Source organism: Adiantum capillus-veneris, chromosome 22, assembly GCF_014529385.1.
Source record: "Adiantum capillus-veneris isolate H3 chromosome 22, ASM1452938v2, whole genome shotgun sequence".
Taxonomy (NCBI): Eukaryota; Viridiplantae; Streptophyta; class Polypodiopsida; order Polypodiales; family Pteridaceae; genus Adiantum; species Adiantum capillus-veneris.
The window spans coordinates 129,372,040-129,444,128 of record NC_140952.1 but is presented as its reverse complement, the minus strand read 5'-3'; the positions used below and the strand labels follow the sequence as shown (position 1 = coordinate 129,444,128).

The 72,089-nt window shown below is 41.1% G+C and overlaps 1 protein-coding gene across 1 annotated transcript; it reads right to left on the bottom strand.

Annotated features, from left to right (window-relative positions):
- Positions 1-52,115: 52,115 nt before the first annotated feature.
- Positions 52,116-55,017, bottom strand: LOC147430214 (putative glycerol-3-phosphate transporter 1). The gene is made up of 2 exons (XM_086494707.1): positions 53,644-55,017; positions 52,116-53,331 (listed from the first exon to the last, which is right to left on the bottom strand). Exons 1-2 carry the CDS (start codon positions 54,860-54,862, stop codon positions 52,757-52,759), a joined length of 1,794 nt encoding a protein of 597 aa, XP_086350833.1. The 5' UTR covers positions 54,863-55,017; the 3' UTR covers positions 52,116-52,756.
- Positions 55,018-72,089: the final 17,072 nt, after the last annotated feature.

The following is a 72,089-nucleotide window of genomic DNA, read 5'->3' as shown; positions in this document are numbered from 1 at the left end:
AAAAGTTGGATTTTGGAGAGCAAAAGCAACAATTTTGTGCGGGCTTAACCGAAGAAATGGCGGAGTATGTCAACTCCCAAAGGCCACGTACCATATCGGCGGTAATACACCATACTATGGTGGCCTCGCGAATCAATTTCCAAACGGGGGGTAAAAGAAATAATAAGCCCCCGGAAAACAAGGGTTCCAATGAGCCTAAGGGGAAGGACAATGTCCAAAAGTCTCCTAAGGGCAATTCCAACAAAGCTAAAGAGAAGGGAGTTTACAAAGGAAAGAATAAACTCTCTCCTGAAGAGCTTGAGCGTTATCGTAAAGATAACCGGTGTTTCAAGTGCGGCGAACAAGGGCATGCGTACCGCGCTTGTCCCCAAAAGAACAACCGCCAAGATCCTCCTAGAGCTTCTTTGGTTGAAATCCAAGAGGAGGAGATTCACCAAACTCACCACAAAGGATCTCCTCTATGCCATGCTTGGGGAAAGGTAAGAGAACATGATGCTTTTATTCTCTTTGACCCTGGTTCTACTCACAATTTTATATCTATGGAGTTAGCCACCAAGCTAGGCATACAATCCTACGAGATGGGAGATATCCTACCTGCAGACAGTGCCTTCAAGGGGCAAGAAGCTTCAGTCACTCCCTTAATCGGGAAATTGAGGCTTCATGTCCAAGGCTATGTGGACAAAGAGGACTTCTTTATCTCTCCTCTCAAGCATGAGGATGTAATCCTAGGGGCACCATGGTTTGACCGTCTGGCTGCCCATGTTAAATTTCCTGAAAGGAGAATCTCCTTTAAGTTCAGGGAAAAGGACATGTATATAGATGCTAGGGAGATGGGTAACACCATCCCCATTGTACATACACCAGCTTTCAACAAGTCAATAAAGAGCTCTATTTCCGTGTACATGATTTTTGTTAAAGATTCTCAAAATGAACCTAATGCTTTAGCAAACGAAAATAAAAGCAACCAAAAGGAATTAGAGTTATCCAATTTTCTCAAGGGGTTTCAAGATGTCTTTATTGACGACATCCCTTGTGAACTACCTCCTAAACGAGGTAATGACGACCATGCAATTGAACTTCTTCCAGGAAGTTCACCGCCTAACAAACCTCCTTATAGAGTTTCTCAAGCTCAACAAGAGGAGATTATGCGGCAAGTGCATGAGTTAATTGAGAAGGGCATGGTTAGGCCTAGCTCATCTCCATTTTGCTCACCTGTGCTATTAGTGCAAAAGAAAGACGGCACATATCGTATGTGTGTCGACTATAGAGCACTAAATAGGATCACTATCAAGAATAGGTTTCCCGTTCCACGGGTAGAAGACCTATTTGATAAGCTACAAGGATCGACCTACTTCAGTAGGATTGACCTAAAAAGTGGCTATCATCAAATAAGGATAGTTGATCAAGACATTGTAAAGACCGCATTTCGTACTACATTTGGTCTTTACGAATACATTGTCATGCCTTTTGGCTTGACTAATGCACCAGCCACATTTAACCGCTTGATGGAGAAGCTGTTCAGACCTCATCGAACCTTCACTGGAGTGTTCTTTGATGATATTATCATCTACTCTAATTCATTAGAGGAACATAAGCAACACCTCCAGGTAATATTTCAAGTTTTAAGAGAGAATAAACTTTATGTTAATCGAAAGAAAAGTGAATTTTTCTTGCAAGAGATTCAATATTTAGGTCACATTATCTCTCAAGATGGAATCCAAATGGATCCATCCAAGTTAGAGGTAATAAAAGGATGGCCTAAACCAAGGAATCTTCATGAACTAAGAAGCTTTATAGGTATGTGTGGATACTATAGACGCTTCATAGAAAAGTTCTCACAAATTGCGGGACCATTACATGACCTAACAAAGAAAAATGTTAGGTATACGTGGTCTGCTAAGGAGAACAATGCTTTCGAAAAGCTTAAAGAAAAGCTTATCTCTCAACCTGTGCTTACACTACCGGATCTCTCAAAACCATTTGAGGTCCAATGTGATGCTTGTGGTGATTGCCTTGGGGCTGTTTTGCTCCAAGAAGGGCACGCCATAGGCTATGAGAGTCGAAGGCTCGACCCTGTTGAGCAAGCTCTAGGCATATACGAAAAAGAACTCCTTGCAGTTCTACATGCCTTAGACTCATGGAAGCACTATTTATTGGGGACTCCTTTCATTCTGCGAACGGATCACCAAAGTCTTAAGTACTTCATGACACAGACCAAGCTCTCCGACAAACAAATGAGGTGGGCAAATTTCCTTTCGCAGTTTCATTTTCATATTGCTCACATTGCTGGCAAGCATAATCAAGTAGCCGATGCACTCTCAAGACGACCGAGAGTGAATGCGGTTTCCATAGCAACTCACAATGATCTATCTTTAATGATAGATGAGTATGCTATTGATCCCGATTTTAGAGATGTGATTTCAGCCCTTGCATTAGGGAAGAAAGAAGAACCATTTACTTTACAAGATGGTTATCTTCTCTATGGCAATAGACTATGCATTACTAACTCACTATGTGAGAAAGTAATGTATGAATCTCATGCTCCCCCATATGCGGGGCATAGAGGGATTCAGTCTACCCTAAAGGGAATTGAAACATATTTCTATTGGCCTACCATGAAAGTGAACATACATGAGTATGTTTCCAAATGTGTGGTATGTCAAAAGACAAAATTTGATAGAGGGAAGCAACTTGGATTGCTTCAACCCTTGCCAATCCCTAATTCACCATGGGAGAGCATATCCATGGATTTTATCTTTGGATTGCCTAAGTCTATCCATGGGAATACGGGAATATGGACGATAGTAGACAGGTTCAGTAAACAAGCTCATTTTATACCTGTCAAAAAGACTATCAAAGCCCATCAAATGGCAACCCTCTTCATTTCGCAAATTTTCAAGTACCATGGCTTGCCAATGTCCATAGTGTCGGATAGAGATCCTAGAATGACCAGTAATTTCTGGAAGGGTCTCTTTGAGAATTTAGGAACAAGGCTAAACTTCTCTTCGGCCTATCATCCACAAACTGATGGCCAAAGTGAAATAGCTAACCTAACTATTCTCGATCTACTAAAAGCCTATGTAACGGAAGTAGATCAAAGATCCCAATGGGAGAAGTACTTACCCTTAGTAGAGTATGCTTACAATAACACTGTACATACTTCTACAGGAAAAGCACCTTTCGAGGTAATTGAGGGAAGATCAAAAAGTCCCTTGCTACTTAAGGTACATGGGAAGATCTTCGCTGCAGATGAGTATAGCCGAGACCTACAAGAATCTTTCCAAAAGATTAAGGATGCTATCTCTATCTCACAGCAAAGGCAAAAAGGCTGCTGCTGACAAGCACAGAAGAGCCCAAGCCTTTAAAGAAAACGATTGGGTCTTGTTAAAGTTTCCCAAGGCTCGATTAAGGCACACGACGGGCAAGAATCCTACGGGCCACCAAAAGTACTATGCTAAACTAGCAAAAAGGTACTATGGTCCCTTCCAGATTCTTAGGCCAATCAATGAGATGGCCTATCAACTTAAGTTGCCCAATCATTGGCTCATACACAATGCTTTTCATGTGAGCCTCTTAAAGCCTTACAGAGAGCCACCTCAAGAACCAACTATATTCAAGTACCAACTATTGAAGACCCACCGGAGATCGAGGACCACGAGGAGGTGCTACAGCCCGAGTCCATTCTCCGACATGAAGACAAGGTATTAAGAGGCGGTAAGACTATCCGACGATATCTTATTAAGTTTAAGAATTATCCTTTTGAAGATGCTAGATGGATGCAAGGCATACAATTAAAGGATAACCTAAACCTTGTCAATGCTTACAATGCTTCCCAAGAGTAAGCAAATGTACAAAATGTTAAAAATGAACAAAAATTTTTGTCTTATAAGACTCTCTTTTTCTTTATTTGTGCACAAAAATGAAGTAGTATGCATGCTTAGATCAAGTTTGCGGAGACGACGTCTCCCGAACACCAAGTAGAGCTTGTCACTCTACTATGGAAGATTGATAGGACTAATGTGCAGACATGCTTGCGGCAGCCTCAGGCTCTCAAGCGCCAAATGGACTAGTCATCCATTATGGAATGATGTCGGAGGGTAACATAGGGATCCTCTACCCGCTAAGAAAATGACTCATGCATATGCTTTATCTTCTCTACACCATAGTCGAGGACGACTATGATTTCAAGAGAGAGGTAATGTCATAATAATCAATATCTAATTCTCCTAAATGATTTTCTCATATTAAACTGATCATTTAATGTGGGGAAGTGCCAAGGGAGAAAAAGCTAGAATATTGGTTAAGTTAGCAGACCGGCCACAGTAGGGATCCAAAGGAGGGAAAATAGGGATCCAAAGGGGGGGCCATCTGCAAAAGAGCCATGTGAAACAACGGGCTAAAAAGACCCTAAGGTTCAGCCCATTAAGACTTCCAAAATGCTAAGGTTCCAAAATTCAAAGGTTGTGTCCAAAGGTCAACCTTAGGGAAAATTGGATGCTTAGTGTGTGCCCAAAAAGTCTTTCTACATCCCTACATGGGAGGGGGCGAGCCCCAAAGCTAGGGGATGAGAGAGAAAGCCACACACACACACACAGGCTCCCTTTACACAAAGGGAATGAGGGACACATGTCAGGTCCCTAGGCCAGATGCCCACAAGGTATGCCCAATTCCTATTGGAAGACCCTTGAAGTGGACCAATGAGAATTAGGCTAGAGTAAATCTAGTTTAATTAATTTAAAAACATTTAATAAAAGAAACCAATAAGAATTAAGTGTCCTAGAAGACTATTGGGCAGTCTCCCAAGGGGTCCAATGAGCATTCAGGAGCCCCATGGCTTGCCTGATTCCTATTGGCCAGGAGGCAAAGGGGTCCAATGAGAGTTTAGTTTAATTATTTAATTATCTAAAGCTCTCACAAAAGGGGAAAGGGGGACACATGTCAGAAGGCTATCACTTATGCTGCTTAATCCCTATTGGCTTGACCTGGGGAGGTCCAATGAGGCAAAAGCCAGACTAACTTAGCAGCTAGGGCTCGCCCAAGAGAGAGAGGGGGCTGATTTTTGCTTGGCATGGACACACACACTCTCACACTTGACCATGTGTGAAGGGAAAATACTCTATCTCCTCCCAAGCTTTAATGGAGAGCTCATCACCTACTCCAAGCTTGTGAGATAGAAGCCTACATCAACACTCTCTTGGCATGTGGATGCAAATCCAACCAAGAGCCAAGCTTCAATGCATGCTCATCTTCTCTACCAAGCTAATTACTAAGCTAAGCTATGCTAATATGAGTGATTATGTGAGGAGATGTACTTCTTTCTCGTAAGATACTTCTTTTTCCTCTCAATCTACTCTCATACCCTGCTAGCTCTCACCATCTTCGAAGGTGTGTGAGGTCTTGGGTCTGAGAACGGGGATAATTCAAGTTGTGTTTGATTAAGTGTTTTGCTTGGTGTATGAAGCTTCCATCTTCATTGCACTAGCTCGTCTTGAAGGAACACAAAGAATTGTATTGTACAATGTCTCTCTTGATGGGAGAAACCATAATACAAAGCCTTTTGGAGGGGGGACCGGCTCCATGCAAATCCGGTCCTCAACTGTTGTCAATAGCTTAATTGCTCTCTCTTTTGAAAGTATTGTCGATGCTATCTAACTAGGTGTTATGCTTTTTGTTGCTCTCTCCACCCAAGCACTCTTGTAATTCTCATTAGGAATCAACTCTAATGAAATGCTCACTATGTTCATGCTAATTTCCGCTACACATAAGATTTTAGGCTATTAAATGTTACACTCTCTCTCTCTCTCTCTCTCTCTCTCTCTCTCTCTCTCTCTCTCTCTCTCTCTCTCTCTCTCTCTGTGTCACTTCTGACATGGTATGTGCAGTCTTGGATTGCTGACAAGGATGACTTCCTTCGGCGCCGGACTCGAGAGTATCGAGGAAGGGATGCGGCCCTAGCGCAGTACCTTTCAAAGCTTTGCGAGTCGCCGATAGTAGTTTTTCACAATTCCATGTCACAAGAGGGTTCAATAGCAACTTACACATTCAAGACACTATCACGCTTCTTGGGTGGACCGGTGCTGCCCAAAAGTGCAGATAAAGTCATTCTTGTGGACAAAGTGTTTGCTAGAGATTGTTTTGGTTACTGCCCGGGCTATACAGGTGGTCGAGCAGCGTATTACTACACCTACACAGCAATGGCACTAGCTCTTGGTAGACAAAACCCAGATGAACTTTTAGAGTATGGCAAACATCTCATGATTCGTTACAAGGGTGACGTGCCAAAAAACAAAATTGAACCTTCAAAATCTTGATACACTTCAAGTAGCAGTTGTATAAGATCATGTATTACATAAATTTTGTACAATGTCATCCACTCAGAGTATCTTTCTCCACTTGTGATTCACATACACCATTGTCTCTCTCCACCTTCGTTGACTTTCACGAGCTCCGGAGTTGTTGTATGCCATTGATCTTTTAACTTTTTGTTGTTGTAAATGTCTGATGGCTTGTGCTGTTGCTGAATTTGCCAAGACTTCTTTTGCCTGCATTCGATGAATGATTCTACGATAGAACCATTCAAATAGTTCTCTCAAACTGTTAGCCTTGATTCGAGAGCCACCATGTCGTGTGTGCCTGAAATAAGCATTTCTCGCCATGTAATGAGACTTTTCCATCCCTTGGGTATTCCATATTGCCGGGTTCCCATACTTTTGTATAAAATATGGTAAATGATTGAAGATGATGTGCTGGATATGAAAACAGATTAGTTAGAATGTTTTACAGTCACATATTTGCACATAAGAGAGAAAGAAATACATGACAATACCATGTAGTGAGTAATCTGGGTGTCTGTCCATGCTGTCTTGAATGATTTTTTCAGAAGGTTGAGATTTTCCTTGAACTTGTTCATATCACCTTGTGACCAGTCATCTTTGTCGCACATCAAAAATAGGATGTCTATTGATCGCCAAACCTCAGCCTTCGCGTTACGAGTAGTTGGTTCGTGGTCTTTGACTGCAATATGTAGCTTTTTCCAGCTCTGATACTCTACCTTGCTAACATAAGATGTGTTATATATTTTTCCATGTTTTGTTAGCTTTGGATCTCTTGTACCTTGGGGCTTAGATAAAAACCTCCATGCCTTCACCCCACTGATGGATGGTTTGCATGGGACATCCTTCTCAGCAGTTGATCTCTTTTCATCCCGTTGGATTTTCACATTGCCACCATGAAGCCCCATATCGGACAGTACCATTTCTAAGCACTGCAGGGCTACTTGTCGTTCTGCGGAGTTCTTAATCTTCCAAGCAAACCCCATGTATAAGTAGACCAATTTCTCCACAATTCTACAAAGGGCATGCATTGTACAAATGTGGACATTCACAAGTGGTATTTTCAAAACTGGTCGAAAAGCAGGATCCTCAATGTGACGTGTTGGAGCTTTCTCCACCACTTTGGGTCCATTACCTTTGCAGGCTCCATGTAGAACAAACACGGTGACTTTGCCATTGCACCCATTCCACAATTATACATGCACTTTAATGTTTTGAGGTCACCTGCAAGATGCCACTGAACTTGAAAGTCTCCCCTTCCATCTAGACGTAGTACCTCTCCCTGGTTAGTCTGTCGATCAATCACCTCCGGAATATTAGTTCGAAGGAACACCCAATATAGAATCTCATGATCTTCTTTCTTTACCTGCAACACAAAATAAATGAGACTTAAATAGATGTGAACATTTGAGCTTACCTTAGAATCTCGCTTACCTCAAACGCACCAAGCCACCATATGTTAGATTCTGATTGAACACTAAAATATAAAGGATCATCACTGGGACACTTTGAGAGGGCTCTATTCATTAAAGTAATAGTAACACGCTCTAGCTTTTTCTCTTTAACAAGCTCACACTCATCCAGTTTTAACACAAAATGTAATACCCCACGTGACTCTTCAAATGTGATGTTGTAAAACTCCACCATTCTCTTCTGTAATATCCGCAGGTCCATAAAAATATTGTTGAACTCATCATATGCCATGTTTGCTCCATGGCCACTGTAAGTTGCTTTAATATGAAAGGGCTGTCCAAGATAGTCTCCCTGTGCCTCGTTAAGCTGAAGCCTCTCTTTCCAAACACTTGAGGCTGATGGTAGAAGTTTGGATTTTATACCCTTCCTAACAAAGATGGATGAGACAGACTTTTGGATATCCGAATATCCTCTTTTGCTTACACCAAGTGAATCAAGTGTTCCTTGTATCTCTTTTGCAGGCATTGAGTTCTCTGAAATAAAGCGGTCCACTACATTTTGTTGTAGAACCTTAAACTTCTTGTCATGTACTATATCTACTGCCAGGCTTCTACTTATAAGTGGCTTCAATCTCTTTCCTATATTGGCTTTGGGGTCAATGTTTTCCTTGTCAGGATAGATTGAATCTCTACATGAAGACAATGCATAAGTAAATAATAGAAAATTTGCTTCACTAACACTATTTAGGCACATGAAAACAATGCATAACAAGAAAAAACAAAAAGATTACTTAACTAAGACAATGTAGCCAACCAAGAAGCATCACCTTAATGCTTGGATTCTTTTCTTGAGACCTCCTGATGCAACCTGCAATGTTTCAAGATTGCGCAATTTCTTCTTTCGGATACGACCACCCAAGATGGTGTCCTTCATTTGACAACTTCGCACCTTTCCTTTCAGTTCTTGTACCTCTGTTTTATGTTGAAAAATGGTAACCTGATCTGTAGAATGTAAATGTGAAAGGCGAACAATCTCACATTGTTGAGCTTGGAGAATGCTCTTGTAAGTTTCAGCTTCTCTTGTAAGAGATTTACAATAACCCAGAAGGCCCTTTTCTCCATCACCAGCAAAGGTCAATAAGCTTGTAGGATTGACAAACGGTGGAGACGCATTAGTCATTGGATTCTTAGGGTAGAGAGAGCCTCTCGTCCAGATATCTATGTGTTTAGCTCCCTGAGCTCTGAGCGTGTCTATGGAAGCGGGAGGTATATGTGTGTTTGTTTTACTGCGCTTAATCAATGGTTGGTACTCATTGTCCAAATCAATGTGAAGGTGATATTTGGCTCGTTTCTAGGTAACATTTGTGCCATTTGAGGAGTGCGCCATTAGCCAAATGTGCAGGTTTAATGGAAAGTGAATAGCGGCTGCGCCTTCGTCCCTCCATGTTAGCCTCATTCCCTCCATATTGACGAGGTTCATTCAATGCAACTGAAAAGAGGATTATCCCTCAATCACTACGAACGAATGTTCAGAAGAGTAAGGAATCTACTTAAAGTACACTTTTTGAATTTTTACTATGAAAGACCTAGCTCTTTTATTTGCCATTTTTTTCTAGAGAGAGAGTGCAAAAAATACATTTTCTTAGAAGGCCCTCCAAATGACCTCCGAAATTTCCTAATGTCTGGATAGAAAGGTTGGCTAGGGTGTTGTGGATTAGAGGGCTGCCAGGGCTTGAGAAGGAGAGTTGGACGCATGATGTGGTGGTGGCGACATCGATTGGACTGAACATATGGAATCTGGTTGTATGAAAAAAAAGGGCTAGATTTCTCGCAAGCTTCATGTCGCCACCTCAATTGCATCATCAAGAGAACTATTAGTACCTCTGTCGTAATAAGCACTGGCTTCTGCATCTTTTGGAGGGATCGCACCTTGAGAGCCTTCAAGTTTCATGTTTTGACTAGAGATATTAGTTTCTAATGGATGGCTATTGTGCCTCTTGCACACGGAAATTGGTTATTGGAGGCCCGAAATTGATGAATCTTTAGAGTTGTTTTTTGCTCTACTCAAAGCACGGGACTCACGAAAGTTCATAAGCAGACTCTCAATGCAGAAAACAAATCTATTGCTCTTGAAAGTGATATCGTTGTCAAAGGCATCAATAAATCTTTTACAGTTGTTGGTGACAAGCTTGAGTATACCGTCTCTATGGCAAGACGACATAATTGCTGATCGAAGAAGCTTACAACACACACACACACACACACACACTTTGTCACATCAGTTGACCATGATAGCATCTAAAGGGGTTCTTATTGTGATCTAAATCACTTTATCTGACTAAAAATTGTGACATCTAACTATATGCACTTAATTTAGACTTAAGCTGCTGCCATATGGAAGTTTACCATATGATGTACTATACACCTCCTGTATTGACAATCAGCCTTCTTATAGCATAATGATATCCACCTTGGGTAGGGAAACTCTGAAATGTTATTTGATTTCAGTGTTGCTGGCCTACTATGCTATCTTGATTAGCATCGTTGAATGTGTACCACTAAAAGCCTAACTCAGTGGGAGCTTTCCCTTGTGGATTCAACCCTTAGAATAAGGAATCAATGGGAACTATCCCTTGAGGTGCTAACCTTAAAAGGTAAATAGTTTTTTATAATGAAACTCCTCTTCCTGTTATGTCTCCTCCTAGCATAACACCTCCGCGAGGCTTTTCCTGTCGCCATTTTTCCCCTTTCCTCCTTTCACTCAACAGGATCCACGAGTGGTGCTTCTCTTTTTTATGATGTTGGCGGCTTGGCCAGGCTTGCAGCTCGTCTTCTTCATAATTACTCCTCATCTTTAGGGCCCGCTCACGATCTCTATGGGATTGCTCGCATAATTGTGGCGTCTGCAGCCTCTTCCACTATATAAGGTGAGGGGAACTCCCTCACTTAGACTTGGTGTAGAGGGGGTTAGGTATGTTTGATGCTTGGCTTCACAATAATTTGTTGCTATGATGATGGCTTCACTTCAAAGGTTTTACTCACCACCATTAATGTTTACTGAGCATTCTACCACACTGGCTTTTTTAGTCTTTTACTAATGTTAATAGAAGGTATACTTGATCCGATGTTGCAGAGTTTTGGAGTAAAACTCTAAATCGAACATTTCTGCTCTAAATTTTTGGTAGAACTGTACATTTAGGATTTTTTAGCTAAAGCATATGTTTGATAAACTTGGCACTGTTAATTGCACATCAATTGATGTTTTCTTTTTTCTTCCTGCCTGTTACTGTTTACATACTTACTCACTTTAGTTTTTTTTACTTAACTAAAAAGTGGCATCAATTCTATGGTTTTTGATCAGGTTGTTACCTAAATGTGTTATACTATGGCAATATGGGGAAACTGATCTAACTGATCACTGGTTGATACTCTGAAATATTATGTGATGGTTCATATTCTGGTGGGTTATGAGGAGATTCAAGGAAATTATCATGGAAACTTTTGAAAAATTTATGTTTCTTTGCATTAAAATTGATACTTATGGTGAGAATAGTGGCATTGCTAGTTATGCTGCCAAAATCTAATTTTGGAATATTGTAGTGGTTTTTCTGGATATGATACATTCAATTTGCAAAAAATCTGAAACATTGGTGCTCTGGCTATGGCTCTGGCTCTGGCCCATGCTTTGGCTCTAGCTAGCACTTCTCTGACACTTTTCTGACACTTCTCTTACTCTGGCAAATTCTTCTCTAAATTGTTGCTAGATCCTTTCACTTCTTATTGGCCTCTATGGTTTTGCAGGATTATAACAGGGTTTGGCTTTTTCCTGGTTTGGCTTCATACATAATCTGGTTTTCATAAAAAAAGCATTACTTACTTTTGATATGGCCTTGTGAAGTATTGGTCTGGTTTTTTTTGCTCTACCACCTGTGTATGGTATGGCAAGAGGCTACTTGCATTAACAAAACACTAAACATTAAGCTTGATACTTAGTCTATTAGCTAAAAACTGGTTCTTTTTTTACTACATCTGGTTGGCTTCGCTCTGGCTAATACTTCTCTGAGTTGTTCTTTTGGAAGATCCTCTCCCTTTTTTGTGCGTACCTTGCTGGACTTTATCTTGCTTTCCTTAAGATGATAAATCTAAAACATATTGCTGATTACTGGATTGATACCTTTAATCTAGTCCTGGTTTGATAAATCAGAAAATACAAAAATCTCTATACTAAGCAAGGGGTACTGGTCCTTTTATCACTACATCTGGTCTTCTAATCCTGCTCTCTACTTATGGATTAATGATCTGGTGCTTTAGATACCTTAGTTTGTTATGGTATTATGATTTGGGGGAGACTGTTTTGACTTTAAAATTTGACCTTCACCTATTGCTTAGATGTTGGGCTTAGATCTGGTTTTCTACATACAATTTTTGCTACAGCTAGTGAATACTGATCTGGTCTGGTTGGAGTATAATTGGTTGTAGCCAGAATTTATACCTTCAACTTGATACTTAGATTGTCTGCTTAATACTGGTCCTTTTTTCACAACATCTGGTTGGAATCTTTCTGGCCAACTATGGCTTAAATCTATATAAAGATACCTCGGGCCTGCTCTCTAAAGCTTGAGTAAAAATCTATCTAATAACTTTTGTTGGTATACCTTATTAATAGTTCTTTATGGCACTAATTATGGGATGACTTGAAAGCATTTTTTACCATTGAGAATGAGCTCCATTTTTTTGACTCTGGCTGATACTTCCTAGGCAGTTCTATCTAGCTGCTATTTTGATACCAATTTCTTTATGATACTTAAATGGGTGTTGATAGGTAAGCAAGCCTATTGTAAAAGATTACTTGTTTAACTAAGGTTTTTTGCTGGCTGACCTAAACCTAGGTTTCTTTTTTTTTCCATAAAAATGCTTTAACTAAGGAAATTACATAAGATGATATGGAGTTGACGACTTCCTCTCACAGTAAAAGGTTATTTTAACATATGAAGAAATTCTAGTAGGATTACTTTGTATAGGACAGTAGCTATACTAAATTTTCAAAAGTTTGACATGGATAACAACTGATTGGTTCTTTGAAGCCTTCCATAGGTAGCCAAGTCTAACATATCTGTTCTCTTGACTATATGGATGTAGGTGAGAACTCTATCTTGGCTTAAAAATGGTCTAGCTTGCTGCAGTTCGACTTTGAAAACACTTGATGATTCAACTGGGATAGTCCTGATACCCTTGTATAAACTCATTTGGAATGATACTTTATTCTTATTATGTTGTACATTTATGAATCAAAGACTGAGTTGTTTCTATACTAATCTTTGCCTAAACATCTTTAGCCAGACATCTTTTGAATGCCTTGTTCCTTGGTGTGTATTTATTAAAATTAAAACAGCTACACACACACCTAAACACGAGGCCCTCTCAGACAACTGGGTGGACCAGGACGTTGGCTTTGGATTCTTCTTGTCTATAGGCTTGGATTGACCCACTGTCTATAATTCCTTGATTGGTTGAGAGGTGTTAGGAGGTCTTTCCTTGACTATAGACTGGACTCCTACTCATGACTATTGTAGTCTTTATGGCTCAGTTGGTTTTAAGTAACAGGTTAATCCAATTCTACCTAGTTATGGTTTTGCAAATTGTATTTTGACAATTACAGGTACATCTGCCTATTACTCATATGTTGACCTTTTGGAACAAGAGGACAAACTTGTTGACTATCATTCAACGGCTACTCAATGACAACCATACTTATTTCAAAGTGGCTGACAAAGCCTTAAAACTCCTATAGGAGTAATGTCTTCCTTGAGGACTATATCTGATATTGTACAGACATTTCTTCCCTCTTCAGGGTCACTCCTACTTAGCTCTGCTATACTAAATAAATTGAAAAACTCATCTTTCTGATGAGGCAGTAGGTCCATACACAATGGGCCTACTTTCGAAACCCATTGTGTATGGCGCCTGGGATAGGGCGGGTACACACACACACACACACACACACTTTGTCACAGCAGCGGACCATAATAGCATCTAAAGGGGTTCTGATTGTGATTTGAATCACTTTATCTGACTAAAAACTATGACATTTAACTGTATGCACTTAATTTAGACTTAAGCTGCAGCCATATGGAAGTTTACCATATGTTGTACTATACACCTCCTGTATTGACAAGCAGCCTTCTCATAGCATAATGATCTCCACCTTGGGTAGGGAACATCTGAAATGTTATTTGATTTCAGTGTTGGTGTCCTACTATGCTAACTTGATTAGCATGGCTGAATGTGTACCACTAAAAGGCTAACTCAGTGGGAGCTTTCCCTTGTGGATTCAACCCTTAGAATAAGGAACCAGTGGGAACTATCCCTCGAGGTGCTAACCTTAAAAGGTAAATAGTTTTTCATAATGAAACTCTCCTTCTTGTTATGGCTCCTCCTGGAATAACGCCGCCACGAGACTTTTACTGTCGCCATTTTTCCCCTTTCCTCCTTTCACTCAATAGGCTCCACGAGTGGTGCTTCTCTTTCTAGTGATGCTGGCGGCTTGGCCACGCTTGCAGCTCATCTTCTTCATAATTACTCCACATTTTTAGGGCCCTCTCATGATCTTGATGGGATTGCTCGCATAACTAATGGCGTCTGCAGCCTCTTCCACTATATAAGGTGAGGGGAACTCCCTCACTTAGACTTGGTGTAGATGGGTTAGGTCTGTTTGATGCTTGGCTTCACAATAATCTGTTGCTGTGATGATGGATTCACTTCAAAGGTTTTATTCACCGCCATTAATATTTACTGAGCATTCTACCACACTGTCTTTTTTAGTCTTTTACTAATGTTAATAGAAGTTATACCTGATCCGATGTTGCAAGGTTCTGGAGTGAAACTCTAAATCGAACATTTCTGCTCTAAATTTTTGGCAGAACTATACATTTGGGATTTTTTAGGTAAAGTATATGTTTCATAAACTTGGCACTGTTGATTGCACATCAACTGATGTTTTATTTTTTCTTCCTACCTGTTACTGTTTACATACTTACACACTTTAGTTTTTTGTTGCTTAACTAAAAAGAGGCATCAATTCTATGGTTTTTTATCAGGTTGTTACCTAAATGTGGTATACTATGGTAATATGGGGAAATTGATCTAGCTGATCACTGGTTGATACTCTAAAATATCATGTGATGGTTCATATTCTGGTGGGTTATAAGGAGATTCAAGGAAATTTATCATGAATTTTTTTGAAAAATTGATGTTTTCTTGCATTAAAATTGATACTTATGGTGAGAGTAGTGACATTGCTAGTTATGCTGCCGAAATCAGATTTTGGAATATTGCAGTGGTTTTCCTAGATATGATACATTCAATTTGCAAAAGATCTGAAACATTGGTGCTCTGGCTATGGCTCAGGCTCAGGCTCAGGCTCTAGCTGGCACTTCTCTGACACTTTTCTAACACTTCTCTTACTCTGGCAAATTATTCTCTAAACTATTGCTAGATCCTTTCACTTCTTGCTGGCCTCTATGGTTTTCCAAGATTATAACATGGTTTGGCTTTTTCCTGGTTTGGCTTCATACATAATCTGGTTTTCATAAAAAAAAGCATTGGCTTAATTTCTGATATGGCCTTGTGAAGTACTGGTCTAGCTTTTTTGCCTCTACCACCTATGTATGGTATGGCATGGAGGAGGCTACTTGCATTAACAAAACACTAAACATTCAGCTTGATACTTAGTATATTAGCTAAAAACTGGTTCTTTTTTCACTACATCTGGTTGGCCAGCTCTGGCTCTGGCTCTGGCTCTGGCTCTGGCTAGCACTTCTCTGGCTCTAGCTAATACTACTCTGAGCTGTTCTTTTGCAAGATCCTCTCCCTTTTTTGTGTTGACCTTGATGGACTTTGTCTTGCTTGCCTTGAGATGATAAATCTAAAACATACCACTGATTACTGGATTAATACCTTTAATTTGGTCCTGGTTTGATGAATCTAAAAATACAAAAATCTATATACTAAGAAGGGGATACTGATCCTTTTTTCCACTACATTTGGTCTTCTAATCCTACTCTATACTTATGGATAATGATCTGGTGCTTTAGATACCTTAATTTTTTATGGTATTATGATTTGAGGGAGACTGTTTTGACTTACAAATTTGACCTTCACCTATTGCTTGGATGTCGAGCTTAGATCTGGTTTTTTACATACAATTTCCACTACAGCTAGTGAATATTGATCTGGTCTGGTTGAAGTATAACTGGTTTGTAGCCCGATTTTGTACCTTCAGCTTGATACTTAGATTGTCGGCTTGATACTGGTCCTTTTTTCACAACATCTCGTATGAATCTTTTTGGCCAACTATGGCTTAAATCTATATAAAGATACCTCGGGCCTGCTCGCTAAAGCTTGAGTAAAAATCTATCTAAGAACTTTTGTTGGTATACCTTATTAATGGTTTGTTATGGTACTAATTATGGGATGATTTGAAAGAATGTTTTACCATTGAGAATGAGCTCCATTTTTTTTACTCTGGCTGATACTTCCTAGGCAGTTCTATCTAGCTACTGTTTTGATACCACTGTCTTTATGATACTTAAATGGGTCTTGATAGGTAAGCAAGCCTATTGCAAAAGATTATTCGTTTAACTAAGGTTTTTTGCTGGCTGACCTAAACCTGGGGTTTTTTTTTCATACGAATGCTTTAACTAAGGAAATTACATAAAATGATATGGAGTTGTCGACTTTCTCTCTCAATAAAAGGTTATTTTAACATATGAAGCAATTCTGGTAGGATTACTTTGTATTGGACAATAGCTAGTCTAAATTTTTCTAAGTTTGGCATGGATAACAACTGATAGGTTCTTTGAAGCCTGCCATATGTAGCCAAGTCTAACATATCTGTTGTCTTGACTATATGGATGCAGGTGAGAACTCTATCTTGGCTTAAAAATGGTCTACAGTCCGCGACTTTGAAAACACTTGATGATTCAATTGGGATAGTTTTGATACCCTTGTATAAACTCATTTGGAATGATACCTTATTCTTATTATGTTGTACAATTATGAATCAAAGAATGAGTTGTTTCTGTACTAATATTTGCCTAAACATCTTTAGCCAGTCGTCTTTTGAACCTCTTGTTCCTTGGTGTGTATTTATTAAAACTAAAATAGCCACACACACATAGGGTAATACTGATCAAAGGACATAGAACATAAAGTTACATCTTGTGTTTTGTGTATGATAGGGAGGACATATATTCACAACACTACACATTCCAATTGCATAAGCGCGACTCCAGCTCAACAACACTGCAAGGTTCGTTATCTGCATCTAGTTTCCCACACGCATGTGTTTGCTTTATGCAACAGATAAACGCTACGGGGCAGGGCATGGATTCCGTTTCTTATAATTTTTGGAGAGACCACAATGCCTACTCTCCACCACACATTTGTATGGCACCTCTGTATGATATGCATGTTTACTTTGCACTTTCAATCTGTGATGTCTCATTGCAAGACGATATGTTTTAACTATTTACATTGCTTTTTTGTAGTTCGACTCATATATCGGCGTGTAAATTGGACAATAAAAAAGCAACAGTACAACATTGCAGGTCAGTAAAGCACCTCATTTATTGTTGCAGCTCATTCATGCTTTATCTATTTGCTTGTTTTAGAATTTTTTGCATTACTTCCTTTGCTTCTGTTTCTTTGGATCTCATTTTCAAGTCTATACACTTGATGTCAATCAAAATCTACACATGTTAGTTACACACGCAACTCTTTACATGCGGTTTCTAGCCAATGCAAGTAATGTATTACAATAGTGAATGCATGTGGTGTATCACAGTAGTGAATGCACGCTCTAAATAATTAATACCATACTAGGTGTCAGAATAATACTATATATGTCCTCGTTTCTCTCGTACTAGGTGTCAGTATGAAGTTCTGAAGGCCTAGAAGATTACAATCCAAGCATCAATAAGCTAGGGAGAAAATTGCAGCCAACTTGAAACTAGCTTACTGTCCATATGCTAGGTCACTGTTTTAAATTACTGCATTATATAGAGATTGGATCATGCAATGTGACATTTTTGCTCACAGTCTAGAAATATGTCCCTCTGCACGGCGGCATACCTCACATATATAGCAATAAATGAGGTCGACAGACAAATGAAATAGACACTCCTACTGCCCTCACTTCTGTATTATTGCTGGGCTCTTGCCATCGGAGCAGGAACAACAAAACTTAGCAGCATTGCATCTAAAATCCATTAATAGTTCAAGATACCAACCATGCATCAATAGTAACCCCTCTCTATTCATATGAGACCGATGAGTGATATTTGGACATAAAAGAGGTAGATATTATAATTATAGAGGAGCTATCCATGTTAATACAAATGACTTTTTACCTTATCGTAAGACAAAATGTCAACGTAACTAGCAATACATTGGCGGGTCCCTTGAACAAAAAATATGTTCTCTTGCTCGGTGATCTTGCCCAACTACCCGTAGTTTGTAGTCACGCACAGGAGCTTTGTAACACATGCCATATCACAAGCTCAGTCCACTGTCTACATGCAACTTTCTACAGGATGTCATGCTTTGTAATACATGCAACAGACCCTGAATTGCTTCAGTTCTTGACCATTATTTGTGAAATAAAACCAGTTGTAGATGAGATCAATTGTACCTTGGGTACATGTATTATAGATGAAGCACATATGCATGACTACATCGACAACTCTACTCCGATAATTTGTACTCGCAGATCTGTACACGTCCAATACTATAACAACCTGGCCTTGAATAAGTTGTACAATCAAACTGACATTACAAAAGTTGAAATGAAGATGAACGAGGGTAACATAAATTTCCTTCAGTAGTGGCTCCTAGACCCTAAGTTCAATGAGCTAGATTTGATTGCAATTGATGTGTGCTGCATGATCACTGAAAACACCAACTTGACAATCGGTGTTGCAAACGGTGCAACATGAATCATCGATGCCATAACACAAAACACAGAAGGTGAGGTTACACTATTCTCATTCATCTTACTAATAATAACTACAAAAGAAGAAAGGAAAAACACAAATAACTACGAAAGAAGAAAGTCAAAACACACTCTACATCCACCTTCAAAAATGCGAGCCGAAGTCCTGTGCTACCAACAACCATTCAATGGAAAATTTCTTTTTGAAATACTTTTCGTTTGCAAGTATTTACATGTAGCATGTATACCAGAAATAACATTCATCAGTAGACAACCTCACTTGGATATAATCTACTCCAATAAACATTATAGCATTTTTTTAAATGTATATCCCTTTCACACAGTGCCCCCTTTGCCAAATTGTTCATGCTCTTGTTCCCTTCCGTGCTAGATACTTGAATGTCAATTTGCATATGTCCTATTGTATTCTACAGATGTTATATAACAAGGCCCACCAAGCAAGACTAGTTTGAGAGTACAGTGAAGATAAAAGGAAAAAGTACTTGACCATGAAAGGAATGGCCAAAAAACAAAAAGGGAACATCAAGGGAAGTCACAACAGTAAAGATAGTTGACAACGGCTTGTAATCTCCAAGGTTCATAAATTGCCAAAATAATAGGTCTCCATCTTTGCCACCTCAAACATTTTTGCATTAGCTTGACATCAGCTGAAGATGCATCTTGAACCAAACTTGCAATCTCTGACATCACATTCTTGAAACTCAGAGATAGGGGGATAGCAAAAGAAGATAAGGGAACCCCAAAGACAACCTTGTTTCTTTCGAGCCAGATATGCCATACAAAGGATCCTCTAAGGCAAGTCCAGAGTGGGATATCACTGAAGCTACATTCTCCCAACAAAATAGCTCTATAAGTAATCTTGGAGTGGTGTATAGAACATGTTTTGAGGAGTTCAACTTTGCAGTACATGTTGTGTTTACAATTGATGAACAAGTGGGACAAAGATTCCTCATACACTTTACGCCTTTGTAGATACCATTAAAGATACCAATTTGCTTATCTTTGGCACCTTCCACAGTCCTTGATGTAAGGTAAGCCACATTAGAGAGCTCTGTGACACAAGGTATGTGCATATACACATAGACCTATAAGACCACTGTTTCCCATTCCAAGCTAGTCTCACTTTCTTTTAAGCTTAGCTACCAAAGTGGAGTCCATCTGCCGCTCTATTGGATAGAGAAGCAAAGTGCAATATGGTCTAGTCAACATCTAGAGAATACTCAAGACTACTCCATGTGAGTAGGATAGAAAAGCAATCATAGGTATGGGGTACAAGTCAATTGGAAATGGAAAACAAAGGTATATCAACCCAAGTACTCATTGAACCAGGAGAAAGTAAAACCAATGTTTTGTCCTAAGCAATTAGTGACCTTGTGTGGATTGGGGATGGAACATCAACACCAAAAGACAAACACATGGGATTGATAGCTTCACAATACAATTTAAAAGAACAAGAGTAGTACAGAGGTAGAGTACATGTATGAGTATCAAAACCAAAGACCACATCATATGAAGTGAAATGAAAACCTACCGAAGAAAGACAGCCGGATGAGTATCAACCTCAAAAACATTCCAAGACACCTAGCAAGAAGAAAAAACTGAGTAGTGCTAAAGCTTACCACTATCCTCAAGAAGATAAAAACTAAAGGTGGGTTCCAAAGAATCTTCTTCTTGCACAAGGATTTCATGTAAGGCATAAGAGAATTTGGCTACCAATCAACCAAAACACAACTTTAATTGCAAATATGTTGTCGGAAGATCTCAATAGCTCAACAAGACCTTGTACCAAGCAAATTCAACAAAGAAATTACAAAGGCAATAAGAAGATTTGGGTCCCAAAGTCTTCGAATGATCCCTATCAAAATTTGAACGAAGACAATCACAAAAGTCCTACAATAACATCAAAGGCCCTTCTAATAGGGCTAATTGAAGAATCAAACGGGTAATGGAATATTCACATTCAAAGAAGGACAACCCAATTGAAATATCTACAAATTCAAAGATAATTACATAGTAATGAAAAAGCAACCTTCAATGCCAATGTGGTCCTTCATTAATCCACTCTTTGAGGATTCACGCTTACCTATAGTAGAGGAAATTTTTATGGTAGGCACAAGAATGTAAAAAGTCAAGTCACCATAGTGCAATATGAAAGTTTTCTCTTACACAGTTTTGAATATTTTAAATGATCCAATAATTGTTGCATACCAAAGCCCTTCTACTTGCCACATGAGTTCTCAATGGAAAGAGTAAGCAATGTATCACTTTATAAACTCACAGACACATCAAAACATATGTTTCTTTGTATACAATGATATGGTTGAAATGGATATATCAAACAAGTAGAACTTTCCATTATTTTAGACACTCTAAAGTTAATTTTTTTGCAAAGGAAACTTTCAATTATCTATAGCACAATTGTAGAAAAAATTGCGTAAATTTTTCTACCACTACAAGAGGTTGTGTGCACTTGTGACGTTTTTAGCAACGGAAATACATTGGATTTTTATACTCCCGGTGTCGCTAAGACGGTCGCTAACAGTGTCGCTACGGGAACGTTGCTATGAGCGTCGCTATACTCGTCGCTTTAAAGCGACGGTTACAGGTTACCTATAGCGACACTCATAGCGACGTTGCAGAGCCTTATATAGCGACGCCGGAGAGTAAAAACATTTGGGTGCCATAGCGATGTTGGAGAGCCTTATATAGCGATGCTATAAGCGACTCTCTGGCGTCGCTTATAGCGACGCCAGAGAGTAAAAAAAATTGGGCGCCAGGGCATTGAATGTCCTACCACCCATCAACCATATTGAATGTTTCAATAATAGAGTAAACCTAAATGAATCCAAGATAAGCCCACATTCACCTTTGAAAGAAAGTGCAAGGTATAGACCCAAAGTAGTCACCCACAAGACAATATAACCATTAACTCCATCATCAATAGTATTGTTTGCAGAATACAGATACAAAACTGGCAAAAGTAAATTGATGAAAGTAAATCAATAACAATTGTACACATCATAGGCAAAATCACTTGATTGTTAAGCTTTGCAAATGTAATATTTACAACACCATTGTCATTATTGAAAAAATATACATGGTTTTCCAATAGTTACAAAAAGACGTATACACGTCATCTCATTATACATGCTATGACGAAAGAAAACTAATGCTATCTAGCTACGGCTAGACTGACGTTGTCTAATCAGACGTCTCATCGCGTTCAAGCGGCGTATCCGTCGGATTCTGCAGAAAAAACAAAAGACAGCTTTCTATAAGTATAAACACATAAATTACAAAACAATACAACAAATAAAAAAGAGTAAACCCTAATACTAACCATGCCGCCGCCAGAACTCAGAATGTCCATTAGGGCGTTTAAGCCTTTTTTGCTTGCATACTCGTGCTCATACGGTGTGGGGTCACGTCCTATCATTGATCATTGTTCAAAACATACAAAGAATTCATTATGTTAGAATTTAAAAGTACAAATAGATGTAACTACCAAACCTAAAGAGTAATGCAAAAACACTTACAAAATTGGTCTCAAATGATGCCCACCCTCCGCTCTCCAAGTGGTGCAAGCTCCCTACCTCTACTCGTGCTTTGGATACCTCCTTTTGTTGCTTCCACTTGTCAGAATTCTCGCGCGTTACTCGCTTCGCATTCTTCCAATCTTCTATGGCCAGCCAATCTGGTCTACTCCACCCATGCTTTATTGCTTTATGTACTTCAGAACGCTTATGCTTGCAATATTCGCGCATTCGAACCTTCATCAGGTCTTCATTGAAGCGCTCATCCCGTGTTGACACGGGAAATTCGTCATGCAGCATGCTGATGACTCTGTCTTTTAATTCACTTGGCACTTCACTCCAGGTGTTTAGTATGTCGTGTCTAAACACCTGAGAGCAAAGATCGCGCATGCGCGAGATCACCTTCTTGCCTTCATCATCCAAGATGATTCCACCACTGATGGGACGATGGAGTACGGCAAGCCCTCTCGCCTGTGATGCGTGAACCTGGGTGTCTCGGCAGGGTTCTCTAGCGGCGTGTCGATGGGGGTACGGACGTTAGGTGTCTCCACTGGAGTCTGGGTCCCGAAGCAAGGAGTGTCGACTGGGGTGACTCCTCGAGGAGTAGGTAGTGGTGTGTAGCTAGGAACGGCCGATAGCCGCACAAAACCTGGCGTAGATGGCGATGCCATGGCTGGTTTGGGGGCAGGCAAACAAGGGAAATGTAAAGAGCCTCATCGAACACGAGGCAGTGTTGAGGCATCAGCGGCGGCATCCCCACAACAACCGCTGTCACCACTACTAGAGCATCGGTGTCTAGATGAGTGTGAAGATCGTCTCATCAACACCGAAGCTTCAGAGTGCGCTGAATGCTCTGAAATAGAGGGAGATGCTGAAGGAGTAGAACGACGTGATGGTGCTCCAAAGCGATGACAATCCTCGTACCACTGCCTTTGATGGGGTGACAAAGGAGAAAGAAACTCATCATCATTCATACCTGCATTAATCACACGAACTTTTAATCTTAATATTGAATGGAGAAGAAAGCATGGACAAGTAGAGAGAGAGAGAGAGAGAGAGAGAGAGGACTCATAAAGGGGGAGGGATTCCTGTATAGAGAGATTCCTGTGAAGTTCTTGTGAATTTGTCTCCCGTGTGCATTCTACGTATCTTGTAAAAGCACTGCGCTCCGAGTGCGATGGAGACTGAGGTTGCAATCACGAAGGAGGTGATCCGTCTCTGCTCATAGATGTTGCTGACCCCTCCACTAGCTCTAGTTGATCGGGTGAAAGAGACACTAAGAAGAAGTATTAGTGATTTGTCGATCCGTTCCACCCTAAAATGTGGACCTTTACACCATGCTAATGTGTATGACTTATACTACAACCAACAAAGATTATAAGTGGTCGTTCAAACATCTAGAAAGTCACTAATCGTACATTGCAAACTTACCTTGGTCGCGCAACCCCGAGAGTACTCTCACTCCTCCTCAGTCACTTCTTCGCCGCACTGTTGTGCGCTTTTTAATTGGTTGTGCAACCATCTTAAGCTCATGAATGTTGGTAGGTTCTCCAAACCCGTCGAATAATGCATTGGTGATCGTCTTCCCCGTCTCCACTCGATCCTCATGCCCTTTGTCGCTCTTGCTTTGCATCCTCGTATTGTGAAATCCACTTTTGCATCACTGGATTGTGAAGCATGCAAAATCGATTGATTTTAGCCTCTAGATCTTTCGTTATATTCTTCTCAATACCGAGATTGCACATGACAATCACAGATATGCGCTCATCATCTATGGTTTTCCATAGCATATCCCAGGCTTTATCATTGAATCTGCCTAGCCACTCTTCAATGTAAACTAGGGACTCTGATACCAGCCAACCTTCTGTCATGCTACCCTCCGGATGTGCCTTCTGACGCACATATCCCTTAAGTGTTTTCATGAAACATTCTAAAAGGGACATCCATCTGGAATTTACTGTGCCAGCTATTTCCACCTCATCAACTATGTGAACAAGAAGATACACCTGAATGTTTAGCATGGTAGTAGGAAAGTGTTTCTCAAACATGCACACAATATCTGTAGTGTTTAGTTTGGCGAATGGTATGAAGTTTAGATCTCCTTTTGTGAGATCCATTGCACCAACTTCGCAAGTTTGTAGATTGTGTTACGGATGTCAAGAGACAAACATCCCTCAATGGCCACATGTAAAATAAATTGCAAAACACGTCTAGCAATGATATTAAAGTCCACACACGCATTTGTTACACAATTCCCAGTATGATATATTCCACTTCAAACATACCTGACACATTTTATGCCAGTCGTGTGACTTCAAACCGGTAAGCTTTCTTTCTTTAGTGAAACACGTTCGAAGCGAGTGCATTACACCAATGGGGGTCTGCAAAGATGAATGGTCTCTTTTACTTTTCTTTCTTGGGATCTTGTCAAAATCCGTGGTGCTTTAGGGAGTTTTATTAATCCATCGGATGCTGTGTGCGGCCAATATTTCTCCATACAATCCACATTTCTAAGGTCAACCCTGGCTCCCAAAGTATCTTTCTTGCCGGTCAGATGGTCCCATAGCAGATTACCCACATTCTTGAATATGTGCAATGAATCGAGCAAGTGATTGATCATGAGTCTAGGCCAATATGGTAACTCGTACCATAGAGAGAGTCTCTTCATCCCTGGGGGGAAACCGTCACCATACGTCTCCTTCTGCTCTAACCATGCTTGTGCAAACATCCTCGGTGGCTCTCTTCCCAAAAAGCCATCGCGTAACACATGATTCTTTGGAAGATATGCTTGATGAACTTCGTAGATTTGCTTCTTCAATGAGGGCGCCCGACGTGCATTAAGTCTAGGTCCATATGTGACACATGCTATGTATCCGCTGGTTTGAAGCCCTACATGTATACACATGACAATAGATAAGCTTGAGAAAAACTAAGATTTACAGTGTTTGAGTTTGAGTGTAAATCACATGAGCATTCTGTTAGTCCGGGATAGTCATGCATGGTCCACATTAGAATGCCTCTGATCAAAGCATTCCGTCGACCTGTGTGTCGGCTCATATCCACCACTTCTATGCCAATCCACAATTGTTGTAGCTCTTCCAATAGTGGACAAAGATACACATCCATATTCTTCACTTTATACCGCACCAACACAATCAAGCTTAGCCACAGGTGCCCCTTCTTGGTAGTCAACCACGGGGGAATGTTGTAGTTGACGATGACAACGGGCCATACAGTGTAAGATGTTGATCTCTGACCAAATGGATTTACGCCATCCATAGCCAGGCCTAGGCGCAAATTTTGAGCTTCCCTGGAAAAATCTGGCCATGTTTTTCCTATATGTTTCCAGGTTGCGCAATCTACAGGAATCCGTAGCACACCATCCGAAGATTTATTCTCCTCATGCCATGATGCTAGGGCGGCCATGGACTTACATTCGAAGAAATGCTTGGTGCAAGGAAGCAAAGGAAAATGTCGCAAAACGTTTTGTGGAATTTTTGTTCCGTGGAGATCTACTCGATATCTCTCGGAATCACATTTCGGACACTTCTCCATGTCTATGTATTCCCCTCTGAAAAGAATGCAGTCGTTAGGACAAGCGTGAATCGAATCATGATCCATCCCCAAGTTTCTCAAGGTCTTTCTTGCTTCCTCTCTGGAATCTGGCATCACATTATCAGCTGGAAGTATGTGCTCTTTGAGCAATCTACACTGTGAAAAAAATGTGGTACACTTGTGTAAGTAATCTATCAGATCATTATACATCTAGAGTTTTTTATTAAAGTAAATACATTGTACTAGATCACCTGAAAAGTGTTATGACGCTAGTGTCACTCCATCTAAACTTTGCCTGCATGTTGAGAAGAACAAGGAGCGCCTTCAATCTAGACACGCGTGCTCCATCATACAATGGCGTATCGGCTTCACTTTTCATATCATCATCGATAAACCTTTCTGGATCCATGATCGTCTTGATCATTTCATCGATCTCGGGCTCAAACATTGCCTCGTTGGGAATGTGGTCTGCATGATCATCCTCCAAGCTGCCAAAGGCTACATCTTGTGGCCTCACGTATCCTACTTGACCAAAGCGCCTGCGAACACGTCTATTGGGTTGCAAGATTGTTGCATGTTGGCTAGCGTCAGAGTCCGACGAGTTATAATTGGCAACAACTCGATCCATAATAGATGGATCAAACTCATCAAATTCGCGAACGTGCTGCAAAGAAATTTATCTTACCATCACAGAGCATACTTGCATTAATTACAAGGACATAAGATCCTTGTTGAGAGATAGGTGTTTCGGTTGGATGGCTCCACATCCTCATCACTACTCATAATGAAGGTAAAAACCTTATAACCTGGACATAAATTTAATCTTCTATTGGCATCCTCCATATTTTCTCTCTCTCTCTCTCTCTCTCTCTCTCTCTCTCTCTCTCTCTCTCTCTCTCTCTCTCTCTCTCTCTCTCTCTCTCTCTCTTTGTTTACACTGTAAACTACCTCCATTCCCTAGTCATGTCCAATCCCCGCATACCTCGGTCTAGAGGTGCACGGAGATCAGAACCACTAGGTTATAATCTCGTCTTTATTGGTTAATGCCTATATTTGTGGGTACAAGAAATCTACACACCCACGTCTACATGATAGTGCAAGTAGTGGACAAAACCCCTTTGCCTCTCTAGCTGTAGCAATTCACAGCATCTTATCATCTCTTCACAGCAGATCTTTGTTCAAGGGATTGCTTAGCACATTACATGTTGGCCTCCAATCTAAGTATCATGCCGATGAAAGCTTTCCAACTTCAAGTCGCATCCATAGACAGGAAGAGAGGGATCACTGCGCCTAACTCTAATTTTTTCACCATAATCCCAAAGGTAGATTAACATAAAAACTAAATCCAAAATATAATCTAAAATCTAACCTATTTGAACATGTTGTGATTCGAGGCTAATTGAATATGGTTAGTGTGTGAGTTAATAGGTGTAAGATTCTGATGGAAATATACATATTGTTGTGTAACTAGTGTTTGCTCTTTGGGCAAAGCACGCCTTCATTGACATGCACTAAAACCTAACTTAAATCTAATCTAATCTTAAATCGAACATAATCTAGATCTAATCTAATCTTAAACTCAAAATAAACCTAATATAATCTAATTTTAAATCTAACCTAAACCTAAATTTAATATAACTTAAATCTAAATTTAATATAGTTAATCTTAAATCTTGTCTTAATCTTAAATCTAAATCTAAATCTAATCTAATCTTAAACTCAACATAAACTTAAATCTAATCCAATCTTAAATCATAAACCTAAATGTAATCTAACTTAAATCTAACATAACTAGCTAATCTTAAATCTTATCCTAATTTTAAATCTAACATAATCTTAATCTAACGTAAATTTAAATTTAACATAATCTTAAACTCAACGTAAACATAAATATAAATGTAGTCTAACCTAATCTTAAATCTAATTTAAATCTTAACATAATCTCTCTCTCTTTGTTTTCTCCCCTCACCTCTCTCTTTCGTCTTCTCCCCCTCTCTCTCTTTTTGCTTTTCTATTCTCTCTCTCTCTCTCTCTCTCTCTCTCTCTCTCTCTCTCTCTCTCTCTCAATGTGTGTGTGTGTATGCATTCTTTGTTTATGCATGTGTGTGTGTATGTGTATTTTGTTTATGCATGTGCTCTCTCTCTCTCTCTCTCTCTCTCTCAAAGACACAATGTGTGTGTGTATGTGTGTGTGTGTAAGAGAGAGAGAGAGAGGGAGGGAGAGAAGAGGGGAAGGGAACATGAGAGAGAGGAGAGGGAAGGAGCATACCTGGCTCTCCTTTCTCTCCTCGTGTGTGTGTGTGTGTGTGTGTGTGTGTGGGGTGGGGGGGGGGAAGGGAAGAAAGAGAGAGAGAGAGAGAGAGAGAGAGAGAGAGAGAGAGAGGGAGAGGGAGAGCACGGGTTACCTCTTTCACTTAAGCGCCGAAAACTCAAATCTGAGATTTCGTTTCTGGCGCTCTCGGTTACCCCTGTCGACGTCGCTATGAGCATCGCTATGGGCGTCACTATAGGCATCGCTATGCAACAAATAGAATAGCGACGCTCATAGCGACATGGTGGATTTTCACTTTTGAGCGTTGCACTGTGAGCATCGCTAATGTGAAGTACGTCTTGTACTGTACAAGGTTGCTTCATTTTTATTGAGCTTATAAAGTCAGGTTCTTCAAAGTATCAATCGAACTCTTACATGGGTCAACTTGATGAGTATAATTCTTGATCATGGTAGATTCTAAAATGCAAGGTTACTTTTCTAAAGACTCTATAGCTAACATATTTAAGCATATCAAGAGGGTTTTCTTAAATACGCTGCCTCATGCAAGTAGCATTTAATTTAAATTTCTAAAAAATGGGTACTTAAGTGTCATGTTTTGGTAGGATTTTTTAGTCCTATATTCACCAAGATCATATTTGATGAGTGTAACACTTTGATTAAACCCTTGTTCCTATCACGCCTTTTATTTCCGTATCGTAGTAGCTTTACTAAATATTATAGAGCGCCTTCACGTAGTAGTGTGGAACTGGAATTATGTAGTTAACCTAAGCTCTAACATTGCTACATAAGCTTGGCTCCTGAACCGTACGTGAGACTGATGATCTCATACATCTCTTCCCGTCATATTAGCATCTTCTCTTTAAGCTATGGTGAAAGGCAGGCGTTTTAAACTATAGTACGAGTTTACTTATAATTGTAAATAAAGACATTTAAGACAATAATTTAACATGAGTTTAAATACCTTTAACTTACATATAATTTGTTGTTATTCACAATAATAATCAATAAAGTCAATGGGTCTTCAAGTTAGCCCTGGAGCTTCGTGGAGAATCCTCTTTCTAAGAGCATACAACCAGGTAGACCTTCCGTTTTTGGAGCTTCATGGGCATTGCCCTATTCCCTAACCATATGCTTAGACGTGAGGGGCATCTAGGGATGCTCAATGGAGGCTCAATGACAATCCCCACGTTGCCACTATCTTATTTTGCTGCTATTATGATAATGAGTCCCTCGGTGCAGTCAACACCGTTGATTGTCAAGCAACGAGACTTACACTCATTCATTGTTCGTACTATGCGTGCTCTAGGCCTTTTGATTTTGCGGCTTCAAGGGTAGATACCTTTCTATTAAATCAAGGCAACTAGCAATCTCTATTTTTTTGTCTTTTTGTTGTCAGAATTTGCATCATTAGTAGTGCAGTTCATTCCACAGATATTGCTTGGGACTAACAAATCACACTGAGGATTGATTAACCAAAGCTCATTTTGCTTTCTTTTATTTTTGTTTTGTTTTTTTTACAAGGTCTGTTCTTATCTTAATATCCATGGGAGCTTGTAAAAAGATGAAAACACAAAAATGAAAATGAAAGGAATCCATAACAAAAGTAGTGTCATTTTCATCAAAACTAGTGTCATTTTCATTGTCACAAAATCTAACCAATCCAAATGAATTTCTATATTAAACTAATCATTTAATGTGGGAGATATACAGGAACAAGGGTTAGAATATAGACATGTGCTTATGGATCTATCTCCACACAGGCCAAGGTTAAAGGGGTCCAAATGAGAGATGGTATGTTAAAGAAAAATTCTACCTAATGGAGCTTAAAGACCTTAGGGTTAGCTTCATTGAAGACCTTCAAAAGTTAGTGTTAAAAATTCATTTGACCTTAGCCAAGCTAGGACTGACCTTGAGGTGGGAATCCTACCCAAGCATGAGGTGTTTGTCGTGCTTGCTAACTAAGGTGCTTAAAGTGTTTGTGAACCTTTCCCAAATCTTAAGGTGCTTCTCATACTTGAATGACTAAGGTTCTTGAAGTGTTCAATTCAAACATAAACTCTCAAGAGGCATAAACTGTATCCATGCTTGTATCCATGCTTAAATGACTAGGTGCTTGAAGTGTTCAATTCAAACATGATATCTCAAGAAGCACAAAATACACATATCAAGATCCTCCACATGTGGTCGTCATGATGTGCTTGAGTCCTATTCGTAAAAACAAATAATTAAGTTCTTTCTCTTAAAGAGGAAAAAGAGGACACATATCCAAATGATATAATTAAATAATGAGAGAGAGAGAGAGGGTGGATCAAGCACGAGAGGGGGTACACTTTCCCACACACACACACACACACACACTCTCTCTCATTGTGTGAAGTGCAAAGTGCAAGAGTTCTATCTCCTTCTCCAAGCTTGTTCAGAAGTTGGGAGCCTACACCAACACTCTTGGCTATGGAATGCAAATCCAACCAAGAGCCATGCTTCAATGCTTAAGCTTGCCATCTTCTTCATCTTCATTACTATGCTATTATGCTATGCTAAGCAAGAAGAGTGATGATAAGTGAAGAACTATTTATTTCTCCTATGGATGATTCTTCTTCCTCTTCCCTATCCTCATTCCCTGCTAGCTCTCTCCACCTTCAAAGGTGTTTGAGGCCTTGGGACTAAGGCTTGGGATAGTTAATGTTTTTTGCAAAGTTTATGTTATGCTTGTGATGCATAAAGCTTTCCATCTTCATTCATCACCTAGGTCACAGGGAACACAAAGATTGTATCGTATCAAGTCTCTCTTGATGGGAGAATCTATAAATACAAACGCGTTTTGGAGGGGGGACCGGCTCCAAGTCGGTCCTCAACTATTTTCATGTTCTCTAATACTCTCTCTCTCTCTCTCTTGCAAAAGTATTGTTCATGCCAAGTTAATTAAGTACTATGTTTATGTTGCTACCATCAATTAAGTTCACCCTCTATGTTCTGAAAGTAATCTCACAAAAATGCTCTCTCTAATTCTCTTAATTACCGATATTCTCAAAGTTCATAGTTCATTTTCATTATATTGGTATCAGAGCATTTGGTTTCTTTTTTATTGCTTAAGAAGAGAGGTCCCTAAGTAGCCTATTAATGGTTGATTTTGTTATTATATTAGGGTAAGTGGGACTCGAACTATTATCGGTTTTGTTGAGCCCACTATGTGGGATATAGTGCACACCTCAGGAGCTTTGGTCTTAATAATGGGGTCTTTTTATACTTGCCTACAGCTTTATCATTATTGAGCCATAAGAAGTCCAAAAGAAGCTAGCCCTTGGCAATTTTGCAATATTAGACCCACTCCACTACTCTCTATAATTAACCAAATTGAGACGTGGGTGTAGATACTTAAGTGCTTATTTTCAAAGGCTAAGAGGAGTAGTACCTAAGATTTTGAATTGCCAAAGAATACACTAAGTAAACACATACGTATAATTAGCATGGCTGACAATAACCAAGAGAGTAGAATGAACATTGATAACTTTGATTTTGCACATGAAGGTGCTAATGATGATGCCCCCATGTTTGTCAATTATCTTGTTACTAGGTTGCACCAAGCTATGGGCAACCCTGCTTTGCCAGCCGAAGTTACTCAACAACTTCGTGCTTATGGAATTTTCCTTCCTCTCCAAGAGGAGAGAGAGCTTAGGATGCCTCTTGATGAGACCCCCAAAAGAAGACTCTCTTCCATACGAGAGGAGGAATCCAAAGAGCAAGAAAGTAATTAATCCCTAAGTTCCTTTGAAGATGTGGCTCCACAAAGATGGTGGTCTATATAATCGCCAACTCCTCCCAAGAGGAAACGGCCAACCCATACTCCTTCTCCTCTCGTCACTCCAAAAGGGAAGAGAGGAAACAAAGGAAGAAAAAGGTAGGAAAGAGGTCACCCTCTTCTCCTTCTTCTTCACCTTCCTCCTCTTCCAATGAAAGCTATGGATATTCTCCTAAAGAATACAAGAGGGGAGGACATCGCAAATCATACCCCACATGGCGAAGGTCACAAAAGCTCAAGAAGCTCAAAGAGGGAGGAAAGAGTATCTCTTTTTTCATCTATGATGGCACCTTTGGTGCCACTAACAAAGTATTGGCCTTCATCTAGAAATTTGATGCGGCCTTTGGAGACGAGGGCTGAACGGATTTCTCCAAGCTACATCATGTAGCTATGCACTTCCATAAATTGGCTCGTCAATGGTGGGCTAGCCTTTGTGGCAACCACGAAGCTCCAAAGACATGGAAAACTCTACGAGTTTCAATTCCTTGCAAGCGATGCAAAGGACAAAGTACTTACCAAATGGCGCAATTTGAAGCTTCTTTCCTATGAGTCTATTCACAAATATGTGGAGAAGTTTTAGGATTTACATCTAAAGGCTACTGTCTTCCAAAAGATAGACTTCACCAAGAAAAAGCAACAATTTTGTGCGGGATTACCTGAAGAAATGGCCGAGTATGTCAACTCACAACGGTCTAGTTCTATCACTGAAGTAATCCACTATACCATGGTTGCTTCCCAAATCAATTTCCAACAAGGGGCTAGAAATAATGTCAAGCCCATGGAAAACAAAGACAAAATTGATGCAAAAGAGAAAACCAATGCCCAAAATTCTTCCCAAGGCAATTCCAATAGAACCAACAACAACAATTGGTCCAAGGAGAAGGGAGTTTACAAAGGCAAAAACAACTCTCTCCTGAAGAACTTGAAGCTTTTTGCAAGGACCATGAGTGTTTTAAGTGTGGGGAGCAAGGATATAGCTATTGTTCTTGCCCCAAGAGAAATGCCCGTAGTGAGACTCCTAGAGTTTCCACCATCATCGAAGCTCGAAAAGAGGATGCTCATTGCAAAGGATCACCTCTCTTTCATATTCTTGGGAAAAGGTAAGGGAACATGATTTTTTCATCTTGTTTTACCCTGGCTCTACTCACAACTTCATATCAACGGAGTTGGCTAGCAAGTTGGGCATTCAAGCTTTTGAGATAGGAGATACTGTAACTGTTGACATAGCTTTCAAGGTACAGTAAGCCTCCATTACTCCCTTGATTGAGAAGTTGAGGCTTCATATCCAAAGCTATGTCGACAAATAAGAATTTTTCATCTCTCCTCTCCAACATGAGATGCTATCATAGGGGCACCATGGTTCAAACGCATGGCTACCAACATGAAGTTCCTTGAAAGGAGAATCTACTTCACCTACAGGGGAAAGAGCATGTATATAGATGCTAATGAGTCTGGTTGTACTATACCACTTGTAAATTCATCGGCTTTTGATCAGTCAATGAAAAGCTCGATTTTTGCGTCCATGATTTTTGTCAAAGAATCCACTAATGACGCTAATGATTTATCAAATGAAAATGGTAGGAATCAAGAAGAGTTAGACTTGTCTACTTTTTTAAATGGATTCCAAGATGTTTTTATCGATGATATCCCTATGGACTTACCTCCAAAATGAGGGGATGATGACCATTGAATTGAGCTCCTACCAGGAAGCTCACCGCCTAACAAGCCTCCTTATCGAGTTTCGCAAGCTCAACAAGAGGAGATCATGAGGCAAGTACAAGAATTGGTAGACAAAGGGATGGTGAGGCCTAGCTCCTCTCCCTTCTGTTCTGTAATCTTTTTAGTGCAAAAGAAAGATGGTACATACCGTATGTGTGTGGACTATCGAGCACTAAACCATATTACTATCAAAACCAGATTTCCCGTGCCTCTGGTAGAAGAGTTGTTTGATAAGCTACAAGGCTCTATCTACTTCAGTAGGATTGACCTTAAAAGCGGCTAACATTAAATAAGGATAGTGGATGAAGATATCCTAAAGACCACATTTCATACAACGTTTGGTCTTTATGAATATCTAGTCATTCCTTTTGGCTTGACCAATGCATCAGCCACATTCAATCATTTGATGGAAAAAATATTTAGACCCTATTGCAAGTTCACTGGTTGATGATATCATAATCTATTCAAAGTTCTTGGAGAAACACAAGCAACATCTCCAAGTGATTTTTCAAGCATTGAGGGAGAACAAGATTTTTCTCAACCAAAAGAAAAGCGAATTTTTCCTTCAAGAGATTCAATACTTAGGTCATATTATCTCTCAAGATAGTATTCGTATGGATCCATCGAGCTTAGAGGTAATAAAAACATGGCCTAATCCAAGGAATCTACATGAGCTAAGAAGCTTTATTAAATTGTGTGCATACTATAGACGCTTCTTAGAAAACTTTTCTCAAATAGCAAGACCATTAAATGAATTAACAAAGAAGAACGTTAAGCATTCATGGACTGCTAACGAACAAAATTCTTTTGACAAGCTCAAAGAGAAGCTTACCTCCCAACCAGTCCTCATGCTTTTGGATCTCTCAAAGCCATTTGAGGTCCAATGTTATGCTTGTGGTGATTGCCCTAGAGCAGTCTTGCTTCAACAAGGGCATGCCATAGTATATGAGAGTCGAAGTCTCAATACGGATGAACGGCTATTGGGCATTTATGGGAAAGAGATTTTAGGTGTTCTACCTCCCCTAGACACATGGAAGCACTATTTATTGGGGTTTCCATTCACTTTACGAACTATAACATTTAATGGTCTAGTAACTTGTGTGTAGCGGAAAATAACATAGACATAGTGAGCATTTTATTAAGAATAGATCCCTAATGAGCATAGCAAGAGTGCTTGGCTGGAGAGAGAGCAACAAAAGCATAACACCTCGTTAGATAGGCATGAACAATACTTCAAAAAGAGAAATAAATTAAGCTATTGACAATAGTTGAGGACCGGATTTACATGGAGCCGATCAACCTTCCAAATGGCATTGTATTATAGGTTTTCCTTATCAAGGAAGACATTTCACAATACAATACTTTGTATTCTGTAACATTTAATGGTCTAAAAACTTATGTGTAGCGGAAATTAGCATGAACATAGTGGGCATTTCATTAGAATAGATTCCTAATGAGAATTACAAGAGTGCTTGGGTGGAGAGAGCAACAAAAAGCATAACACCTAGTTAGATAGCATCAAAAATACTTTCAAAAGAGAGAGAAATTAAGCTATTGACAACAATTGAGGACCGGATTTGCATGGAGCCGGTCCCCCCTCCAAAAGGCTTTGTATTATGGTTTCTCCCATCAAGAGAGACATTGTACAATACAATTCTTTGTGTTCCTTCAAGACTACCTAGTGCAATGAAGATGAAAGCTTCATGCACTAAGCAAAACACTTAGCAAACACAACTTTAATTATCCCCGTTCTCAGACCCAAGACCTCACACACCTTCGAAGATGGTGAGGCAGGGTATGAGAGTAGATTGAGAGGAAGAAGGAGTATCTTACGAGAAAGATGTACATCTCCTCACATAATCACTCATATTAGCATAGCTTAGCTTAGTAATTAGCTTGGTAGAGGAGATGAGCATGCATTGAAGCTTGGCTCTTGGTTGGATTTGCATCCACATGCCAAGAGTGTGTTGATGTAGGCTTCTATCTCACAAGCTTGGAGTAGGTGATGAGCTCTCCATTAAAGCTTGGGAAGAGATAGTCTTCTCTTTCTTCACACATGAGATTGTGTGAGTGTGTGTGTGATAATTCCTTGCAAAAATCAGCCCCCTCTCTCTCTTGGGCGAGCCCTCTTGCTATTTTCTCTTGCTATCTCCCCATTGGCCCTCCCCAAGTCAAGCCAATGATTATTAAGCAACATAAGTGATAGCCTATTGACATGTGTCCCCCTTTCCCCTTTTGTAAGAGATTTAGGTAATTTAATAATTAAACTAAACTCTCATTGGACCCCTTTGCCTCCTGGCCAATAGGAATCAGGCAAGCCATTGGGCTGCTGAATGCTCATTGGACCCCTTGGGAGACTGTCCAATAGTCTTCTAGAGGACTTAATTCTCATTGGTTCTTTTTTTTAAGTGTTTTTAAATTAATTAAACTAGATTTACTCTAGTTTAAATCTCATTGTTCCACCTCCAAGGCCATCCAATAGGAATTGGGCACACCTTGTGGGCATTTGGGCTAGGGAGCTGACATGTGTCACTAATTCCCTTTGTGTAAAGGGAGCCTGTGTGTGTGTGTGTGTGTGTGTGTGTGTGTGTGTGTGTGTGTGTGTGTGACTTTCTCTCTCATCCCCTACTCCCAAGGCTCGCCCCCTCCTATGTAGGGATTTGAAAAGACTTTTTGGTCACACACAAAGCATCTAATTTCCCTAGGGTTGACCTGTGGACACAACCTTTGAATTTTGGAACCTTAGCATTTTGGAAGTCTTAATGGGCTGAACCTTAGGGTCTTTTTAGCCCATTGTTGCACATGGCTCTGTTGCATATGGCCCCCCCTTTGGATCCCTATTTTCCCTCCTTTGGATCCCTATTGTGGCCGGTCTGCTAGCTTAACCAATATTCGAGCTTTTTCTCCCCTGGCACTTCCCCACATTAAATGATCAGTTTAATACGAGAAAATAATTTAGGAGAATTAGATATTGATTATTATGACATTACCTCTCTCTTGAAATCATAGTCGTCCTCGACTATGGTGTAGAGAAGATAAAGCATATTCATGAGTACTTTTCTTAGCGGGTAGAGGATCCCTATGTTACCCTACGACATCATTCCACAATGGATGACTAGTCCATTTGGTGCTTGAGAGCCTGAGGCTGTCGCAAGCATGTCTGCACATTAGTCCTATCAATCTTCCATAGTAGAGTAACAAGCTCTACTGGGTGTTTGGGAGACGTCGTCTCCGCAAACTTGATCTAAGCATGCATACTACTTCATTTTTGTGCACAATAAAGAAAAAGAGAGTCTTATAAGACAAAAAAACTTTGTTCATTTTGAACATTTTGTACATTTTCTTACTCTTGGGAAGCATTGTAAGCATTGACAAGGTTTAGTTTATCCTTTAATTGTATGCCTTGCATCCATCTAGCATCTTCAAAAGGATAATTCTTAAACTTAATAAGATATCGTCATATAGTCTTACCGCCTCTTAGTACCTTGTCTTCATGTCGGAGAATGGACTCGGGCTGCAGCACCTCCTCTTGGTCCTCGATCTCCAGTGGGTCTTCAATAGTTGGTTCTTGAGGTTGCTCTCCTTTGTAAGGCGTTAATAGGATCACATGGAAAGCATTGTGTATGAGCCAATGATTGGGCAACTTGAGTTGATAGGCCATCTCATTGATTGGCCTAAGAATATGGAAGGGATCATAGTACCTTTTTGCTAGTTTAGCATAGTACTTTTGGTGGCCCGTAGGATTCTTGCCCGTCGTGTGCCTTAATCGAGCCTTGGGAAACTTTAACAAGACCCAATCGTTTTCTTTAAAGGCTTGGGCTCTTCTGTGCTTCTTAGCAGCAGCCTTTTGCCTTTTCTGTGAGATAGAGATAGCATCCTTAATCTTTTGAAAAGATTCTTGTAGGTCTCGGCTATACTCATCTGCAGCGAAGATCTTCCCATGTACCTTAAGTAGCAAGGGACTTTTTGATCTCCCCTCAATTACCTCGAAAGGTGCTTTTCCCGTGGAAGTATGTACAGTGTTATTGTAAGCCATACTCCACTCAGGGTAAGTACTTCTCCCATTGGGATCTTTGATCTACTTCCGTTACATAGTCTTTTAGTAGATCGAGAATTGTTAGGTTAGCTATTTCACTTTGGCCATCCGTTTGTGGATGATAGGCCAAAGAGAAGTTTAGCCTTGTACCTAAATTCTCAAAGAGACCCTTCCAGAAATTACTGGTCATTCTAGGATCTCTATCCGACACTATGGACATTGGCAAGCCATGGTACTTGAAAATTTGTGAAATGAAGAGGGTTGCCATTTGATGGGCTTTGATAGTCTTTTTGACAAGTATAAAATGAGCTTGTTTACTGAACCTGTCTACTATCGTCCATATTCCCGTATTCCCATAGATAGACTTAGGCAATCCAAAGATAAAATCCATGGATATGCTCTCCCATGGTGAATTAGGGATTGGAAAGGGTTGAAGCAATCCAAGTTGCTTCCCTCTATCAAATTTTGTCTTTTGGCATACCACACATTTGGAAACATACTCTTGTATGTTCACTTTCATGGTAGGCCAATAGAAATATGTTTTAATTCCCTTTAAGGTAGACTGAATCCCCACCTCCATCAGGAGGTCCAATAGATTCCCCGGAAATCCATCCCAGACCCCCGAAATTAGGGGAATTGCTTTGCACTTTTCTCGCTTCGCCCCTTTTTGCTTCCCTTTCTTTCCTGACTTGGGAGGGGAGCGGCTCCTTGCCCTTTTTTCCTTTCCGTTCCCTCTTCTAACGCTAAGAGGCGGTTTTCGTTTTTTGGGCCTCTAAGCCGAGGAAGAGCCAAAATAAAGCCTTCATGCCTTCATTTGTAAACCCCCTATACCCCGCATAAGGTGGAGCATGAGATTCATACATTACTGTCTAACGTAGTGAGTTAGTAACACATAGTCTATTGCCATAGAGAAGATAACCACCTTTTAAAGTAAATGGTTCTTCTTTCTTCCCTAATGCAAGGGCTGAAATCACATCTCTAAAATCGGGATCAATAGCATACTCATCTATCATTGAAGATAGATCATTTTGTGTTGCTATGGAAACAGCATTCACTCTCGACCGTCTTGAGAATGCATCAACTACTTGATTATGCTTGCCAGCAATGTGAGCAATATGAAAATGAAATTGCGAAAGGAAATTTTCCCACCACATTTGTTTGTCGGAGAGCTTGGTCTGTGTCATGAAGTACTTAAGACTTTGGTGATCCGTTCGCAGAATGAAAGGAGTCCCCAATAAATAGTGCTTCCATGAGTCTAAGGCATGTAGAACTGCAAGGAGTTCCTTTTCATATATGCCTAGAGCTTGCTCAACAGGGTCGAGCCTTCGACTCTCATAGCCTATGGCGTGCCCTTCTTGGAGCAAAATAGCTCCAAGGCAATCACCACAAGCATCACATTGGACCTCAAATGGTTTTGAGAGATCCGGTAGTGTAAGCACAAGTTGAGAGATAAGCTTTTCGAAAGCATTGTTCTCCTTAGCAGACCATGTATACCTAACGCTTTTCTTTGTTAGGTCATGTAATGGTCCCGCAATTTGTGAGAACTTTTCTATGAAGCGTCTATAGTATGCACACATACCTATAAAGCTTCTTAGTTCATGAAGATTCCTTGGTTTAGGCCATCCTTTTATTACCTCTAACTTTGATGGATCCATTTGGATGCCATCTAGAGAGATAATGTGACCTAAATACTGAATCTCTTGCAAGAAAAATTCACTTTTCTTTCGATTAACATAAAGTTTATTCTCTCTTAAAACTTGAAATATAACCTGGAGGTGTTGCTTGTGTTCGTCTAATGAATTAGAGTAGATGATAATATCATCAAAGAACACTCCAGTGAAGGTTCGATGAGGCATGAACAGCTTCTCCATCAAGCTGTTGAATGTGGCTGGTGCATTGGTCAAGCCAAAAGGCATGACAATGTATTCGTAAAGACCAAATGTGGTGCGAAATGCGGTCTTTACAATGTCTTGATCAACTATCCTTATTTTATGATAGCCACTTTTTAGGTCAATCCTACTGAAGTAGGTCAATCCTTGTAGCTTATCAAATAGGTCTTCTACCCGTGGAACAGGAAACCTATTCTTGATAGTGATCCTATTTAGTGCTCTATAGTCGACACGCATACGATATGTGCCGTCTTTCTTTTGCACTAATAGCACAGGTGAGCAAAATGGAGATGAGCTAGGCCTAACCATTCCCTTCTCAACTAACTCATGCACTTGCCACATAATCTCCTCTTGTTGAGCTTGAGAAACTCTATAAGGAGGTTTGTTAGGCGGTGAACTTCCTGGAAGAAGTTCAATTGCATGGTCATCATTACCTCGTTTAGGAGGTAGCTCACAAGGGATGTCGTCAATAAAAACATCTTGAAACCCCTTGAGAAAATTGGATAACTCTAATTCCTTTTGGTTGCTTTTATTTTCTTTTGCTAAAGCATTAGGTTCATTTTGAGAATCTTTAACAAAAATGATGTACACGGAAATAGAGCTCTTTATTGACTTGTTGAAAGCTGGTGTATGTACAATGGGGATAGTGTTACCCATTTCCTTAGCATCTATATACATGTCTTTTTCCCTGAACTTAAAGGAGATTCTCCTTTCAGGAAATTTAACATCGCCAGCCAGGCGGTCAAACCATGGTGCCCCTAGGATTACATCCTCATGCTTGAGAGGAGAGATAAAGAAGTCCTCTTTGTCCACATAGCCTTGGACATGAAGCCTCAATTTCCCGATTAAGGGAGTGACTAAAGCTTCTTGCCCCTTGAAGGCACTTCCTACGGGTAGGACATCTCCCATCTCGTAAGCTTGTATGCCTAGCTTGGTGGACAACTCTATAGATATAAAATTGTGAGTAGAACCAGGGTCAAAGAGAATAAAAGCATCATGTTCTCTTACCTTTCCCCAAGCATGGCATAGAGGAGATCCTATGTGATGAGTTTGGTGAGTCTCCTCCTCTTGGATTTCAACCAAGGAAGCTCTAGAAGGATCTTGGTGGTTGTTCTTTTGGGGACAAGCGCGGTACACATGCCCTTGTTCACCACACTTGAAACACCGGTTATCCTTGCGATAACGCTCAAGCTCTTCAGGAGAGAGTTTGTTCTTACCTTTGTAAACTCCCTTCTCTTTAGCTTTGTTGGAGTTGCCCTTAGGAGACTTTTGGACATTGTCCTTCCCCTTAGGCTCATTGGAACCCTTGTTTTCTGGGGGCTTATTATTCCTTTTAGCCCCCGTTTGAAAATTGATTTGAGAGGCCACCATAGTATGGTGTATTACCGCCGATATGGTACGTGGCCTTTGGGAGTTGACATACTCCGCCATTTCTTCGGTTAAGCCCGCACAAAATTGTTGCTTTTGCTCTCCAAAATCCAACTTTTTGAAGACAGTGGCTTTGAGTTGTAGGTCCCAAAACTTGTCTACATATTTGTGGATGGATTCATAGAGAGAGAGCTTTAAGCTTCGCCATTCGGTGAGTACTTTGTCTTTGGCATCGGTGGCCAAAAACTGCTTCATAATGGAAGCTCTTAAAGCTTTCCATGTTCGTGGAGCTTCACCGTTGGCTCGTAGGCTAGACCACCATTGCCTGGCGGACTTTTGAAAGTGCATAGCTACATGGCGTAGCTTAGAGGACTCCGTGAAGCCCTCATCTCCAAACGCCGCATCGAATTGCTGGATAAAAGCCAAGACTTTGTCCGTAGCACCAAAGGTACCATCATAGGTAAGGAAAGAGATGCTCTTCCCTCCCTCTTTGAATTTCTTCAACTTGGACGACCTCTTCCATGCGGCATAGGATTTCCTACGGCCTCTTCTTTTTGATGGTTCAAAGGTTGCACCATCACTTTCTTCAGAAGGTGAAGAATTTGAAGAAGGTGGAGAAGAGGGTGACCTCTTTCTCGCCTTTTTCTTGTCTTGATCTTCGTTGTCTTCACCATCACTTTCATAAGAGGAAGAGGATGAAGAAGATGGAGAAGAGGGTGTCCTCTTTCTCGCATTTTTCTTCTCTTGCTTTTTAGCATCCCTCTTTGAATTATGGCGTGGAGAAGAGTGTGATGGTCTTCTCCGCTTTGGTGGTGATGGAGAGCGTTTAGCCCGCCGTCTTCGTGGAGCCATCTCCGTCGAGGTGGCGGGAGACTCACTTCTTTCTCGTTCCTTCAATGGAGGCTCTTGAGTTCTCCTTTGGGAAGGAGATGCATCATCAAGAAGTAAATTCTTGAGCCCTTCGTACGGATTCTCTTCTTCTTCCCGAATCGGAGAGAGACCTCTTTTGGGAGTCTCACAAGGAGGCTTCCTAGGTGTTCTCTCGTCATGGTGATGAGCTTGGAGAATCCCGTGAGCACGGAGCTTCCGTTGTACTTCGCTTTGGAGAGATGGATTGCCCATGGCTTGTTGAAGCCTAGAAACAACATAGTTAACAAGCATCGGAGCATCATTAGTAGCTTGCTCATTAGCAAAATCAAAGTTATCAACATTAATTTCACTCTCTTTACTATTGTCAGCCATTCTAACAACTTTTAGGTGTAAACTTTTTAGGTGTACTTTGGCACTTCAAGCCCTTGTTGCTACTCCTCTTTACCCCTTTAGAAAAAGCACTCAAGCTACTGTACTCGTGGCTCGAATACCATTAATTGCAAGGAATAGAAGAGAGGGTCTTTCGACACCAAAACAGCACCGGCTCCTGTCAAGCTTCTAATAGCTCAATAGTGGTTAAGCCGTATGCAAGCCCCGTAGGACTCCACTATTAAGACCATAGCTCTTGACGGTGATGCCCCGTTAACTGCACGAAGGCAAGCGCACTGCAAGGCTAAAAAATCCCTATTCTACTTACTCACAGGCAATTAATAATACCAACCATTTATAGCTAGCTTGAGGACCTCCCTTCTTGAGCAAGAAAAGAGAAACCTTGTGCTCTGGTATCAATGTAAAATTTAATGGTCTAAAAACTTATGTGTAGCGGAAATTAGCATGAACATAGTGGGCATTTCATTAGAATAGATTCCTAATGAGAATTACAAGACTGCTTGGGTGGAGAGAGCAATAAAAGCATAACACCTAGTTAGATAGCATCAAAAATACTTTCAAAAGAGAGAGAAATTAAGCTATTGACAACAGTTGAGGACCGGATTTGCATGGAGCCGGTCCCCCCTCCAAAAGGCTTTGTATTATGGTTTCTCCCATCAAGAGAGACATTGTACAATACAATTCTTTGTGTTCCTTCAAGACTAGCTAGTGCAATGAAGATGAAAGCTTCATGCACTAAGCAAAACACTTAGCAAACACAACTTTAATTATCCCCGTTCTCAAACCCAAGACCTCACACACCTTTGAAGATGGTGAGAGCTAGTAGGGTATGAGAGTAGATTGAGAGGAAGAAGGAGTATCTTACGAGAAAGATGTACATCTCCTCACATAATCACTCATATTAGCATAGTTTAGCTTAGTAATTAGCTTGGTAGAGGAGATGAGCATGCATTGAAGCTTGGCTCTTGGTTGGATATGCATCCACATGCCAAGAGTGTGTTGATGTAGGCTTCTATCTCACAAGCTTGGAGTAGGTGATGAGCTCTCCATTAAAGCTTGGGAAGAGATAGTCTTCTCTTTCTTCACACATGAGATTGTGTGAGTGTGTGTGTGATAATGCCTTGCAAAAATCAGCCCCCTCTCTCTCTTGGGCGAGCCCTCTTGCTATTTGCTCTTGCTATCTCCCCATTGGCCCTCCCCAAGTCAATCCAATGATTATTAAGCAGCATAAGTGATAGCCTATTGACATGTGTTCCCCTTTCCCCTTTTGTGAGAGCTTTAGGTAATTTAATAATTAAACTAAACTCTCATTGGACCCCTTTGCCTCCTGGCCAATAGAAATCAAGCAAGCCATTGGGCTGCTGAATGCTCATTGGACCCCTTGGGAGATTGTCCAATAGTCTTCTAGAGGACTTAATTCTCATTGGTTCTTTTATTAAGTGTTTTTAAATTAATTAAACTAGATTTACTCTAGTTTAAATCTCATTGTTCCACCTCCAAGGCCATCCAATAGGAATTGGTCACACCTTGTGGGCATTTGGGCTAGGGAGATGACATGTGTCCCTAATTCCCTTTTTGTAAAGGGAGCCTGTGTGTGAGTGTGTGACTTTCTCTCTCATCCCCTACTCCCAAGGCGCGCCCCCTCCTATGTAGGGATTTGAAAAGACTTTTTGGTCACACACAAAGAATCCAATTTCCCTAGGGTTTACCTTTGGACACAACCTTTGAATTTTGGAACCTTAGCATTTTGGAAGTCTTAATGGGCTGAACCTTAGGGTCTTTTTAGCCCATTGTTGCACATGGATCTTTTACACATGGGCCCCCCTTTGGATCCCTATTTTCCCTCCTTTGGATCCCTACTGTGGCCGGTCTGCTAGCTTAACCAATATTCTAGCTTTTTCTCCCCTGGCACTTTCCCACATTAAATGATCAGTTTAATATGAGAAAATCATTTAGGAGAATTAGATATTGATTATTATGACATGTTCCTTCAGTAACTTGTTCGTGCAATGAAGATGGAAGCTTCAAGCACCAAGCGTACACTTGAAAAACACAACATCAATTCCCTCATGGTCTCAGACCCAAGACCTCACACACCCTCGAAGATGGTGAGAGCTAGCAGGGTATGAGACTAGATCTAGAGGAAGAAGAATTATTCTTACGATAAAGAAGTATTTCTCCTCACATAATCACTCTTAAAAGATTAGCATAGCTTAGTCATCAGCATGTTAGAGGAGGTGAGCATGCATTGGAGCTTGGCTCTTGGTTGGATTTGCATCACAAAGCCAAGAGTCGTTGGTGTAGGCCTCCCTTCTCACAAGCTTGGAGTAGATGATAAGCTTTCCATTAAAGCTTGAGAAGGAGATATTATTTTTTACTTCACACATGAGTTTGTATGAGTGTGTGTGCAATTAGATAGAGTAAAAAGAAACCTTCTCTCATCTTGGTCGACCACTCTTGCTAATTGCTCATGTGCATCCCATTGGTCCCTGTAAAGCTTAGCCAATCATAAATTAGAAGCATAATTGCTAGCCTTGTGACATGTGTCCCCGTTTTCCCTTTTGTGAGAGCTTTAGTTATTTAGATAATTCAATTAAACTCTCATTGGACCTCTTAGTCTTCTGGCCAATAGGAATCATGCAAGCCATTTGGCTGTTGAATGCTCATTGGACCCCTTGGTAGACTGTCCAATAGTCTTCTAGAGAGCTTAATTTTTATTCGTTCTTTTATCAAGTGTTTTTTAAATAAATTATGTCAAATAGTCTTCTAGAGCTTAATTTCTATTCGTTCTTTTATCAAGTGTTTTTAAAATAAATTAAACTAAATTTACTCTAGCCTAATTCTCATTGGTCCACCTCTATGGCCATCCAATAGGATTTGAATGCACTTTGGGGGCAACTGGGCTAGGAACCTGACATGTCTCCACTATGCCCTTTGTGTAAAGGGAAGCCGAGAGAGAGAGAGAGAGAGAGAGAGAGAGAGAGAGAGAGAGAGAGAGAGAGAGAGAGAGAGAGAGAGAGAGAGAGAGAGAGAGAGAGAGAGTGTTCTCTTACCTCTTCTCTCTCGTCCCCTACCTTTAGGGCTCGCCCCCTCCCATCTAGGGATATGTGAAGACTTTATGGTCTCACAAAAGCATCCAATTCTGTTAAGCTTGACCATTTGGACTTTACCTTTGAATTGTGGAACCTTGGCATTTTGGAAGTCTTAATGGGCTAAACCCTAAGGTCTTTGAAGCACCATTCATGCACATTTCTCTTTTAGGGATGGCCCCCCTTTGGATCCCTACTCTGACCAGCCTGCTAGCCTTACCAATATTCTAGCTTTTTCTCCCCTGGTACTTCCCCATATTAAATGATCAATTTAACATGAAAAAATCATTTAGGAGAATTAGATTTTAGTTATTATGACACGAACAGACCACCAAAGTCTCAAGTACTTCATGACACAAACCCAACTTTCCGACAAACAAATGAGGTGGGCAAATTTTCTTTCACAATTTTATTTTCATATTGCTCACGTTGTTGGTAAGCACATTCAAGTGGCCGATGCACTTTCACAATGACCAAAAGTTAATGCGGTTTCTATAGCAACTCATAATAATCTATCTTCTATGATAGATGAGTATGCTATTGACCCTGACTTTAAGAATAAATGTCAGCCCTTGATTTGGGGAAGAAAGAGGAACCATTCACCTTGCAGGATGGTTATCTTTTCCATGGCTATAGGCTATGTGTTACCCACTCCCTTCATGAGAAAGTCATCTATGAATCCCATGCTCCTCCCTATGCGGGACATAGAGGCATTCAACCTGCTCTTCGAGGAGTAGAGACGTACTTCTATTGGCCTACCATGAAAGTGTACATACAAGAGTATGTTTCAAAATGTTTGATATGCCAAAAGACTAAGTATGATAGAGAAAAGAAACCTAGATTCCTCCAACCATTTCCAATCCCTAAGTCACCGTGGGAGAGTATATCCATGGATTTTATCTTTGGATTATCCAAGTCTATCCATGGGAGTACGAGAATATGGACAATAATCGACAGGTTTTACAAGCAAGCACACTTTATTCCTATCAAAAAGACACACCAAATGGAAACCCTCTTTATATCTCAGATTTTCAAACACCATCGATAACCAACATCCATCGTGTCAGATAGAGATCGTAGAATGACCAGTGATTTCTAGAATACACTCTTTGAAAATCTAGGTACAAGATTGAACTTCTCTTTGGCCTATCATCCACAAACGGACGGCCAAAGTGAGATAGCCGATCTTACGATACTCGATCTACTAAAGACTTATGTTACAGAAGTAGATCAACGATCACAATGGGAGAAGTACTTACCCCTTGTAGAGTATGCATACAATAATATTATCCATATGACTACAATAAAAGCACCTTTTGAGATCATAGAGGGAAGACCTAAAAGTCCCTTGCTACTTAAAGTACATGGAACGATCTTCACTGCTTGCTGATGAGTATAGCCGTGACCTACAAGACTTTTTTCAAAAGATTAAGAAGGCTATATACATCTCTCAACAAAGGGAAAAAGCTGATGCTAACAAGCACAGAAGCGCCTTAATGTTCAAAGAAAATAAATGGGTCTTACTTAAGTTTCTCAAGGCTCGATTGAGGCAAATGATGAGCAAAAATCATACGGGCCATCAAAAGTATTATGCTAAATTAGCAAAAAGATACTATGGCCCTTTTCAAATCTTGAAGCCAATCTATGACATGTCTCATCAACTCATGTTGCCCAACCATTGGCTCATACACAATGCTTGTCATGTGAGCCTACTTAAGCCCTACAAAGGAGATCCACCAGGAGAACCAATTATTGAAGACCCTCCAATAATCAAAGACCAAGAAGAGGTACTACAACCTGAAGCTATCCTTTGGCATGAAGACAAGGTACTACGGCATGGTAAGATTATGCGACGGTATCTTATTAAGTTTAAAAATAATCCTTTTGAAGATCCTAGATGGATGCAAGAAATACAATTTAAGAATAGTATGAACCTTGTCAATGCTTACAATGTTGCACTAGAGTAAGCAAATGAAAATGCTTTCTAAATGAAGAATTTTTTTTTCTTATAAGACTAATCCTCTTTTGTGCATAAATTTAAGTAGTATGCATGCTTAGAATCATGTTTGTGATGGCGACGACACTCAAACACCAAGTAGAATTTGTCACTCTACTTTGGAAGTATGATATGTACGAAAGAGTAGACATGCTTGCGGCATCTACGTCTCCCAAGTACCAAATGGACTAGTCATCCATTCTCAAATGATTTCGTACGGTGAAAAGGGACACTCTACGTGCTAAGAAATGTAGTCTAATGACTAAGACTTTATCTCTTCTACCTCATAGTCGAGGACGACTATGATTTCAAGAGAGAGGTAATGTCATAAAATCTAATATCTAACCAATCCAAATGATTTTCTCATGTTAAACTGATCATTTAATGTGGGAGAAAAAATAAGAAAAAGGGTTAGAATATAGACATGTGCTTATGGATTTGTCTCAGCACGGGGCCAAGGTTAAAGGGGTCCAAATGAGAGATGGTCTGTTAAACAGCAATTCTACCTAATGGATCTTAAAGACCTTAGGGTTATCTTTATTAAAGACCTCCAAAAGTTAGTGTTAAAAAGTCCTTTGACATTAGGTAAGCTAGTAGGACTGACCTTGAGGTGGGAATCATACCCAAGTATGAAGTGCTTGTTGTGCTTGCTAACTAAGGTGTTTAAAGTGTTTGTGGGAACCTTTCCCAAGCTTGAGGTGCTTCTCATGTTTAAACGAATGAGGTTCTTGAAGTGTTCAATTCAAACATAAACTCTCAAGAGGCATAAACAGATTCCATGCTTAAATGACTAGGTGCTTGAAGTGTTCACTTCAAACATGATATCTTAAGAAGCACAAAAGACACATGTCAAGATCCTCCACTTGTGGCCCTCATGATGTGCTTAAATCCTATTGGATAGGCTCTAAGGGGGTCCAATGAGAATTTAGATGCATAAAATTAAATAATTAAGTTCTCTCTCAAAGAGAAAAAAGAGGACACATGTCCAAATGATATAATTAAATAATAGAGAGAGAGAGAGAGAGGTGGATCAAGCATGAGAGGGGGTATACTCTCCCCCCCCCCCCCCCCCACACACACACACACAAAGTTCAAGAGATCCATCACCTTCTCCAAGCTTTGTTGAGAATTTGAGAGCCTACACCAACACTCTTGGCTATGGAATGCAAATCCAACCAAGAGCTATGCTTCAGTGCTTAAGCTTTCCATCTTCTTCATTTTTATTACTATGCTATTATGGTATGCTAAGCAAGAAGAGTGATGATAAGTGAGGAACTATTTCTTTCTCCTATGGATAATTCTTCTTCCTCTTCCCTATCCTCATTCCCCGCTAGCTCTCTCCACCTTCAAAGGTGTTTGAGGCCTTAGGACTGAGGCTTAGGATAGTTAATGCTTTTTGCAATGTTTATGTTATGCTCGTGATGCATGAAGCTTTCCATCTTCATTGCATCACCTAGGTCACAAGGAACACAAAGATTGTATTGTATCAAGTCTCTCTTGATGGGAGAATATATAACACAAACGTCTTTTGGAGGGGAGACCGGCTCCAAGTAAATCCAGTCCTCAACTATTGTCATGTTCTCTAATACTCTCTCTCTCTTGCAAAAGTATTGTTCATGCCAAGTTAATTAAGTACTATGTTTATGTTGCTACCATCAATTAAGTTCACCCTCTATGTTCTCAAAGTAATCGCACACAAATGCTCACTCTAATTATCTTAATTTCGCTATTCTCAAAGTTCATAGGCCATTTCTATTACATTCATCATCATCACGAGGTTTAACTTTCCTAGGTCGACTTTTTGTCCCATTTGCTTCGGCATGATAATTTAAATTTTAAGAAATTAAATGAAAGAAAATATGATAAGAAAAGAGAAAAATCAAGATAGAAAAAGAAATTTAAAATACACATAAATTACAAATGTGCTTGCGTGAAAGGGAATGGTAAAGGAAACCGTTAGGATTGCCCATCAACATAGGACCACTAGGTTGGTGTTGCCGCATCGGCTAGATTTGGCAAGGTAAGGCTATTAAGATCAAAAATACATTGGCGAAAGCACATTGGACTTAACGGCTTTATCTATCACAGTGTAAAGCCGATAGATTGTATCATTTGCGATAGCACAGACTGCAATAAATATCAGCAATCCTGCAATCATCTCATTCGACTGATAGGGTTGGTGACTACTTTTAAAGCTACTTGAGGCTAAAATGAGCTAACGTTGTGGATTAGCTATCTCCTTTCTTCCGAGTCGTAGTTTCTTTAGAATATAACTAGCCAGAGGAATAGGGAATTTACTTGCACTCTTACTTTCGTCACTTTTGTTTGTACCCCTTTTGATGCTATCCCTTGCTAAAGCCCACGGCTGCCACAGTAAGGGCAACTAAAAGGCTCAAAAACTCTTTTTGGCATGCATTTATACTCGTCAATTCAAGGCCACATTTTGGTTTTATTTGTTTTGCAAAGTAGATGTGGATATTTGATCCTATTCGCTTGCCATTGTATGCTATTGGAAGGTTCAACGTCTTTGGTCATAACTGGCCAAGTGGGATACTTGACCTCTTAACATTGATTGTCGATTTTTGACTCTAATGATGAATCATTGAAGCCACTCTCCAGAAGCGGAGCTACCGTATCAGTTATTGTGGAATACTCATGGAAAAACTGGAATTACTTTATCCATCTTTCAAAAGAAATTTTATCTAACCTATGGGTAGTTTGCATGCCAAAAACACACTTGCTAAGCTATCTATATTCAAATCCAAGACCGAAGCACGAGAGATTCTTATTGAGAGAGAATAAGTTTACCATCCATTACCACACACACAAACTACCTTTAGTTTGGTTAGAGAACTAGAACTCGGCACTGACAATTGAACGAGTTGTTTATCGCTTCATTTAGCGGTAGGAGTTTGAGTCGTGAGTAACTTGGTGTAACATGGAGCTCGAATTCTTGCATTCTATTTAGTTTTTTTTTTTTTGCGGAACAGAAATCGACATCAAGGAATGAAAACAAGGCAAATAGAGAATTAAAAAAATAAGGCTTAAGGAATTCCCAATCTGTTTTATCCTCAGGGAAGCTCGAGCTTGCGCCAGTCAACCGTACTTCACTAGTATAGGCTTGGACTTAATGCTGGTCTTTGGAACCTTAAGATATATAATGTAAGTAAGGTATAATTTCAAGGGGTTGTTACGAAATTACTTGGTTTGGAGGTATGAAGCTTCCTGACTAAAAGAATATATGTTACTATTCTTAAAGGAGGGTAATCATATTGGGGGTTTCTACATTTTGTTAGGCTTGCTAAACAAGGCAACCTACACTCATGTACGCTTGAACTGCTCGCTAGCTACTCCCTCAGTAGCTCTACTAGTGCAAGAAGATATACCCTGCACTCCACTATTTTGACTCAGAGATCATAACATTGATTAACTGCTAGTCAGGTCAAGTAGTAGCAGTAGACAAATCAAACCTCAAGAATCTCGTAGAGATGGTCATCAGGCAATTGGGCATGCTAGAGCTCATCATGCATTGGGCACATCTCTTCATCATCTCACCACCACATACACCATCGATGTGGTTGGATCAGGTGCATCTACAACTTGCTACTCTCATTTCCTCCTCGTCCACGACTTGATGCTCTCAATTTCTCTGCCATTTAAGCAATAAGTTGGTAAGGGGAAAGGGAGGGCAGCTCGAGGGCGCTACATTGTGAAATCCAGAGGAGAGAGGAAGTGCGCGCCCACAGCTCAAGGGCACTGCGAAGCCGACACACCAGCTACTATCTCTGCAAGACACCTCTTGATTGTCGCTAGCTACACACTCGATCTCTGATAACTTCAATATTGTTGCCCATGACTTTCCCCAAAGAGAAGCAGGCCACTAACACACACACACACACACACACACTAACACACACACGTAGTAAATCCAAAATCTGTGATTAGGCAAAGACCTCTTTTGTAGAGCAAGAACGAAGGAAGGCAGCATATTCAAAGGCTTGTGATTCAGGCAGAGTGGACGTGGAGGGAGTTCATCGAAGATGGAGGAGCACGTATGGATGGAGGAGGTGAGCCCGCAGGTTGATAGGTCAACCTGCAAATCAAGTTATACGCCCACAGCTCGAGATGGCAAGAGAAGTGGCCTCCCCTCCCACACTCTCGTCTCCCGCTCACACTGAATTAGTGTCCTTTGGAGTCCCACCGCTAGAATTCTGCAACTTGAATATGGTCAAGTTCACTGTTCAAGGCCAACCAAGGTCACCAACCTCTCGATATGGGAGAGCTTGTGTAGACCGTTGAGCTCCGAGTTGGGCTTTGCATGTGCACTACCAGAGGTGCTAGCCGGAGAGGAGGTGGCAAGGCAATAGCAACCCATCAAGCATAGCTTTGAGAGAGAGAGAGAGAGAGAGAGAGAGAGTGTGCAATGCCGAGCTGGCAAGGGGGAAGGGAGGGCCTGTTTCTTGCATCCATTGTGGCTGGAAGCATTTGTAGACACGTAGATACAAGGTCTGCCTCTTTTATATAGTATATAGATATAGATGTCACAAACCAATGTCACATTGATGGCACTTGGAACATCAAAGTATTTGCTTGAATTCAAAAATCTCTCTTACATTGTCAGAGATTTTTAAAGTACTTTACAAGTTATACAGCATATAGTGCATAAATGAATTGATCTTGAGAATCTCAAGGGTAAATGACACATCATTTGACCACCTTAATGCATTTACCTCCAAAGAGAAAATATAAATGAGGCTCCTTAGGAATTTCTATGCCTATTTTTGTAAAAAATATATATGGGTGGGATGGACGTACTCAAGTCATGAGCTATAGTGTGTTAAGGGTAACCAAGATGGCTTGAGGATTTTTCAAGGGCAAAAACGGGGAGAGAGAGAGAGAGAGAGAGAGAGAGAGAGAGAGAGCCAGCACGTAAAATGGAGTGTCTTGGTGGGTGTGGGTGTGTTTTGAGCAAAGTGAGTGTGTGGGTGTGTGTGGGGGTGTGTTTTGAGCAAAGTGAGAAAGTTTAGTGAGAGGAGAGCATGTATGATCGAAGGAAGTATCTGATGCATACACATATAAATATGACCTCTTATCTAAGAAGGTGATTAGGGCATGTGCACGATTAAGTAGGAAGGCATACTTACGAGCGAGCATGCATGTGTAGACTTGGATAGCAAAAGTGGCCACACACATGCATGCACACCATAGATAAAGTGGGCACACATACATGCATGTGCGCGATTAAATAGATAGGGTATATTCGGCTAGCGGCATGTATGCATACATAGATAGATATACATGCCCATGGGAAAACGTGAACACTTGGATATCAAAAGTGGCCACACATATAAATGCACATCATGGATGTGAAAAGTAATGCACTCACAAATTAAGGAAGGTGTGAATCTTTACTTCTATAATATATATCTATCTATCTCTATACTATACTATTACTATACTATATATAAAGGGGGAGAGATTCCGATCAGACATGTGTCCTCATATTTGTTTTGGTGGTGTTTTTGGTTTGGAGAGGGGGGGCTATCTGGGTCGATGAACGAGCCTTGAGTTCAAGTGAGACTTGCTTAAAGAGAAGCGCCCCCGAGACGAAAGCCGAGATCGTGAGCATAACAAACACAGCATTCCACCCAAACGCTTCAGAGATGTAGCCAGTGAAGAGGGGACCGAGGGCAGCACCCAGGGATCCAGTCCCATCGATGATCGCCGCCACCGTTGCCAGCGCACGTGCATTGCCCTTCACACGCTCGTGCGTCCCAAGATCCACCGACACCGCCGTTGTGATCAGCGAATACGGTGCATTCACAAACAGGCCTGACAGTAAGAGGAGGCCCACATTAATGCACATTGATCCACCCCCAAATGCCCTGTACATTGCCATCGCAGGGATCGCCCCCCATGTAAAAAACGCTGCTGTTGTTGCTCTTGCATTCAATCTGTCGGACATGTGCCCCGCGGCGGCTCCCCCCAATACCCCACCCACATCGAATAATGTCGATAGGTTGCCGGCCACCTCGTCCGACATGTACTCCCCTCCTATTTCTGTGTTAACAAGTAACAGACATAGATGAGCTCCTCTTCCTTTTGGAAATGCTGACCCTATCAACTTAACAAACTATGAGGGAAGGCTGGCATCCAAAAGAAGACTATGGAACCTTGAAATGACTAAAAGCTTGATATCAGAAAGCAAGCAAAGGTGCAATTTGGGATCTGAACTCAATGGGCAAAGGCTTTGCATGATGCAACGATACGCAGCCAGGTTCGAACCCTGCACGCAGAATTTAGTATATGGAAAACCCCAAACGAGAAAACAAAGGAAAAGAGAAAAAGAGTAAGGAGGGCATTGATGAGCACCTGTGTTACTAATGTAGAAGGGCAACCAGTAAATGAAGGTGTAGGCCACCAGCTTGGTAAAGAAGAGGCAAAGGGAGAAGGGGACCACTCCTGGGATTGCAAGAGCCTCAAGGAAGCCCACAGGATGCACTTCTTCACAATTCTTTGAGCTCTCCACCTTACCATAATAGTTTACAAGCAAAGGGACATCACTCTCAATATTCTCAACCAGCTTTCCTTTTTCTCCTTCATTTAAGTGCCCCTCAAGTGAAGAGCCCTCATGGAAGCCATCCTTATTAGTAGGAAGCTCCTCATAAGAACCCCACTTTGCATCCATTTTTGGGTTCTCTACAAAAGGTAGTAAGACCCTCTTCTCATTATGCAATTTTTGTGCCTCCTCATCTTCACCCACCTCATTATAATGAGAGCTCTCCCCTCTTTTCATTATGTGTGTATGGGGAGAAGGAAACCCAACAATGCTTGGGTCCACCACTAGAAAGAGAAAAATCAGCATGCCCCCTGCCATCACTGCCATTCCTGGCACCACAAAGGCCCAACCCCACCCTTCCTCCAACAAGCTAGAAGCTATCAAGCTCCCACATATGTTTCCAAAGGATGTGTGTGCATTCCACACCCCCATGATGAGGCCCCTCTTCCTCTTCCCAAACCAGTTTGCCACCACACTCACCACTGAGGGCCACCCTGTGGCTTGGAAGAGTCCCAACAGCATTTGCACTATGAAAAAGTAGGCCAGCAAGTGCACATTCCACCAATAGGCAAACCCAAAGAGACAAGTGAACAATCCACTGCCCACCATCCCCACGGCAAGAATCCACCGCAGGCAAAGCCGGTCACCCAAATGGCCGGCGAAGAACGTCCCCACCGCATACACAGCCAAGAATGCGACGTCAATCTCGCCCATGAGGGTGGCTCCGGAGTCTCCATCAAATGGGGCCCACCCTTTGAGTCCCCGGGTTGTGGTATAAGAAGGATGGCCTGTAAGAGAGCTCAAGTGGGTAGCATTGGGTCTTCTGATGAATGGATGCTCCCTGCTTAAGGAAATCAATGTATTCTTGACAATGCTTGATGGCTTTCTTGACAAGTGGTACAGAGAGTAAGCAATGAAGGTGAGGGTGAGCACAGAGGCTTGGTAGGTCTCGTAGGAGATCCTGCTCTTCACAAGGTGCTGGACGAGTCTGATGCCAAGAGGCCGGGATCTGGGCGCAAGGGCCATGGACATGCGGACATTAATGCCAAGCTGTGTGTGTGTGTGTGTGTGTGAGAGAGAGAGAGACAGAGAGAGAGAGGCCTGCCAATTATGGGATTAAGCAGACAAAGATGGCGTTGTTGATACGTCCATGGAGGCCCGTGAGAGTGTGTGTTTGTGTCTGAGCTTCTGTGGAGAGAGAGAGAGAGAGAGAGAGAGAGAGAGAGCCACAGGGCTACACGTAGATGGGGTGGACAATCAAATTTGAAACGTGGCAATGAATCTGCCTGTTCTATGCGTCCCACGTGGTGGCTTTCTTCGAATCTCATATTTTTGTTTTTCTTTTTCTTCCTTTGATCCCTAGGCTAAACGACCAGACATAGTACTCTTTTCCATTTTTTGATGCGGTAACAGCGGACAACATTCAAACCTATCACTTTTATCTACCCTTCTACGAAGGTTCCACCCTGTCTTTTATATAGTACTAGTACGGACGGTTGTCTCTCCCCCTCTCTCTCTCTCTCTCTCTCGTTTATATATGACACGGGGTCCAACTCGTGGGATCGACGGCAAGGCGCGTTCACGACAGGGGCACGCGATTTGGGCCGTCGGATCTCCGCAGCAGGGGGGGACAAGACTTATTTACGTCTGGAGTCGCATCATCTGCAGTGATGCTCGATAGGTGGGATGGATAGAGCTGTGGCGTGTGGTGGGGGAGGTCCTGGGTTCAAGGCGTGACGGCCGGAGGGAAACCCTAATTTTTTGTCCACCTAGAGATTTAATCGACGGTGGATCTCGTGGCGACCGTCGATCCCTCGAGTTGACCCCGTGTGCTTTATGGACGAGGCCCTCTCTCCCTCTTTATCGCGTGCGAAGAGGCTTTTTCTAGTTTTGGACTTTAGCTTTCAGGTAGCAGATTGCGACACGTAAAAAGGGCTCCCCTTTCCATATTATGTTAGTAGATTCCATTCCTTTCGCTCTCATAATCTACCCTTCTCTCTTTTTGTTGGCATGCCTTTTTGCACACAAAGGGAGGGTGTAGGGTAAGAATCCCCCCCCTCCCCCCCCCCCTTTTCAGGTGGGATCAATGGTCCCTATAATTGGGGGCGACGAAGAGGGGGGATCAATGGTCCCTATAATTGGGGGCGATAGGATTGGTTTTGCGTCGTTCAATGGCGGTTGAATTGTCATGTGATCACAATCAAAGTGAGTCCCAAGGGAACTCAATGTGAACATCAACCAAGTGGTCCCTGTGTAATTCTCAATTGAGATGTAATCACCTTGTGAACCTACCTATTTCAAAGTGATCACCGTCTGACTCCAACCATTCCAAAGTGATCTCCAAGTGAACACCTAATGATCCGCACCCCGTCACTTTTGCCGTATTATACTATGTTCTCACCCTTATTTCAAGTGGCGCGTGATAGCTTAATGGGAGAGTCAATGCCTCTAGTGTGGGAGGTGGTGGGTTCAAGTCACGGGGACAGACCGATCAAAATCTTTTATTCTTGGGAATAAACGGACGTCCACATCATTCAGAGATCGTAGACCGTCGATCCCACCTGACAAGGGGGTGCCAAACAGTCCCATGTCCCCCGCGTTCCCTCCCCCCCCCCCCCCCCCCCCCCCCCCCCAAAATAGGTTGCATACATTGCAGGGCCATCAATTTCAGAAGACAATCCACCACGAATAGGAAAGAAAAAAGGACCAGTCTACTTGGTCCACTCTGATGTAGAACCTAGCAACTAGATAGCTAGTGCAGGTTTTCGAGGCATGGAGACCGGATACCACCGGTTGTAAAAGCGAAAGGTTGATGTGGGGGGTGGTTGAAGCACCCCTTAGTGAAGCAACTACGGTCACCTTCACATTTTCTGTAGGCATGTTCTTTTTCTCCACAACATGGTATGGGGCAGGGAATTTCTTTTGATAGGCCCTCCTCCAAAGGCGTCGTTATGGGGCCTATGTGGGGAGACCTCTAAAGGAGTCACTTAAAGGACATGCCATATTTAGGAGGCATGGTATGGGGCAGGGAATTTCTTTTGAAAGGCCCTCCAAAGGCGCCTTTATGGGGTCTATGGGGGAGACCTCTAAAGGAGTCACTTAAAGGACTAGCCATATTTAGGAAACCCCCAAATAATAAAAATGTTTTTCGCCATAGCTAAGGCATCAAAATGTGTGTGCTTACGTGGTTAGCATGGCTAGGGGGAAATCTTGCTTGTCTCGATTGCAGGTTCGATCCCTATTGTTTGCATCGACTCTTAGGAATGCAAAAATTGCACCAATCTTTGCCTACAAAACTCTGTTTGTCCTATTTTTTTAGGTGTAGACTCGTGCTACACATCTCTTTCATTTACACCCCTCCATGCTCAAAATGGTGCAACAAAGCACTCGCAACTCCTCACCTAGTTTCTGCACCATTATGTGAAGATTATAGTAAGTCACCTAATGAGATTTTCCTATTGTCAAGGATTGACGGGAGAAGATAAAGCTAGGGCAAGAGGGATGCTAGATATAAGTCAAGATGTAAAAAGAGTTAGATATGAGAAGTGTGAGCATGGGCATAGTCTCTTGGAAGGTGATAGAGGTTATGTGGATGGATTGTCCTGGGAGAAAAGGGTGAGATCCTTGTAGAGAAATTAAAAGGTGTGGCAACCGTCAAAGAATGATTCTTCAAGTACTACTTCCTCATACTCTCAAGCTAGACATTGACAGAGCCTTTTGGCAAAGTATTCTCACCTTTTAGCAAAAAAGATAGAATCACAGTACTACCGTGTCTAAGAAGAAAAATTATATTCCATCAAGTATCACATTTTTTATAACAACCTTATACTCTCAAGTATTCTTACCTCATACTCTCAAGCTCTGAACCTAGACACTAACAGAGCCTTTTGGCAAAGTGTTAGAAGCTGGATACACTCTACGAAAAATGACTGCTCGGTGGATTATCATTTTTTATAATTATTCATTTATTGAGAAAACTCGACATTTCACCTTTGTAAATATTGGAGTTTACAGAAGTTTTCAGATTGTATCTCAGTTTTGATATTTAGATTGAGTAGATGGTTAAAATTGGAACATTAGGGTTTGAGATTGTAAGGTATTTATATCACTTTTTGACCTTAATAAAAAAACCTTTGTCATTTTAAAAAGTTGAAGTCTGTGAGTGAGCGTACTCTGTGTGAGAGAGAGAGTGAGAGCTTCATCTTGACGCTACGCGCGCACTGTTGGTCGGAATCGAGTGCGGAGAAGTACAGCGTGTTGCCCCCGAAGAGAGCTATGCGTCAATACCTACAATGTGCGCGTATGGTACACACGTTCGCATTGAGTAGAGCTACACATTAGGCACTTTAGTTTTCTGAAACAATGACCTGCAAATTTCGGCCAGACATCCTACGTGATTTTACACCAGGTGTTTCGGGTTGGGATTTTGGTTCATAGACCTTAGGGAGAGAAACCCATTGGTGTTAGTAGGGTCTCCTTCAAATTCTCTGGCGTTTCGAGACCGTTTGATGGGTATTAGGATCTTGTAAGCATTGTAGGAAACCTCCTCTTATGCACTACTGAAGGCTTTAGCTTAAACATTGGGTAGAGACCTCTGTAGGAATTAGTCGAGAGTCGGTCGAGTGTAGATTGACACCCTATGCTTGCTTCCACGCGCCTGCGGATCGAGCTTCATCCTTAGCTGACAAATCTTGTTAGGTGAGTTCTCGTTGTGCTGACGTCCGTCGCGGCGTATCCGCCAACATTGGCGCCGCTACGGGGGATCGAAAACCCTAGGTAGGTGACCGAGACTAGTCCTTGAGGTTAGGGATTCTTTGGCTTTCCAGAGTCTCGTTTTACACTTAGATAGGATCAGAGGGTGGAGGACTCTCTGCGTCTTAGAGGGAGTCTAGGGAGCGTGTGTCTGGCCTAGGTCCTTCGACTTAGGTAGACTTAGATAGTTTTAGGTCTTAGTTGAATTGGTGAGTAGGAGTTTGAGTGGTAGAAGCGGTGAAAGGAGAGCTTGAGAGTCCGAAGAGGCCATGAAGCAACCAAAACACCATTATCACCATTTCACATGATGAGTAGGAGTAGGGTAAGTAGGACATCATGATTTATGATCTAGAGCACTTCATGCATGTTATACTTGCTATTAGGTTCATCACAAGGTTGTAAAAGACGCAAAAGAGTATTTGAAAGCTGTAGTGAAGTTCAAAAGTTGCTGTGAGTGTTTCTGAGAGAGCTGCAGAGCATCAGGAGCATCTCTGTCAGGAAAAAAATAAATTTTAAGCCAGGAGATATCCTACGCGTAGGATGTATACAGGGTGATCTGGTGGAAATTTTGAAATTTTGAGTTGACCAGTGTGTTCAGAAGGTAGGGTTTACGCTACTTTCACATGGAAAGTGAAAATTTGACCATATATTGACAGGATAACGCCAGATAGACAGAAATTGCCAGACATCCTACCCAAATTGTGCCAAGGCATTATTTTAAGACCAAAACCATAGGATGGCTGTATAAGCACGATCTGCATGATTTATTGAGAGTCTGAGGAAGGTTTCACCTCAATTGGGTGAGAAAATTGGGTTTTAAGCAGACTTTAGCACTTTTGACTGAAAAAGGCTAGAACAGCTAAAATTGGGGTCTTTTGAAATCCAAACCAAAATCTAGGCATAGCACTGGGTTGTTGACATCAAGGGGAAGCTGTGGATCAAGTCTGGGGTCAAATAGGCCAAAAAGACATCCTACACGTAGGATGTGTTTTGGGTGATTTGGCACTCCAAACCCAGATTTGAGCATACCAAAGTGATCAGCACCTCAAGAGGAGTCTGTGCTTTGCATTTGAAGCCATTTTGAGCAATAAGATATGCTACGCGTAGAATGTTTAATGCATGAAATTGAAGCCAGAAACTGATTGTGGGCATAGCAGGGTGTTGTATAGCCTGAGGCAAGCCTCCTAGTCAATTTTGGTCCAAATTGGAGTTGATTTGACTGGTCAGACCAACATCAGGCTGCTGGAACAGATTTCTGATCCATTGACCAGCTTATAGGTGTCCAAATCAAAAAGTAAAAACAGCTATGGACTCAGCACATCAAGGGGAATCCATAGTGCAAAAGTCCAAGCAAAACAGAGCAGGAGACATCCTACGTGTAGGATGTCTAAAGAGGCTTAGGGAAGTGAAAATTTGACTGAGGTTAAACAGTGATGTTTCATTTGACTTGAGGGTTCCAGAACTTCTTTCAGAAGTGAATTTGGACTTGTTTGACCTTTTGACGGAGCAAAGACGGAATTCAGATTTTTCATGTAAATTGACCAACATCCGAGGGAAGTACAGTTCCAGATTAGCAGACCTAATCAAAAACATTAGAGGTGTATAAATATAGTAGTGGTTGAGGTTAACTCTCTAGCTATACCAATCATTAGTTAAATGCTTTGATTCGATTGCCGAAATTAAACGCTTGTGTATAGGTATATTCAGCGGCAAAGCAAGAAGTTGTGCGGAAACTGATCCTTTGCCAAGTGAGTGGTTGGATTTGTGTTAAGTTGCATTGCTAAGTTTGATGAATTTAAGATCAAGAAGACACATTTTTAGAGACCAAAAGGTGGTAGGTGATCAGGGTAGCTTAGTGTCCACCGAGGAGAGTGTAACTCAGGCAAGGCTAGATCCACTAGCACCGATTATTGAAAAGGGTAGTGATACTGACACTTCGTCAGACAAGTCCTTCTTCATGATGGGTAGTCAACAGCTAGGAGGTTTCACCTATAACGGACCAATGCCAGGAGGAAGCACCTCCCTAAATCATTTGAACGATTCCAAGTTCATTGTAATCTTCTTAGAAGGAACAAACTCGAGGGGAGCCCTAGTTTATTCTGACTATCGAGGACGCAAGTGTATTTGTATTGAAGAAAGACCGGCTCAGAGACTGGAGATAATTCGAGTCTATGATGATGGAGATAGATTCCGAGACGAAAAGGGGAACCACTATCTGATAGTTAGTAACCCTGAGGATTACAACAGATATGGAGATAACGTGGAAAAAGGAAAAATGGTCTCAGAAACTCAAGAACCGCCACCAAACAAACATTAATCGACCTGGAGTGCTTTTTATGTATGATAAGATAACAACTAGGGTCTCAACCTATAATGAGAATGTGGGAATTTACAAGCATGAGAGCGAGGGAATAGTCTCTTACTTTCGATGCAAAGAACCCTATCCAAACGAATTAAGCAAAGACAAGGTTCTTTACTTATTCTCTTATGAAATCGCTATGGGGAAGAATATCGTTTTTGTTGATAGGTACGGATGAGAATACAAACGTATTCTCCCAGAGGAGGTAGAAAAGGCAACAGTTCCAGAAGCATCAACATATACCCTCGAAGAAGTGCCAAGAGCCACCTACACCCCTACCAAGTTGACAAATCCCTTTTCAGAAGATTATGACGCGACCTCACATTCTACCCGACAGCAGATGTTCAACAACCAAAACCAACAGTAACCCAGCCATCATTGCAGGCGTGGCTTCGACAGAGTGCAACATTAAAACAGGACCAAAATCAAGATGGTTATCAAGCCGCACGAGGGCTAACGGATTTACAAGAACCACCACTCTATTCACGGTATCAAGGCGAGAGTAAGCCAAAAACTCAAGGGTCAACAGAACCTGGAAGACCACCCATAGAACGAGTTCGAAGAGATGAACCATCTCTTGCAAGAACCATTAGAAATTATGGCTTAGGAGCACCATTGGGAGAGGAACCAATCCACTACCGAAGGACAAAGGAGGTATATAGATTGGGACGAGGAGATCCAATGATGAGATTTGTAGACCATCATAGAATTAGACCTTCTCAGGTGCAAAAATGGGTAAACAAGAAATACATGGGAAACAAAGATCCTAGAGATCATGTAGCAGCCTTTGTGCGTGTAATTAGAGCTGAAGAGGTGTTAGACTTCCCTACCCAATTTGCAGGGTTTGGAGGATGATGCTACTACTTGGTTTGACTCTGTGGAGCGTAGAGACTTTGAGTCTATGGAGGAGGTGTTTGACGAGTTTATTGAGGAATTCTCACAAAGGGGGATAGCTCATAATACAGTCTCACAAATCCATAAATTCAAACAGAAAGACAGGGAATCTGTGCGAAAGGTAGCCCTACGACTAAAAAGATATGTTAAGTTCTGCCTTGTGGAAGAACTGCCAACTCAGTCCAAACATGCTTATATTTATCCAAGGACTAAGGAATGTAGATCTCCAGAAGGACTTATATATGAAGAGGAGCACGACGTTAAATGAGTTAACCAAGGAGACTCTTTACCTTGTAGACAATTGTGTTGTCTACAAGGAGGGTGAATTCAAAGATCTTGACGACGGTTCATCCTCACAAAGTGGAAGCAAGTCCGCTAAGACGGCACCAAAAGGAGAAATAGCTGTAAGCCAGGAGCAGCTTGTAGAGGAAGTGCTAAAAAAGATTAACATGTACGCCAAACCACAAGCTAAACAGCCCAAGTGGTGTGCTATTGAACAGAAATGGACAAACCATGGACGAAAGAATGTTATTATAACAAGGGATATGTTAGAGAGAGACCTTATGCTCCCCACGCTCAGGTAACATCTCCTCAACTTCCACCGATGCCTAGGTATCAAGCAGGCAACCTACCAGGACCTGTAGGTGTAGAAAGACCACAACTAGTGTTGGGGCAACAACCACCCCTACCAGGATTACGACCGGTTGGCATAAGATACACACCAACAGTAACCGAACCAGAAGAGAAGGCTTTGGTGCCTATGCATGCATATTATGAAGATCCCAATGGATATGATGCAAATCCTCTCTATTATCCATCGGAAGAACCCTCAACGCCAGAACCATGGAGCATGATGGGAAGTGTAGGACCACCAACAGCTACACAGGCAGCAAGAGAAGGAAGATATAGCTTGGATGAACGAAAATTGTTGTTCATAGCCAACGAAGGCATGGGAGGGCAGAGACATGCATACCAACAAAGAGGAACTCAAGGAGCACCTCAACAACCTAAGGGACCCTGCTACAAGTGTGGTGGAGACCATTGGCTAAGAGATTGTTCTCATGATGAAATCATTAGAGTCAACGCATATGCACCGAGTGCAGAGTTACTTGTTTGATTCCTAATTGCCCTAAGAACCCAAGCAAAGGAGCAAAAACTATCTTGAGCATGTTGGAAGCAGTGCCTTTCAGTGGAGGGTCAGAAAACGAGACAATAATACCTATTCAGGCAGTGATACGAGCCCAAACTCAAAGAATGACGAACGAACCCATAATTGAAGAGCCAAAAACAAATGCCCCAAGTTCAGAAAGGAAAAAATCAGAGAAGCACTTGGAAAGCTAGAAAGGCGCGTATGAAAGCCAGGAGAGAACAAGAGCAAACGGCTCTATCCGAGGAGTTAAAACACACGAAGGATAGATTAGAGCGGTTAGAGGATCTAGCTAGCCTAAGCTCACACACTGCAGCAACCATAGCATCCAAGGAAATAACAAAACCCAAAAGTGCAGGATCAGGAGGATAAGTATTGGCAGAAAAGGTAAATGAGCAGTTAGATGCACTTTTTAAAGCCTACGAAGCCAGGCTCAAAAACAACCAAACCCAAGAGCAAAGATGGATGACTTATCCATATGCAGAAATAGAAAAAGAGAGGTTAGAAATGTGTAGAAAGATGATTGAAACAGCTCAATCCTTGATAGAAAACCCGCTTGGTAAACCTGCAAGTTGGCATGAAGTACCAGCTCCAACCCCTATCAAACTGACTTTACAGAAACAAGTAGAAACGAAGGAGAGACTCACGACTGCCTCTGAGTCTAGGAGAGAACCTATCATAGTGCCAAATACAACAGATGAGACAAGTGATGGGTTTCAACTAAAACATTGGTAGAAATGGGTAGGGATTGTAACGGTCTAGATGACCTGTGGAAGCAAATCCGTGATGCCAATGAAGCTAACAGGGTGAGTTACCACATGAATAGCACGAGAAATGAGAGAAATTAGATCTTACCTCCTATTGAAGAATTTGAGGCAAGATCACAAATGAACTTTGATATACATTCGCAAGGAGAAGACCAGGGATCAATTAGTTCGGGGCAGAGCCAACCAGACTCACTTAAAACTCTACCCTCTTACCTAGGAGAGTATGAAGCCAAGTCTGAGGTGAAAGCAATCCCATCTCAAAGACTTTCTTCTAACAGAGTGATGGATTCACAAGGGTTGATTGAGTTATTGTCCACTCATGTGGCATGCACAATCACATTAGCCGAACTCCTAAGGCTACGACTAAACATGTGGACCACCGTAGGCAAATGCTTAGAAAAATTTGGAGTGAAAGACCCCACCTCGAAGCTTTAGGAAGGGATCAGAGAATTGGACAGGCCTCAACTAAACACCAGGCCAGTACCTTTAAACAAGGTTGGAGAATATTGTGAGGGAGAAGATGGAAACACGACGCTACCAGTAGAATTCCAAGGAGTAGTTTCCAAAGCTATTCTTGATAGTGGAGCAGGAGTCGCTATAGCCACTAAGGAAATCTGGAAAAAATGGGGAAAACCGGCTTTGAGAGCTACCAGAATTAAATTGCAATTGGCAGATGGGTTTATGGAAAAGCCTCTAGGACTCTTAGAAAAAGTAATTGTCACCTCGTGCGGAATCGAATATGAGCACACATTTGCAATAGTCGATTTTGACAAAAAGAACAATTATGAGATCATCTTCGGAAGACCATTCATGAGACAATTAAAGATGGTCCAGGATTGGGGTTACGACCACATCTACCTTAGACATGGCGAGAATACAACCAAAATACACCTGAAAGACCATAGTTACAAAGATGTGAACCAGACACCAATGAAAGAGTTTGATTCAGCTACATTAGCAGGGTCGGAACTCCCAGCATGGTTAGGGCAACAAAAAGAGCTATGGATGTGCAGAGCTTCACATTGTGGGAGCTTAAAAAGAGAGGAATGTGTCTTAGAAAGAGCTATTGAGGACAAGGATTATATTCCGGAACCTTTTTTGAAGATGCCTTGGAACCTTTAGAATGGGAACACATACTAGCAACATTGGATGTTTGTACCATTACAGATAGCCCAACGACAAAATTTTGCGATAAGGATGGCTATGATGTGCTACCCTATTACATGATAATCCTATTACCAGGAGGAGATGAGATTGTGGAACCACCAGAACAAGAAGAGTTTTATAACTCCTCTGAGCATCTAGAGGTAAATAACGATGCAGATAATGAGTGTTCAGACAGCTCAAGTGAGCGTGAGGAGAAAACAGAGAATATCAAGTTTTATGATTTTGCCAATCAACACCCTAAACGCCAGGAACGCTATAGGAGAAAACGAGCAGATAACAAAATGAGAGAGAACCTGATGCCGAGGATAAAAGATAAAACTCACTATCTAATGCTTATCAAAGCAGAGGATTGTGTAAAAGACCAAATATCAGGAAGATTCTCGAACGTTCGAAGGGGAAGAACACAAGAGGAAATAAAACAAGTACGGAAAGCTAAAACAGAAACAAAATTTAAAAAATCTCAAAAATCAAAACAAGAAAAAACAAAAGACCCAGAATGGACCAAATTGGAGCGTAAAAAGAAATACCAAGAACTAAAACGGTCTTTATGGGAGGTATGGACTACTGAGGGAGAAAGTGATGGTAAGGAGGAGTCAAAAAAAGGAAACATGAATGTAACCATCACACTATCGGAAATTCACCATCCAAGAAAGAAAAATCATAATGACTCCACCAATCAGGGAAAGAATAAACCAGGAATCTTATGATGGGCCGGAAAATGCAAAACGGATAGACCTCGCTGAACCATGTGAAAAGCCTCAGCCTGTCTATATCGCCACTGATTTAGAACCTAAAGAAGAAGAACGGCTAACACAACTTCTCAAGAAGTATAAAGATGTGTTTGCATGGTCCTACAAAGACCTCAAAGGAGTTGATCCATCGATATGCCAACACACAATTCCTTTGAAATCAGATGCCAAACCTAGTAAACAGCGTCTTTATACATATAATGACACATTTGCTAAACCAATCAAAGAGGAGATCGATAAGCTGATGGATGTTGAATTCATCTACGAAATCGAGAATACAGATTGGGTGTCACCCATTGTGGTTGTCCCCAAAAAGAACGAAAAGCTGCGAGTGTGTATGAACCTCAAAAAGGTAAATGCAACCACCATAAGGGATAATTATCCCTTGCCGATCACAGAATATGTACTTGAGAGGGTGGCCGGGAAACGGGCTTATTCCTTTCTAGATGGGTTTTCAGGGTATAACCAACTAGCAATTGCAACAGAGGATCAACACAAAACAGCGTTTGCCACAGAATGGGGAATATATGGGTATAGAGTTATGCCTTTTGGCTTAACTAAAGCCCCAGCTACCTTTCAAAGGTTAATGACGCATGCGTTCAAAGAATACCTGAGAATATTCTTAGAAATATATATGGATGATCTTTGTGTACACTCTCTTCTACGAGAAGAACATATTGACCATTTACAAAAGGTATTTGAGAAGTGCAGAACATATCGAATCTATCTTAACCCGGAAAAGTGCATTTTTATGGTTAGGCAAGGCGCATCTTAGGACATATTGTCTCAAGAAATGGCATAACCACTGACCTAGACAAAATCAAAGTCATAGTAGACCTGCCCAGGCCTACTAACGCGAAACAAGTGCAATCCTTCATGAGACTACGGATATTATTGAAGATTCATATATATGTATGCAGTCATTGCACAACCTATGTATTGTTTGTTAGTCAATTTTGACTGGACTGAGGAGTGTGAGACTTCATTCCAAAAGCTGAAGGAAAACCTTGTATCAGCACCGGTACTTAAGGCACCAGATTGGGAAAAGATATTCCATGTTCACATTGATGCATCTGCATATACAATTGGGAGTATTCTGGCTCAACCTGGAGATGGAACAATGGATTTTTCAGTTTGTTATGCAAGCCGACAGTTAAACAGTGCAAAAAAAACTACACAACTACTGAAAGAGAGGGGTTAGGAATGATTTATGTTGTAAAGAAATTTCAGCATTATTTGCTCGCAAACAAATTTGTGTTCTTCACAGATCATCAAGCTCTTTTGTATCTGGTAAATAAACCATGCAATATTGGGAGAATTGTCTGCTGGTTTATTATATTGCTAGAGTTTGATTTCACAGTGGTGGTCAAAAACGGTAAAACACATCTACGGGTGGATCATCTTTCAAGGCTACACAACGGGGAAGCTCCTGAAGGAGTAGATGATGACATATCTGATGCGTATCTTTTCAATATTGAAATGATACCCAAATGGTCTCAGGAAATTGTTAGCATTCTTTCCTTTGGAGGATTTGATGACAAGGAAGACAGATCCAAACAACAAACAATTCGAGAAACAAAAAACTTCCAGTTGATTGCAGGACGGCTGTATCATCTAGGATCGGACCAGATTCTACGATTATGTATAAATCCGGAGGAATTCCAGTGTTATCTTGAAGAAGCACACATCCAGGATTGTGCATTTCATTGTTCAACAATGAAAACACACCAGAGACTAAAACAATTAGGGGTTTATTGGCCAACTATGTATGCGGACACACATGCTTATGTTAACAATTGTACTATATGTAGTACCAAACAACCAGTGGATCACGCGACATTGTTTCAAGTAAACATTGCACCTGCATGGAGCCAATATATCATTGATTTCTTAACCACAAGGACATTTCTTGAAAACATAACAAAAGCACGGAAAAGGGCTATAGAGCTGGAGGCTCGCGACTATAATTTAATTGGGAACCAACTCTATAAGCGAGGAAAAGACAATCAACTTAGAATCTGTGCAAGTGAAAGTGAATACCTGCTGATTCTAAAACACGCACATGGAGGTATAAGTGGAGGCCATTTTTCAGGCGATAAGACGGCAAAAATAGTCTTAACCGCAGGAGTATGGTGGCCTACATTGCATATGGATGCGAAGGAGTTTGTAAAGCGTTGTGACTCATGTCAGCGCACCAAGGTGCTGATAAAGAGAGATGAGTTTCCATTACGGCCAATGATGGGAGCAAGGGCATTTACAAAATGGGACATTGATTATGTGGGGCATATTTCACCCCCTGCATATCGCACCCATACCCAATATATCATTGTGGCTACGGACTATCTCACAAAATGGGCGGAAGCCAAGGCAACACAAAAAGCAGATGCAAGAACCACTGCACAATTTTTGTATGAGAATGTCTTTGTACGATACGGATTACCAATAGAAATTGTCAGTGATCGAGGAACACATTTTCTTAATGAAGTCATTGCATATCTGCTAGAGGAATTCATGGTCATACATAGAAAATCTGCTCCATATCATCCACAGGCAAATGGACAAGCTGAGCCACAAATAAAACACTATGCACGGTTCTCACTAAAATTGTATCAGAGTCAAGAACAGACTGGGATCAGCAGCTACACTCAACACTATGGACATACAGGGTAGCTTACAAAACATCAATAGGAACGACACCGTACAACGTGGTGTTTGGCCTAAAAGCTATATTATCCATAGAGTTTTTAATTCCAACTCTACGAGTAGCGAAACGCTTAGAATGGACAGGGCATGAGCTCTCTTCGAGAATAGATGATCTTGAAAAGTTAGATGAACTTCGCTTAAGAGTTGTCGCTTCGATCTATGCTAAAAAGAGAATACAAAAGGAGTTTTTTTACAAGCATTTGCGCACGAAAGAGTTCAAAACAGGTGATTATGTACTTGTTTATACCTTGAAGCAACATGCCAAGAAACTTAAAAAGCGAGGGATGGGACCCTTTGTGATTAGTGACCTATCACAAAGTGGAGCTGTCAAGCTTGCTACATTAGCAGGTGAAGAAATGCTAAATTGGATTAGTGGGTGTCGATTAAAGAAATATCATTTACCACTAACACAGGATATGCTTCAACAAATCCATCAAGAAAAACAACGGATGAAGGAAAAACAGAGGGTACGCGAAGAGGCCCAAGCAGAAGCAAAAGAACGTATTGCAAAAAGACGTCTTCTGCGACGACAACAACAATGTGGATCACCGTTGCGAATCAATGCCATTCGACTAACGAATTGTGATGAAGACACAGTGGAGCCAATAATTGCAGTCAAAGTGGGTATTGAATCGACGGAATTGCTTGATTCTGGAGCTCAAGCAAATTTGATCTCTTACAGATTATACAAACAGCTCAAGCCCAAACATCAACTACATCCTATTCCACAAGTGCTGGAAAGTAGTACATCACATTCGCTAAAAACATTGGGCTGGACTATATTGCATATACAAATACATCAATATATTTACCCACACAAGTTTTATGTGGTTGAGAATGAGAGCACACAACACCCTATGTTGTTGGGACAACCTTGGCAAAAAGAGTACAATGTGCAGATAGATTGGAATACGGATGCAATCAAAATACAACATGCACAAGAACAACAGGTGATATCCTTTGCTCAGCAACCACGGAAGAACCAAATGGCAACAACACAATCATTGGATAAAGAACCAAAAGGATGGGTGCCATTCAAGAACAACATGGTGAACAAACAGGGAACTGTCAACCATGTTCACTAAAACCATCCAACCAAACAGACCGCAATCAACAGATCAAGGTTAGCAACACGAGAAAAAAAAGTATGGGTGCGGAAGGATAGAGGTGACATGGCAAACAAACCACAATACAACAGAAGAAGTCAAACGAAGCAGACAATTCAACCAAAAACCAAGGGAATAAAACAGATATGGATCCCAAAGAAAATGCTCAGCAAAAACTTAAAAGCGACTCGCATTTGGATCCCGAAACTAAAGCAACAGGAACTCCCTTCATTACAAGCAACATCGGCATGCAAACACACACTACATATGAAACCGGCAAACCGATTTATGTGGGTGCCAATCAGCAGCAAAACACTGACAACCGCGGAAGTATCAATACACCTACAAAAACCGGCAAAGCAAAGCTACAAATGGAAATCAAAAGAGACAAAGACTATGGCCAATTCCGACACGACCATTCTCTCCAAGGAGACGACTATGGCCATATCGACAATAGCGACAAACCAAGCGACTTTTGCAAGATAAACGATCAAACAAAGAGCGGTAGAGTTACAACTTTTGCTTGCAAAGAAAATCTGTCGACCAAATCAACAACAAACAGGAAACCTCGACGAATAATGCCAATAAGCATATTGCTTATACCCTTCTCTTGCACAGCATTAATTTTTTCCATTCATATAGGGCCACATTACACGGCCAATCATTAGCACGAGTTTTCACCCATACACAGCACATACACCAAGGCGATACCTTGTCGTCCGAGAGGACTCTGGCTAGGAGGGGGGGAGGCATTCTCAAATGCGGACCCAATGGTAGAAAGAGCAAAAAAGGGCATGTTTTTCGACTATTTTAAAGGGTTGTCGTTTGATTGCAAAATTTTCTAAACTAAACTAAGTACATATGCCCTTATACAGCATGAATAGAAAAGTATATGGGGCCAAACGCCAAATCAAGCCCCTAGCTGTGTGTATATAAGTAAAAATAGCCATTTTTCGGGCAAAATATTGGTAAAACGGAGCAATTCGGCCATAAAAATTGCATGTGAGTGTATATAGTGTTTTGCGGTGATGTTTTTGATTTATTATGATTTTTGGAGATATCTGGATTTAATTTTCTATTTTCCTTTTAATTTTACTAATTTTTGATAGAAAAACTTCAAAAATACAAAAAGCAGGTGAAAAACGGTCTTAATGAAATCAAAAAATATGGGGATGATCAGTGACTATAGGACAACCTATGCTACAATGGGGCTGCAATTATGTGAATGGAGCGGAAAGCGTGTTTTGGCCAGATTTTGACCGAAACATCAAATTTCTCGTAAACTGGGCAAATGGAGTCCAAATCAAGAAATTTTTGAGCCTAAACTACATCTCGCAAGAAGTTGGGAGCACATGTCAAATTTCATGAAAAGTGGTTCGGGGACCCCCATTATAAGAAATTTTCACTTCATTTTAAGCTCATTTTCACTATTACCTTTTAAGAGAGAGCTCCTGCCACCTAGAGCAAACAGGACTTCCAGCAGCTTCTACGATGCACACGACCACCCGACCAGCTCCAGACATGAGAGATAGGCTCACCACCTTGATCTTTTCGCGCATGTTTGTTGTTTTCTCACGAAAACTAGCGTAGGGTTCACACAGAAAACGAGCAGTAGAGACCTACAAGTAGAAGTGGCCACCCAACGGCTAACCCAAAAGCAATGAGACTTCATCGGCAGCTTACCCTAGCATCGGAGACCACTTTTGGATGACCAAAGGGAGTAGAAAACCATTGGGAAAAACCGTAATTCCTAGAGCCCCGCAAGAGGCCACCAAATGGGAAATCGGCGGAAAGGCGCCCAAATGCTACCAAAACTCATGGGTAGGATCATCTCGACATGCTCGACAAGTCTATATAGCCCACATGGCCATATAGTGACCCGAAGCGGCACTAAACTTCAGAAACGACATCAGACACACAAAGCGTCAAATAGCTCTCGCGGCCAAACCGCATATCTGTTTGCCACCAAACTTCACGAGCGGCTTTCTTAGACCATCAACAACCAAGTCCTATGGTGGTAGACCACCACAAGTCATCGACGACATATAAACACAACCACGGGTGCTTCCAAAGCGACAAATTGCCAAATGGAGCTCCGGTGAAGCCAAAGTCGACAAAAAACCATATGGCGAGGATCCCCAAGGGATCAGGAAGCTATGGAGACCAACATCAAGAAATTTCATCGTCGAAAAGCACTCCAAAAGTCAGAAAACGGCTCGAAAGCTGTGAAATCCACACAGGGAGTTTCTTTCTATCAATTTGACTTTTTTTTTGAAATAATGCTTAAAAGGGACTTAGGGGGGCTCATGGCAGGCACCAATAGTACTTCCAATAAAAATTTCATCGGGAGACATCCTACGCGTAGGATGTCTCAAGCCCATTTCTGGGCACCAACCCCAACATTTCTCATCACACACAGCTTCTGAATAGCCTATACAAGCTAGCCACCAAGTTTCATCACATTTGGACAAAAATTGACCTCATGTGCACCAAAAAACGTAAAGTCAGTGCATAGAGGCAATAATGGGCCATAGACCTACCAAAACTTGTCCAAATTACATAAAACTTGCACAATACATTCATGAGCACATTGCCAACCTATCTGTGTGGTCACA

Excerpts from the sequence above, each read along its gene's own strand:
- LOC147430214 (XM_086494707.1), bottom strand. The coding sequence starts at position 54,862 with ATGTCCATGGCCCTTGCGCCCAGATCCCGGCCTCTTGGCATCAGACTC. Across the intron at positions 53,332-53,643 it reads CTTCTACATTAGTAACACAG|AAATAGGAGGGGAGTACATG; the intron begins GTGCTCATCAAT and ends TTGTTAACACAG.